General features: G+C 37.1%; 5 protein-coding genes and 1 long non-coding RNA gene across 14 annotated transcripts; 3 read left to right on the forward strand and 3 right to left on the reverse strand.

The window, feature by feature from the left end:
- Positions 1–9,221: 9,221 nt before the first annotated feature.
- Positions 9,222–11,910, forward strand: LOC107981717. The gene is made up of 2 exons (XR_001729522.3): positions 9,222–11,014; positions 11,084–11,910. It is a non-coding gene; the product is annotated as an uncharacterized LOC107981717 (long non-coding RNA).
- On the reverse strand, positions 11,447–19,245 carry LOC100678281 (T-complex protein 1 subunit delta). 8 transcript variants are annotated; one of them, XM_031921630.2, is made up of 6 exons: positions 16,645–17,034; positions 16,219–16,351; positions 16,076–16,136; positions 15,762–15,901; positions 15,497–15,689; positions 11,447–14,084 (listed from the first exon to the last, which is right to left on the reverse strand). In XM_031921630.2, exons 4-6 carry the CDS (start codon positions 15,865–15,867, stop codon positions 13,784–13,786), a joined length of 600 nt encoding a protein of 199 aa, XP_031777490.1. In that variant the 5' UTR covers positions 15,868–15,901; positions 16,076–16,136; positions 16,219–16,351; positions 16,645–17,034; the 3' UTR covers positions 11,447–13,783. The 8 variants fall into 8 exon arrangements, 7 of the variants coding, with proteins under 7 accessions (XP_031777490.1, XP_031777492.1, XP_031777494.1 ...); XM_031921632.2 differs by having other exon boundaries at positions 15,987–16,136; positions 16,645–17,025; XM_031921634.2 differs by lacking the exons at positions 16,219–16,351; positions 16,645–17,034 and adding an exon at positions 19,156–19,245.
- A 3,537-nt stretch (positions 19,246–22,782) lies between these two features.
- LOC107981718 lies at positions 22,783–31,786 on the forward strand. Its single transcript, XM_016988141.3, has 2 exons — positions 22,783–24,623; positions 29,654–31,786. The coding sequence occupies exons 1-2, from the start codon at positions 23,033–23,035 to the stop codon at positions 29,719–29,721; spliced, it is 1,659 nt and encodes a 552-aa protein (XP_016843630.1). The 5' UTR covers positions 22,783–23,032; the 3' UTR covers positions 29,722–31,786.
- On the reverse strand, positions 31,740–33,274 carry LOC100120609 (elongation factor 1-beta). The gene is given in 4 exon segments (XM_001599881.5): positions 31,740–31,988; positions 32,067–32,207; positions 32,210–32,487; positions 33,093–33,274. Coding segments are annotated over 4 exon segments (654 nt in total). The 5' UTR covers positions 33,173–33,274; the 3' UTR covers positions 31,740–31,833.
- An 8,757-nt stretch (positions 33,275–42,031) lies between these two features.
- On the forward strand, positions 42,032–43,769 carry LOC116738637. 2 transcript variants are annotated; one of them, XM_032601436.1, is made up of 2 exons: positions 42,032–43,418; positions 43,512–43,769. In XM_032601436.1, exons 1-2 carry the CDS (start codon positions 43,262–43,264, stop codon positions 43,619–43,621), a joined length of 267 nt encoding a protein of 88 aa, XP_032457327.1. In that variant the 5' UTR covers positions 42,032–43,261; the 3' UTR covers positions 43,622–43,769. Both variants share the same exon structure in this region; 1 of them encodes a protein (XP_032457327.1).
- Positions 43,770–53,411: 9,642 nt separating this feature from the next.
- Positions 53,412–57,125, reverse strand: LOC103317564. The gene has a single exon (XM_008215925.2). It carries the CDS (start codon positions 57,123–57,125, stop codon positions 53,412–53,414), a length of 3,714 nt encoding a protein of 1,237 aa, XP_008214147.2.
- Between the last annotated feature and the right edge of the window lie 14,964 nt (positions 57,126–72,089).

Here is a 72,089-nt window from a genome sequence, read left to right on the forward strand (position 1 = left end):
TCGGTACATCGGAGGAAGGCGAGCGGAGCGAGGAATAAATCAAAAACCAAAGCGAATAAACCCAGCTACCCTATGCTCCCCTAAGGTAATAATTCATTCAAACTACACCACGGCTCATCGGAAGAAGGCGAGCGGTGCGAGGATAAAGTCTGCGACCAAAGCGCTTAAACCCAGCTACGACATGCTCCCCGAAAGTAATTATTTATTTTAACAACACATCGACACATCGGAGGAAGGCGAGCGGTGCGAGGATAAAGTCTGCGACCAAAGCGCTTAAACCCAGCTACGACATGCTACCCTATGGTAATCATTTATTCAAACAACACCGCGACACATCCGAAGAAGACGAACGGTTCGAGGGTAAAACCTGAAACCAAAGCGCTTAACCCAGCTACGACATGCTCCCCGAGAGTAATTATTTATTTTAACAACACCTCAGCACATCGGAGGTAGGCGAGCGGAGCGAGGATAAAATCTTAAACTAAAGCGCTTAAACCCAGCTACGACATGCTACCCGAAGGTAATAATTTATTCAAACAACACCGCGACACATCGGAAGAAGGCGAACGATGTGGGGATAACCCCTGAAACCAAATCGCTTAACCCCACCTACGACATGCTACCCGAGGGTAATTATTTATTTTAACAACACCTCGACACATCGGAGGAAGGCGAGCGGTGCGAGGATAAAACCTAAAACCAAAGCGCTGAAACCCAGCTACGACATGCTCCCCTAAGATAATAATTTTTTCAAACAATACCTCGGTACAACGAATGAAGGCGGCCTGCGCGAGGAAAAAACATGAAACCAAAGCGCATAAACCCAGCTACGACATGCTCCCCGAGAGTAATTATTTATTTTAACAACACCTCGGCACATTGGGGGAAGGCGAGAGGAGCGAGTAATAAATCAAAAACATAAGCGCTTAACCCCAGCTACCCTATGCTCCCCTAAGGTAATAATTCATTCAAACTACACCACGGCTCATAGGAAGAAGGCGAGCGGTGCGAGGATAAAGTCTGGGACGAAAGCGCTTAAACCCAGCTACGACATGCTCCCCGAGAGTGATTATTTATTTTAACAACACATCGGCACATCGGAGGAAGGCGAGCGCTGCGAGGATAAAATCTGAAACTAAAGCGCTGAAACCCATCTACGACATGCTCCCCGAGGGTAATTATTTATTTTAACAACACCTCGACACATCGGAGGAAGGCGAGCGGTTCGAGGGTAAAACCTGAAAACAAAGCGCTTAAACCCAGCTACCCCATGCTCCCAAAGGTAATAAATTATTCAAACTACACCACGGCACATCGGAGGAAGGCGAGCGGAGCGAGGATAAAATCTGAAACTAAAGCGCTTAAACTCAGCTACGACATGCTCCCCGAGAGTAATTATTTATTTTAACAACACCTCAGCACATCGGAGGTAGGCGAGCGGAGCGAGGATAAAATCTCAAACTAAAGCGCTTAAACCCAGCTACGACATGCTACCCGAAGGTAATAATTTATTCAAACAACACCGCAACACATCGGAAGAAGGCGAACGATGTGGGGATAACCCCTGAAACCAAATCGCTTAACCCCACCTACGACATGCTCCCCGAAGGTAATAATTTATTCAAACAACACCTCGGTACATCGGAGGAAGGCGAGCGGAGCGAGGAATAAATCAAAAACCAAAGCGCATAAACCCAGCTACCCTATGCTCCCGTAAGGTAATAATTCATTCAAACCATACCACGGCTCATCGGAAGAAGGCGAGCGGTGCGAGGATAAAGTCTGCGACCAAAGCGCTTAAACCCAGCTACGACATGCTACCCTATGGTAATAATTTATTCAAATACACCGCGACACATCGGAAGAAGGCGAACGATGTGGGGATAACCCCTGAAACCAAACCGCTTAAACCCAGCTACGACATACTCCCCGAGAGTAATTATTTATTTTAACAACACATCGGCACATCGGAGGAAGGCGAGCGGTGCGAGGATAAAATCTGAAACTAAAGCGCTAAAACCCATCTACGACATGCTCCGCGAGAGTAATTATTTATTTTAACAACACATCGGCACATCGGAGGAAGGCGAGCGGAGCGAGGATAAAGTCTGCGACCAAAGCGCTTAAACCCAGCTACGACATGCTACCCTATGGTAATCATTTATTCAAACAACACCGCGACACATCGGAAGAAGACGAGCGGTTCGAGGGTAAAACCTGAAACCAAAGCGCTTAACCCAGCTACGACATGCTCCCCGAGAGTAATTATTTATTTTAACAACACCTCGGTACATCGGAGGTAGGCGAGCGGAGCGAGGATAAAATCTCAAACTAAAGCGCTTAAACCCAGCTACCCCATGCTCCCAAAGGTAATAAATTATTCAAACTACACCACGGCACATCGGAGGAAGGCGAGCGGAGCGAGGATAAAATCTGAAACTAAAGCGCTTAAACTCAGCTACGACATGCTCCCCGAGAGTAATTATTTATTTTAACAACACCTCAGCACATCGGAGGTAGGCGAGCGGAGCGAGGATAAAATCTCAAACTAAAGCGCTTAAACCCAGCTACGACATGCTACCCTATGGTAATCATTTATTCAAACAACACCGCGACACATCGGAAGAAGACGAGCGGTTCGAGGGTAAAACCTGAAACCAAAGCGCTTAACCCAGCTACGACATGCTCCCCGAGAGTAATTATTTATTTTAACAACACCTCGGTACATCGGAGGTAGGCGAGCGGAGCGAGGATAAAATCTCAAACTAAAGCGCTTAAACCCAGCTACGACATGCTCCCCGAGAGTAATTATTTATTTTAACAACACATCGGCACATCGGAGGAAGGCGAGCGGTGCGAGGATAAAATCTGAAACTAAAGCGCTAAAACCCATCTACGACATGCTCCGCGAGAGTAATTATTTATTTTAACAACACATCGGCACATCGGAGGAAGGCGAGCGGAGCGAGGATAAAGTCTGCGACCAAAGCGCTTAAACCCAGCTACGACATGCTACCCTATGGTAATCATTTATTCAAACAACACCGCGACACATCGGAAGAAGACGAGCGGTTCGAGGGTAAAACCTGAAACCAAAGCGCTTAACCCAGCTACGACATGCTCCCCGAGAGTAATTATTTATTCAAACAACACCACGACACATCGGAAGTAGGCGAGTGATGCGGGGATAAAACCTGAAACCAAAGCGCTTAAACCCAGCTACCCCATGCTCCCAAAGGTAATAAATTATTCAAACTACACCACGGCACATTGGTGGAAGGCGAGCAGTGCGAGGATAAAACCTGAAACCAAAGCGCTTCAAGCCAGCTACGACATGCTCCCCGAGAGTAATTATTTATTCAAACAATACCTCGGTACATCGAAGGAATACGAGCGGTGCGAGGATAAAGTCTGAAACTAAAGCGCTGAAACCCATCTACGACATGCTACCCTAAGTTAATAATTTATTCAAACAACACCTCGGTTCATCGGAGGAAGGCGAACGATGTGGGGATAACCCCTGAAACCAAATCGCTTAAACCCAGCTACGACATGCTCCCCGAGAGTAATTATTTATTTTAACAACACATCGGCACATCGGAGGAAGGCGAGCGGTGCGAGGATAAAATCTGAAACTAAAGCGCTTAAACCCAGCTACCCCATGCTCCCAAAGGTAATAAATTATTCAAACTACACCACGGCACATCGGAGGAAGGCGAGCGGAGCGAGGATAAAATCTGAAACTAAAGCGCTTAAACCCAGCTACGACATGCTACCCGAAGGTAATAATTTATTCAAACAACACCACGACACATCGGAAGTAGGCGAGTGATGCGGGGATAAAACCTGAAACCAAAGCGCATAAACCCAGCTACCCCATGCTCACCTAAGGTAATAATTCATTCAAACTACACCACGGCTCATCGGAAGAAGGCGAGCGGTGCGAGGATAAAGTCTGCGACCAAAGCGCTTAAACCCAGCTACGACATGCTCCCCGAGAGTAATTATTTATTTTAACAACACCTCAGCACATCGGAGGTAGGCGAGCGGAGCGAGGATAAAATCTCAAACTAAAGCGCTTAAACCCAGCTACGACATGCTACCCTATGGTAATCATTTATTCAAACAACACCGCGACACATCGGAAGAAGACGAGCGGTTCGAGGGTAAAACCTGAAACCAAAGCGCTTAACCCAGCTACGACATGCTCCCCGAGAGTAATTATTTATTTTAACAACACCTCGGTACATCGGAGGTAGGTGAGCGGAGCGAGGATAAAATCTCAAACTAAAGCGCTTAAACCCAGCTACCCCATGCTCCCAAAGGTAATAAATTATTCAAACTACACCACGGCACATCGGAGGAAGGCGAGCGGAGCGAGGATAAAATCTGAAACTAAAGCGCTTAAACTCAGCTACGACATGCTCCCCGAGAGTAATTATTTATTTTTACAACACCTCAGCACATCGGAGGTAGGCGAGCGGAGCGAGGATAAAATCTCAAACTAAAGCGCTTAAACCCAGCTACGACATGCTACCCGAAGGTAATAATTTATTCAAACAACACCACGACACATCGGAAGTAGGCGAGTGATGCGGGGATAAAACCTGAAACCAAAGCGCATAAACCCAGCTACCCCATGCTCACCTAAGGTAATAATTCATTCAAACTACACCACGGCTCATCGGAAGAAGGCGAGCGGTGCGAGGATAAAGTCTGCGACCAAAGCGCTTAAACCCAGCTACGACATGCTCCCCGAGGGTAATTATTTATTTTAACAACACCTCGACACATCGGAGGAAGGCGAGCGGTGCGAGGATAAAACCTAAAACCAAAGCGCTTAAACCCAGCCACGACATGCTACCCGAAGGTAATAATTTATTCAAACAACACCACGACACATCGGAAGTAGGCGAGTGATGCGGGGATAAAACCTGAAACCAAAGCGCATAAACCCAGCTACCCCATGCTCACCTAAGGTAATAATTCATTCAAACTACACCACGGCTCATCGGAAGAAGGCGAGCGGTGCGAGGATAAAGTCTGCGACCAAAGCGCTTAAACCCAGCTACGACATGCTCCCCGAGGGTAATTATTTATTTTAACAACACCTCGACACATCGGAGGAAGGCGAGCGGTGCGAGGATAAAACCTAAAACCAAAGCGCTTAAACCCAGCCACGACATGCTACCCGAAGGTAATAATTTATTCAAACAACACCACGACACATCGGAAGTAGGCGAGTGATGCGGGGATAAAACCTGAAACCAAAGCGCATAAACCCAGCTACCCCATGCTCACCTAAGGTAATAATTCATTCAAACTACACCACGGCTCATCGGAAGAAGGCGAGCGGTGCGAGGATAAAGTCTGCGACCAAAGCGCTTAAACCCAGCTACGACATGCTCCCCGAGGGTAATTATTTATTTTAACAACACCTCGACACATCGGAGGAAGGCGAGCGGTGCGAGGATAAAACCTAAAACCAAAGCGCTTAAACCCAGCTACGACATGCTCCCCTAAGGTAATAATTTTTTCAAACAATACCTCGGTACAACGAATGAAGGCGGCCTGTGCGAGGATAAAACTTAAAACCAAAGCGCTTAAACCCAGCTACGACATGCTCCCCTAAGATAATAATTTTTTCAAACAATACCTCGGTACATCGAAGGAATACGAGCGGTGCGAGGATAAAGTCTGAAACTAAAGCGCTGAAACCCATCTACGACATGCTACCCTAAGTTAATAATTTATTCAAACAACACCTCGGTACATCGGAGGAAGGCTAGCGGGGCGACGAACAAATCAAAAACCAAAGCGCTTAAACCCAGTTACCCCATGCTCCCCTAAGGTAATAATTTTTTCAAACAACGCCACAGGACATTGGTGGAAGGCGAGCAGTGCGAGGATAAAACCTGAAACCAAAGCGCTTCAAGCCAGCTACGACATGCTCCCCGAGAGTAATTATTTATTCAAACAATACCTCGGTACATCGAAGGAATACGAGCGGTGCGAGGATAAAGTCTGAAACTAAAGCGCTGAAACCCATCTACGACATGCTACCCTAAGTTAATAATTTATTCAAACAACACCTCGGTTCATCGGAGGAAGGCGAACGATGTGGGGATAACCCCTGAAACCAAATCGCTTAAACCCAGCTACGACATGCTCCCCGAGAGTAATTATTTATTTTAACAACACATCGGCACATCGGAGGAAGGCGAGCGGTGCGAGGATAAAATCTGAAACTAAAGCGCTGAAACGCATCTACGACATGCTTCCCGAGAGTAATTATTTATTTGAACAACACATCGGCACATCGGAGGAAGGCAAGCGGAGCGAGGATAAATTCTGCGACCAAAGCGCTTAAACCCAGCTACGACATGCTACCCTATGGTAATCATTTATTCAAACAACACCGCGACACATCGGAAGAAGACGAGCGGTTCGAGGGTAAAACCTGAAACCAAAGCGCTTAAACCCAGCTACCCCATGCTCCCAAAGGTAATAAATTATTCAAACTACACCACGGCACATCGGAGGAAGGCGAGCGGAGCGAGGATAAAATCTGAAACTAAAGCGCTTAAACCCAGCTACGACATGCTACCCGAGAGTAATTATTTATTTTAACAACACCTCAGCACATCGGAGGTAGGCGAGCGGAGCGAGGATATAATCTCAAACTAAAGCGCTTAAACCCAGCTACGACATGCTACCCGAAGGTAATAATTTATTCAAACAACACCGCAACACATCGGAAGAAGGCGAACGATGTGGGGATAACCCCTGAAACCAAATCGCTTAACCCCACCTACGACATGCTCCCCGAAGGTAATAATTTATTCAAACAACACTACGGCTCATCGGAAGAAGGCGAGCGGTGCGAGGATAAAGTCTGCGACCAAAGCGCTTAAACCCAGCTACGACATGCTACCCTATGGTAATCATTTATTCAAACAACACCGCGACACATCCGAAGAAGACGAACGGTTCGAGGGTAAAACCTGAAACCAAAGCGCTTAACCCAGCTACGACATGCTCCCCGAGAGTAATTATTTATTTTAACAACACCTCAGCACATCGGAGGTAGGCGAGCGGAGCGAGGATAAAATCTTAAACTAAAGCGCTTAAACCCAGCTACGACATGCTACCCGAAGGTAATAATTTATTCAAACAACACCGCGACACATCGGAAGAAGGCGAACGATGTGGGGATAACCCCTGAAACCAAATCGCTTAACCCCACCTACGACATGCTACCCGAGGGTAATTATTTATTTTAACAACACCTCGACACATCGGAGGAAGGCGAGCGGTGCGAGGATAAAACCTAAAACCAAAGCGCTGAAACCCAGCTACGACATGCTCCCCTAAGATAATAATTTTTTCATACAATACCTCGGTACAACGAATGAAGGCGGCCTGCGCGAGGATAAAACATGAAACCAAAGCGCATAAACCCAGCTACGACATGCTCCCCGAGAGTAATTATTTATTTTAACAACACCTCGGCACATTGGGGGAAGGCGAGAGGAGCGAGTAATAAATCAAAAACATAAGCGCTTAACCCCAGCTACCCTATGCTCCCCTAAGGTAATAATTCATTCAAACTACACCACGGCTCATAGGAAGAAGGCGAGCGGTGCGAGGATAAAGTCTGGGACGAAAGCGCTTAAACCCAGCTACGACATGCTCCCCGAGAGTGATTATTTATTTTAACAACACATCGGCACATCGGAGGAAGGCGAGCGCTGCGAGGATAAAATCTGAAACTAAAGCGCTGAAACCCATCTACGACATGCTCCCCGAGGGTAATTATTTATTTTAACAACACCTCGACACATCGGAGGAAGGCGAGCGGTTCGAGGGTAAAACCTGAAACCAAAGCGCTTAAACCCAGCTACCCCATGCTCGCAAAGGTAATAAATTATTCAAACTACACCACGGCACATCGGAGGAAGGCGAGCGGAGCGAGGATAAAATCTGAAACTAAAGCGCTTAAACTCAGCTACGACATGCTCCCCGAGAGTAATTATTTATTTTAACAACACCTCAGCACATCGGAGGTAGGCGAGCGGAGCGAGGATAAAATCTCAAACTAAAGCGCTTAAACCCAGCTACGACATGCTCCCCGAGAGTAATTATTTATTTTAACAACACCTCAGCACATCGGAGGTAGGCGAGCGGAGCGAGGATAAAATCTTAAACTAAAGCGCTTAAACCCAGCTACGACATGCTCCCCGAAGGTAATAATTTATTCAAACAACACCTCGGTACATCGGAGGAAGGCGAGCGGAGCGAGGAATAAATCAAAAACCAAAGCGCATAAACCCAGCTACCCTATGCTCCCGTAAGGTAATAATTCATTCAAACCATACCACGGCTCATCGGAAGAAGGCGAGCGGTGCGAGGATAAAGTCTGCGACCAAAGCGCTTAAACCCAGCTACGACATGCTACCCTATGGTAATAATTTATTCAAATACACCGCGACACATCGGAAGAAGGCGAACGATGTGGGGATAACCCCTGAAACCAAACCGCTTAAACCCAGCTACGACATACTCCCCGAGAGTAATTATTTATTTTAACAACACATCGGCACATCGGAGGAAGGCGAGCGGTGCGAGGATAAAATCTGAAACTAAAGCGCTAAAACCCATCTACGACATGCTCCGCGAGAGTAATTATTTATTTTAACAACACATCGGCACATCGGAGGAAGGCGAGCGGAGCGAGGATAAAGTCTGCGACCAAAGCGCTTAAACCCAGCTACGACATGCTACCCTATGGTAATCATTTATTCAAACAACACCGCGACACATCGGAAGAAGACGAGCGGTTCGAGGGTAAAACCTGAAACCAAAGCGCTTAACCCAGCTACGACATGCTCCCCGAGAGTAATTATTTATTTTAACAACACCTCGGTACATCGGAGGTAGGCGAGCGGAGCGAGGATAAAATCTCAAACTAAAGCGCTTAAACCCAGCTACCCCATGCTCCCAAAGGTAATAAATTATTCAAACTACACCACGGCACATCGGAGGAAGGCGAGCGGAGCGAGGATAAAATCTGAAACTAAAGCGCTTAAACTCAGCTACGACAAGCTCCCAACATAATTCTTGTATCCCTAGTGGAAATGAATTGTGTGCCAAAGTGTGCGAAAGTATGCCATAATGTGCCAAAGTGTGCCATAGTGTGCCATAATGCTCCAAAGTGTTCAAATTCGGAAATTTATTACACTTTGGCATACCTTGGTATACTTTGGCACACTCTGGCACACTTTGGCACATTTTGACACACATGGGTTTTTCGGAAATTGAGGACTTTTTGCACGAAATTTGGAAAACTTGTATTCCCGACGGATTCCTCTGTTGAGGCATGTTTTTCCAAAATTTGCGGCGGACAGCAGCTTTAAGGCAATTATGGGCAATTCTTAATTAATATTGTAAAAGTACTAAGTATTTAAAGCTGCTTGTAGTACATGAGTTTAAATTTTTGTATTAACTGTAACGAGTACTTGTGACTCAGTGGTAGACCTTCAGCTTACTAACCCAAAGGATCCGGGTTCAAGTCTTACCGACGCTAGAATTTTTTTTTTTTTAATAAATTATTTATTGTTACGTTCTATAACTGGGACTTCAAGCTCCACGCGTGCCGTCGATATGACGGCATCGTGCAGTGGCAATGTTTTGGCGCACGGGCGGCGGGATATATCTCACTTTACCGAAGTGTGCCAAAGTGTGCCAAAGTGTGCCAAAGTGTGCCAAAATGTGCCATAGTGTGCCATGCTGTGTCATACCGTGCCAAACTGTGCTATACTGTGCCATACTTTGTCAAAAAAGAAATGTTTGTATCCGAAAAACCCATTTGTGTCAAAGTGTGCCAAAGTGTGCCAAAGTGCAGCAAATTTCCGAATTTGAACACTTTGGCACAGTGTGGTACACTTTAGCACACTTTGGAACACTTTGGCACACTTTGACACACTTTAGCATACTTTGGAACACTTTGGCACACCCAATTATTTCCACTAGGGATCCCCGTTATTTTATGAAGTAAATCGGTGAGAATCCTTTTTTTATACGCATATGAAAGAAAACATCGATTTACTATGTATATGTTACAATACAAATAATACTAAAAATTAGAGCATATATGCCCCGATCAAATATCAGGAAACTAATAGCACATACTTATTTGGAACGGATTAATGTAATATTTATTCCCGTTATTTTATAAAGTAAATAGTTGGAAAACCTCTTTCGATAAACACAAAAACGAACTCATCGATTTACTTTGTACATTTACCTATACTGATATTACTAAACCGAGCGTGTCCCACTCGTATGTTATGTAACCCAACAACATACGGTTACTTTGAGCGATCAACATAATTCTTGTATCCCCGTTATTTTATGAAGTAAATCGGTGAGAATCCTTTTTTTATACGCATATGAAAGAACACATCGATTTACTATGTATATGTTACAATACAAATAATACTAAAAATTAGACCATATATATCCCGATCAAATATCAGGAAACTAATAGCACATACTTATTTGGAACGGATTAATGTAATTTTTATTCCCATTATTTTATAAAGTAAATCGTTGGAAAACCTCTTTCGATAAGCACAAAAACGAACTCATCGATTTACTTTGTACATTTACCTATATTGATGTTACTAAACCGAGCGTGTCCCACTTGTATCAATATAATTTAATGTCTATTAGTTCGTCAAGTTAATCGATGAAAAGCCTTCTTCAATAAGCGGACAAATGAACCCATAGATTCACAGATTCACTTTTCTATAGATCATAATATTAATTGCCGAGCACATATGTAGACCGTTACTCGGTATACGTTATTCTCGCGAAATACACGCTGGAAGCTACTTCCCTATGAAAAATAAAGTACTCTATGGAAAATAGTTTTGTTTCATGCTGCTATTGTAGAGCCATAGAATTTGAGAATTTCGTATTGGAAATTTTTGTATAATCTTTCAGGAGGAAGGTAAATACGGCAACTTCTTTTTATTTCTAATTATTACATACTAGGTATTAATTAGCTTTACTTTTTCAGAATTGCTGTCATGTCTCGCATACCAATAGACGAATTTGGTTTAGAGAGTAGCAAACATTTGCAAGAAATTCTTAAAATATCAAAAACACACGATAAACACGTTTATACTTTTTAAAGAGAGAATAGAAATCGTATTTTTCTATTACTTGATAAACACCAAAGACATTCCAGCAGTTAAAGAGAAATCGGAAACAAACTGTTAAACGTTTTTTGTAAAGTTATTACACGTTCTACTAAGTTGCCTCAATCAAATATGTTTAACAAAACATAATATCTAATTGTTAGATATGAAAAATATGACAAGAACACAGTATTTTCTTATTTTATTAAACTCTGTATAGTTTAACGAGAAAACTACTTATATTCATTTGGTAAAAAAAATAGGCAATTTAATTTATTTTATATTATAATATATATAATGAGCGATCAAACTATGTATAGTACTAGCTGTACTAAATGTTCTTGTTGAAATTCACGAATACTAATTTATCAAAACAATGGTGCCTATATTAAATTGTGATGGTTTAATGATTTTTTCATACTCTTTTACAATTAAAACTTGGTTGATCATTTATGCACTTATTGTGTCTATAGGTTTTTTAATTCTTAAAGGATGTGCATTTGACAAGGATTATTTTTTTACTACTTTTGTTTTATCTATGGTTAATACACTCGGTACAAAACTTATTTTTTCACTATTATATGGAATGATGGTTAATAATGTATGTACAAATATATTTGATTCTCAAGTTAATAGTTGTAAAAAAGGGATAGTTAGTTGAAGTATGGAGATCACAAACGAACAATAAAATTTATATAAAACTGAACTTTTTCTCTATTTATTAAGTAATTACAAACAAGCCACTGTACTTTTTAAAATTAATTAGACCTTATAGAAAAATACGCATCTCTGATATATTACAAAAACTTCATTAAAAAATATCTTAATCATATAGAGACTTTTTTTAGCAATTTTAAAGACTCAGACTGACTTGTGATTTTTGTCAACTGAGCTTGTACATTGGCAATTTTTACAGCGAGGTAAAGAGCGTCCTGAAAATGTTTCTGCGCGGTTTTCAAACTCTGTGGTACTAGAACACCAAACCATTTGATATGATCCTGTCGCGTCTCCTCCTCCTTGTTCGACTTCTTCAAACTTATATCAAAATTTGGAATGTCTTTGATTTTCTCTTGCTCGCCCTTACTATAGCTATTCGATTATGCTTCAGTGTCTCAGTGACGTGTTGAAATGTCGGAATTCTCTAATAATAATTGAATATTTTTGATATTTGGCTGCAGGGCAAATTGAAATAGCCCCTGAGCAATTTTTTGCCATATTTAAAATTCTGTTATTATACTCGTTTAGTGAGATACAAGTATTCCAAAGTTGTAAATATTTCAATTTTTTATTTTGATTTTTCCTATAAAGACCAATGCGGGGCAAATTAAAATAACAACGTGGGTGGACTGAGCAAATTCAGATCTATCCAATAGTATTTTTTTTATTTATGTATATACATATTTGGGGGCTGAACTGGGGGGGGTCCTTTCCATATCATTTACAAGTGGCCTGAACAAATAGATATTTGGAAAGACTTTGTACGCTACATTAATGGACCTGTGATATTTGTCACATCGGATCTCTTTATTGAAAAGGCTTTAATTTCTGATATTGACTATAGTGATAGTATTTTTTGTGCTTTGATTAGTGAAGTGAATCAAAAAAGTATTTGTTTTTGGCAAGGTGTAATGGTGAGGAAAGATGCGAATTTTATAAATTATTTTATTTGTGAATGGTTGAGAGAAAATGTACCCTCTCCTCGACAATTAATAATAGATCCTTGCAATGCATTGATAGATGGCGTTTTATCAGCATTAAATCATAGTAGATTAGATAGTTACAATAAAAATTGTTTTAAATTTCTGACAAATAAATGTCACAGTCTTCCTAAGTGCATAATTAAAGTAGATTTAATCTTTGTTATTAAGCATCTGCAACTGCTACTTGACGATTATTTTGATCAAGATTTTATTTACGTAGTCAAAAAATTTTATTTACGTAGTATATTGCTTATAAGTAGCTTAACAGACTTTGATATATTCATAAAAGAAGTGAAAAACCTTTTTATTTTATTACAAAATGAAAATACAAATCAAACCATTAAACAAATACGACTCAGTTTATTAGAAAAAATAAAAACTCAAGAAATTGAAGAATGTAAATGTAAGTGTAATTTTGATACAAAGCAATTCATGAATGAAGATTATTTTGGAAATGAAAGAGCTTTTCTTAATTTGAGTGGACATGATGAAAACAATATTATTTACTGTTATTTTAAAAAGATTCATGAAGAAACTTTAACTCAGTGTACAAAAGCACAAAATTTATTTGACAAACCAAATCCATATTGCAATGTCAAATTTCTAAAAATATTTATGGATTTCTTAACAAGTTTTCCTGTATGGACAAACATTATTTCTCCTCATGATTTAAGATTCAAGGCAACTGAATTAAAAAGAAAATATTTGTCTGATATGACAAATTTTTTTGAAATTAATGAAGCTATGTTACCTATAGAAGAATTCATAATAAAGCATTCTGAATTTTTAAAACATTAAATGAAAAATGGTCGTAATTTTATAGAAATGGAAAAGAAAATAAAAAAACCAGTACATACAAATTTTATACTTCATTCTTATTTAGATTTTAAGGAAGAATGGAAGGGTAGAGGTGAAAAAAATTGCGATGACAAGGATAAAATTGAAAATAAATCTACACATAATGTTAATGGACATGATAGAACGACTATAAATTGTGATGATAAGGCTAAGGTTGAAAATGAAACTACACGTAATATTAGTGTACATAATGGTTCGACTATAAATTCTGATGTCAATAAACAGTTCACTGAGAATGTTACAATAAATTGTGATAAAAACGTGTGTGATACAGTCTATGCTAAGAACAGAATATGGCATGATGAGGTAAACACCAGTGAACCTGAAAAAAATCATAATGAAAATGAGATTATGTCAAAGGAGTTATATTTTGATAATAAAAATAATTACAAACATTTGTTTGATGAAACAAATGATGAATGTATATATGGTATATCAAACGAGCAAATTGTCAATTCCACCGATATTTACCAATCGATTGATGTTGTTAAATAACTTAGTGAACACAGTTATTGTAAAAGACAAACTGATGAATTTTATGAATCACAAATATTAGCAAAAAATGCTAGCTCAAATGTTTCCTTAACGATGAATGAAGACATAGATGGCACTGACTCTATAATTCAATCTACTCCAGTTGTAGTTAAAAGTTTTGAGAAACCAGAAAATACTAACACTAGTTGCATAATAAATAAAAAAAAGCCAGGAAAATATACTGCTCCAAATCCAGCCATTAACTTATTCTATAATCGACCACAAAAGCATATGCCAAAGATAAAATTGATTAGAAATGGAAGTCTTCTGCAACCGAAAGTTTTGAAAAAAGTTAAATATGTATTCAATGGGACGAGCGCTTTTGATAGTATTTCAGAAATTTTTGTTCATGGAATTCGAAACTTTCAATCATTTTGTACAAATATTGAAGATTTTATTAAATCTTCAAGTCCAATTTCCTTTTTAAAGACAATATTTTATTATAATCAAACTGGAAATTTTTCAGCGCTGTATAAAAATAGATTACTTATTTTACTAGAGATTGCATCCGTTGAAGAAGGGCAAATTTTTTGTCGTCAGAAAATAGATGCATACTTTAATGACTTAATTAGTGATTTTTACAGCATAATTAAAACTGTACATTGCTATAATTGTTCTAAACAGATGATTAATCATAATCTAATTACTTCCAAATTATTAAAAATTTCGAAAATTCATCTGGAAAATAAAATGCCGTCACAGTTATTGTCTGACAAAATAAAAATCCAGACTTGTAACAAATGTTTAAACCCAGCACAAACATCGTACGAATTTAAAAGTTATTTAGCTATTTATACTGAAGAAGAAAATCTTAGTGTGAAATTAAATAAAATTCAAGACATCATCAATATTGAAGAAAAAAATTACTTTCTTGCTAGCGTGATAAGTCACATTCCACCTCAATCTAAGTATAGACAAATACACTACATTGCTTACAGTAGAACTAACTCTGGAAATTGGAAAATATATGATGATCTAAAAAAAAAGTGTCATCAACCAATGGTAATATTGAAGTGAAAATAGCGATACTATTGTATATTTATGACAAAAATTAAAATCATTAAAGCATCTATACAAATGAAAATTTGTTTCTATGAATAATTGGATTACGCAAATAAAAAGATTAAAAATAATACAATTTGTACATTTATTTGGATCTCTTTGTCTAATTCTTAATTACACACACAACTTTCTGATTACCTTGATGTCCTGTAATATTCAACAGTTTTTGCAGAGGCCTTCTGGAAAGCATCGCAGATAAAAGTAGGATCAATATCTGTCTGGAGCAGACGTTTCACAGCTTCCAAAAGTGTTCCAGCAATCACGATAACACTTGTGGTTCCATCGCTAGCTTTGATATCCTGTACTCTGGACAACTCTACCAACTGAAAGACTGAATTGAATTAGCTAAAGAAGCATATTGAGATTGAGAATATTTTTTTTTTATAATAGATCGAGTGATAACCATTTTTGCAGCTGGGTGGATACATAACATTCATCTCCTTCAGGATAGATGCTCCGTCATTTGTGATGGTGACCTCACTGTTATCAGCCTGGATCATTTTGTGCATTCCCCTGGGTCCCAAACTGGTTTTGATGGCATAGCTGACAGATAACAAATAAAAATAAAAAATCAATATAGCAGACCAAATCGACAAGGATGCAATGACTTCATCAAAGAGTTTCTGACTTTATTCATGGTGTGTGACTCTTTGTGCAAGTTACAAGCAATGTACGAAAAAAAAAACACAGAGATAAATTCCAGACAAAAATACAAACATTTAGTAGCATTAATGTTGCTGAAACAAGAGAGAAGTCCGGGAACTAGATTATTCTGTTCCTATAAAAGAGAATATGTACAAAAACTTTATACTACTTAGTACTGCTTAAAAAGTTGATTTCAATTCACAATATTTAATAACCTTTTTGCTTCTCATTTATCTTGAAAAATTTCATATAAATCTAAAATGATTAATCAATTAATATCAGGTGTGACTAGTATCAGCAGCAATTAGATCCAATATTTGAATTTGTTAAATACAGTTTCATAAAACACTGTAATGAAAAAAAAAATTAAATTCTTAACATTTATACAAACTACTGCCTGGTTAATTTTGAGCCTTGTTACACGTGAAGTATAATAATTTTGAACTTTTAAATAATTAATAAATGAGTATATAAATATATTGTCCAATTAGATTGTAATATACTTTTTGAGCCTTGACGTGTAGAACAGTAACTTAAAATTTGAAAGTAACAAAAAGAAGAGAGATGTAGCAGATTCTAATATTAATTTTTAAAGCTTTTTACTCGTTAATTATAAAACTGTAAACTGAAGTTTTTCTTACCTTGAAAGGTTGAATTTTTATCCATAGAGGATTATGAGCACTAGGTTATGTTTTTTAAGAGCATGAATACTTCAATATTAATTGAAACGTTTGAATATACGAGTGAATTTCCAACTTTTTTTATTTGTTTGTTTTTTTATAACCTACAAACGGTCGTCAAATGCAACAAGTGCATCTGGAACTAGTCATACATATCAAAATCTAGTGACATAATGCAGACGATGCATTGATTGTGGCATGCGCACGCCCTCTCGAGTTTTCTTCCCTTCCGACTGGAAGGCGTAAAATTAGTTTTTGATTGTTTTTATTGTTATTATTAATGTTTGGCTCATCGCAACGATTGCATATTATCGAGCAAATTACGCGGAATCGATTGGTATGGTGCAAAAGTGTAATCGAACATTATTATTTTATATAAGAGGTATTTAAAAAAACTATTAGCACCCGAATTTAATTTTGCAATATCTTTCGAAACACAAAGTCGCGCAATTTTATTTCTTTTACAATTACAACGCGGTAATTATGCGCAATAATTTCAAAAAATTTATTTTTTTATAAATAATATTCGGGTGCCCAGGTCACGGAGCTTGTATTTATTGTCATAGGCAAGCACACCTACGACTAAGGGTGTGTTCCAGAGGGAACGCCAGCAGCGGTACAGCAGTCCGGTCCGCGTTCGAAATTCCGGTGCTGTGCTGTTACTGTGAAATCGTTCCGCGTCAGCTGATTCTGTTTGTACTGTTTGCAGTTGTAACCTCTTGAACATTACAAAGTTCTTATTATAAGTTCAGTTATTATAGTATGTAATACATTGAAAGAGTTGTACAATTTTAATCACGAAATGGAAGATCTAATCTTGCTAGATAACTTTTTATCATCTTCTAGTAGTGAAAACAGTGATGATGAAAATGACGCAATCATGTTTTTCATTCCGCGTCGTGAATGTCGAAGAATTCCTCAAATCAATAATTAGATAGAAACTGTAATTGTAAGATACAATAATAATGATTTTAAAGAAAAAAAGATACCATGCAAACAGCTGACGCGGAACGATTTCACAGTAACAGTACAGCAGCGGAATTTCGATCGCGGACCGGACTGCTGTACCGCTGCTGGCGTTCCCTCTGGAACACACCCTAAAGCTCAACTCTAGCGTCGAATTGGAAATATCCCATGATTTGCGCCACGTGCGCCCCTGGTATTCTATCGTTGTCTGTGTTCGGCAAATTTCGAATGCTTGTATATCAGGGCTTGTATTATATTGAAAATTCACAGCTGCGACTCCAATCAGTATAAAATTCTGTTATTGTATTTACTCATCAAGTTTGTATAATGGCGAAAAGCTCTCACTTTATTGTTTACAGATAAAATGTCTCAGTTTTCAGTAAGTTACGGTGGTATCCAAATAAATGCTTTATTATTTTTTCCAACATTGTATATTGTTGACATTGTAAAAATAAAATAAATGAAAAATAAAAAATATTTCGTTATACTAGCATGTCGACAAAGAAATTATTTATTTCAATGTTATATGTTTCACTTGACTGAATAAAAGTTAAAATAATATATTTGTTGCTTATTTTACTTATTAATAATATTATATATGCACTAGGAATATGTAAATGAACTTACAGATGAATAGGTGTGAGATCCCTGTTAAAAATAAATACATATTTTTTGTATGTATCTTTAGTACGTACTAAAAACATGTAATTTGCCTGGTAAATACGTATTAAAAATATGTACTGATTTGGGACTGACTATTTTAAATATATTAAATATAAATATAAGTATTTGATGTGGCCATAAATGGAAGTACCATAAGGATAATATTACCATTTATGGCCACATCAAATACTTATATTTAATATATTTTAAATAGTCAGTCCTAAATCAGTACATATTTTTAATACGTATACCAGGCAAATTACATGTTTTTAGTACGTACTAAAGATACATACAAAAAATATCTATTTATTTTTAACAGGGATTATATTTGAAAATATGTCATTTTATTGGTTTGATTTTGTATTAATAACAAATTCAATAATTAATTTGTATACTTCGAAAAATATCAACAAATAAGTCTTCATAAAGTGCTTTTCGGTTATATCTATCATTTTTTTCCATCCCTGATGAGCTCTCTTGGTCGTAACATTTCAAATCTAATCCGAACCCATGTAACTGTATACTGCGTTTGTAAAAAATTTTTAATAATCTTTTTTAAGCAACTAAATGTAAAAACATCTGCCTAATTTATCAGCTTAAAATCCTTTGTATGAAAAATTTAAATACATGTATCATAATTTTTTGAGTGTGTCTCCGCGGCCGATATCGCGTACGCGAAAAAAAATGTAGCGTACGCGAGAAAATTTTAGCGTACGCGAAAACCACAGACAATTTTCCGGAAAGTTTTTCGCGTACGCTACTAATCAACCTTTCGCGTGCGCTAAATCTGTCGCGCACGCTAGAAAATCAACTTTTCGCGTACGCTAGAATAGTATACTATACCACGGGAGCCGAAAATTGCAATTAAAGTTTGCATTTTGAGGTTAGAGTGGTATAAATGAACTTTTTTTTTTTTAGCAATTCTTTCGCGTGCGCTAAAGTGCTCTAAATTTTCTTGTAAGAAGCAAACAGAGTACTTGTATGAGAGATGGAGCGAGAGATTTTCGCATACGCTAGAGTTTTTCTTGTTTAGGCAATTCTTTCGCGTACGCTAAAGTGCTCTACATTTCCTATATATAAAAGAAGCAACAAGAGTGACTTATGAAGGATGAATGAAACATCTCTATGTATAAGTACTCCGTTTGCTTCTTATAAGAAAATTTGGAGCACTTTAGCGTACGCGAAAGAATTGCTCTTAAAAATACTAACGTGCCTGAAAAGTTTATATCTAGCGCGCGCGAAAGATCTAGCGTACGCGAAAGGTTGATTTTTCTAGCGTGCGCGACAGATTTAGCGCACGCGAAATTTTCCCGGAAAATTTGTTAGTTGATTTCGCACACGCTACAAAGTTTTCGCGCACGCTAAATTACATTTTGCGTACGCGATATCGGCCGCGGAGACACACTCTAATTTTTTTACCATGCTGTGCGTTGAGTAAGCAATTCTTTATAATAATATTTCATTAACCTAAATGTATGAATCATGTAATTTGACGGTTGATACAAATTTCTCATCGATTTAGATTACATTTATAGCAAGAGTACAGTAATTTCTATATAGCTGTTAATTGACGGAAATGTGCCGATATTGAACGACTGTATGGACCCATCACAAGGTTAATTAGAATTATAGTATTAGGAATGCATACTACTTAATGTATGATTATTTTCCTTTGGTTATTTAATAACGAATCTCACAGATTTAGTTTGCACAATTTAAATATTTTCGTTTGAAAAAAATTCGTATGCTATAAAAGCATGATGCTGCACCTAACGTAGCATAACAAACGTTAAATTTTCCAAAAAAAAGAGGACAAACAAACAAACAGACAGACGATTACAATTACGATTGTGATCGACGCCCCGAGCAAATATTCGTAAGTATCTTTATAACAGGAATACACAAAATGGATACGTACGAGCGCACGTGCGCGGGGATGCGCCGCGCTAACAAGTATTTGGCGGTAACCGTGGGTGGTATACTAAATAGTTGATTTTACCAACTAAATAAGTATGTGCAATAAAAAGACGTTATTGTGCAATTATAATCGAGGTATGTGCAATTTATTGGTACTCTGTGCAATTCTAAAGAAGCTTTATTTACGGAGATATCGATATTGCAATACTAGTAAAAACCATAAGTTTTTTTTTTATTTTTTATAAAAAATTGGAGGGTGTACAATTATAAATACAGGTATAATCGTAATGTGCTATTAAAAATACGTCGACTAGTATTTTTTTAATACTAAAATTTTAATACTAAACCAAAAGATTACTTTTTCCGTTATCTTCCGTAAGACTCCATATATTCCGTTTCAGATAATCTTTCCGTAGATAGCCGTATCAACGAATATGGAATTGGTATGTAGGTAGAAGCGCTTTCACGCAGCCGCGCACGGGACTACATTTTTGGGACAATCGGACCAGTGCTGGGGTCACGATTATTCGGAAGGTCGCTCAAATGCCAACTTCAGGGGGCATCGCGGTAAGAGCAATCCGCTGCATCCCCTGAAGTCAGCCATCGGGCGACCCTGCATCAATTCGAAAATGTTCGAATTACCGGTAGCTGCACCGATAAATAAGAATATGTCAAACTAAAACTAAAAAATAAGAACCCTAAGCACCAAATCTAGTTACCCAAGATTTGAATATCATACGTAAATATTAATATATCTCATAAACTTAAATCTACCTACCCCATGCACAGCGAGATGCAAATGAAAAAATAATACTAAACTACAATCTTCTAAAACCATCCACACCAGGCACGGCAAGTTGCTAACATAAAACGAAAATATTAAATCCTAAGTACATAAGCCTACGCAAAAATCAAATTAAATTTTTAAACATGTCTGCACGTTGAAGAAAGGCGAGCGAGTGCAAGAGTGAGATTAAAAACTAAAATCCTTAAACCCACCTACCCCATTCAGTAAGAGTTTGAGTCGTAAAATATTATTTCAAATACGTCGGCATATTAAAGAGTCTAGCGAACGTGAAAGTAGCATCAAAAACAAAAATTCCTAAACCTACCAACCTCACACAGCTAGAGTTTTGGTTTTACTCAAAGGTAAGAGTTTGATTGAGCGACTCTTGCTAAATTATTCTCCATAGATGATTACAATCCTACAATACTCTAATTACAAATCTGATATCAGATTTACAAAATGATTTGTTTGTTGATGCGAATTACTGCATAACTCGAGTTTTATGAAAAAGCTATATACTACCAGGCGATTTTAGGGTCTCTGATTACAAATCTGTTATCAGTACCGTAAATTTCAATGCATCGAAACAACGAAGGAAGGTGAGGCAAGCAGAAGGAAGCAAAAAATAAATATAAAACCGAAATGAATAAACCCATTTAACCTACGCTCTCTGAACTCAATAAATTACTTAAACTATATCTCGGCTCATCGAAGAAAGGCGAGCGAAGCGAGTATAAATCAAAAACCAAAGTGCTTAAACCCAACTACACCACGCTCCCCGAGCTCAATAATTTATTTTATCAACACCTCGGCACATCGACGGAAGGCGACCGAAGCGAGTATAAATCAAAAACCAAGGTGCTTAAACCAAGGTGCTCAAACTTAATTTTAAAATTACAACATAAAATTTGATGTGGAATTTAATGCAATTATTTTTAACAAGGAAAAAGAGATTGACTAAGATAATATTTTTTTAAAAACGTCCGCATATCGAAGGGAGGCGAGCTAGAGAGAGAGGATAGTATTAACTAAGATGATAATATCATCTATGGAGAATAATTTAGCAAGAGTCCCTCAATCAAACTCTTACCTTTGGGTAAAACCAAAACTCTAGCTGTGTGAGGTTGGTAGGTTTAGGAATTTTGGTTTTTGATGCTACTTTCACGCTCGCTCGCCTCTTTTTAATATGCCGACGTATTTAGCCGAAATAATATTTTACGACTCAAACTCTTACTGAATGGGGTAGGTGGGTTTAAGGATTTTAGTTTTTAATCTCACTCTTGCGCTCGCTCGCCTTTCTTCAACGTGCAGACATGTTTAAAAATTTAATTTGATTTTTGCGTAGGCTTATGTACTTAGGATTTAATATTTTCGTTTTATGTTAGCAACTTGCCGTGCCTGGTGTGGATGGTTTTAGAAGATTGTAGTTTAGTATTATTTTTTCATTTGCATCTCGCTGTGCAGGTAGATTTAAGTTTATGGGATATATTAATATTTACGTATGATATTCAAATCTTGGGTAACAAGATTTGGTGCTTTGGGTTCTTATTTTTTAGTTTTAGTTTGACATATTCTTATTTATCGGTGCAGCTACCGGTAATTCGAACATTTTCGAATTGATGCAGGGTCGCCCGATGGCTGACTTCAGGGGATGCAGCGGATTGCTCTTACCGCGATGCCCCCTGAAGTTGGCATTTGAGCGACCTTCCGAATAATCGTGACCCCAGCACTGGTCCGATTGTCCCAAAAATGTAGTCCCGTGCGCGGCTGCGTGAGAGCGCTTCTACCTACATACCAATTCCATATTCGTTGATACGGCTATCTACGGAAAGATTATCTGAAACGGAATATATGGAGTCTTACGGAAGATAACGGAAAAAGTAATCTGTTGGAGGAATATTATTTAAGTCTTCAAGTATTTGACACGGGCTTTTTATGACACAAAAGGATAAAAAAATTTAGTCTTAAAAATTGTGAAGTTACAAGTCTAAAAAGCAGATTTTAGAAACGATCAACATGATTCCTAAACATTTCATTCATAAAAATAATTTATCTGAGCACCAGAAAACAGAAGAATCTCAATATTCCTGCCCAATATTTTGTCAACAATTAACTAATCAAATTCAAAATTTTAATTCCAATGACCTTACATATTTTTTAAACTCAACTAAATCTAAGAATATTTTGATAAAATATCCGTACGAAGTTTTAGTAACAATTGTATCGATATTAAATAGCACTACTGAAAGTAAAAAAACAACTTATCATTGTGCCAAAGCACTTCATTTGTTGGCAATTTGTTCAGATCCATCTGAATTAATATTATACTTGATTGAACAAATGGATTTGATACAGTCGCATCATAGTTTTCATCTTCTTTTAACTGCTTTAGAAATATCATTATTAAGAAGCAAGAAGATATTAAATGTCATAGATATGGTCACAGATATAATTAAAAAATATTTAATGCATTTGCCAGTATTAAATGATGAAACAGAAAGTGTAATATATGACAATACTGTTGAATGTGTCATTGTGTCATATATAAATATATCAAATTTTATTGATAGTTTAATGATGAATTTGATATTTCAAAGCAACAGTGTGGTTGTACAAAATAAAATAGAGCATTTGTTTTTGGATTGTTTAGTTTCTATGTTTGATAAACCCATTTGCTTTACAAATTCTAATCAAGATCATTATGAATTAATATTTTGTAAAATTTTTAAAAATATATTTCTTATAAAATTTGATATTATTAACTATTTTTCTTTTTTTAATTATAACACTTCATGTGTATACAATAAATTCCATTGGTTGAATAGTGGCACAACAAATTCATTCTTGAATATAAGTACTTTATCTATATGTAATTTTTTATGGATAGGTTTGTATACAAAAACCATAAATATCATCCAGGTATATAATCCTCATTATGTTGCATATATTTCTATATTTATATCAAATTATTTTATATCTTTAAAAAAATGTACAAATATTGTAATATTTAAATCATTGGACATTGTCGATTATGCCTTAAATATTCTAAAAAACTATTTAATTCCATTTGAGGCTCTTGATTTATCAATTCATAAAGAACTAATACAGAATCTAACAAAAATAATAATCCATAATAATTCAGTCAAAATTCAAAAAAATGCAATAAAATTATTGATTCGATACATTGATTTTTTTGATAATAAAGCTAAATTTATGATTATTAAAAACCTTATTAATTCAAAAGAGAATTCCAAAATTATCAGCATTGTAATTATAATTCTTAAAAATATTCTGGATAAAATACTAATAAAAAGTGAACAAAAAATTGATGGCAATCAATATTTTTTAAATGAAAATTTAGAAATATTAATTTATAAAATTTGTTTTCTAAGAAATAAAGCAGAAATTGATTTATTAGAAATGTCTGATGAATTAATAACAATACTTAATTTCATTATTTTCTTAATAATAAGATCTAGAAATTTCAGTGGAATGGAAAATTATTTAAAATATATTAAATACAACTTTTTACAAACCATAGAAGATATTCTACCATTAGAAAAGAATATATGGATTTCAAAGCTTGATAATTTGGAAAAAAGTAAAAATATCGAAAATTATAATAATGACAAGTTAGGCTCTGATACTGAGCTTCAATTTATACCTTTCGAACAAAAAGTACAATCGTGCAATGAAGCAATTAATAAATTATTATTAATTGAAAATATTTTATGTAGAATATATGAACTTATGGATGCTAATTTTCATATGTATTGAAAATGTAAAAATATCTTGTAATAAAAGGACTTCTAATTTGAGAATTTCATTGTTTATAACCTAATCAATTTAATATGTTAATCTTATATTCAAGTTTTTTGATACCCTTATTAAAAATGGTAATATTATTGAGATAGTTGGTAGATGCACAACTAAACAAAATTAGAGCTTTATAGACATTTTATTAATTGACAAAGTAGAGTTTGTTAAAAAAACTACATAAATATCGACTCTCCATTGAAGAAATGTACATCAAAGTAAAACAATTCTATTCATTCTAGTTGTTTATGAAAAGTTTAATGAGAAAGCTGATTTGACTCTTTTTCTAAGGTTAAATGTACAATTATTCACTCCCCAGTGGAGATGAAACATGACTAAAACTGTTTCAAAAGTGTGCCAAACTGAGCTAAACCATATACATTTTGGACATTTGTGACATAGTTTTGACACGGTTTTGGCACAGCTTGGCACAAACTAGCATTGAGAAATATATGCATAATAAATGATTGCCGTTTGGCATAAATTGCCACAGATTGATACAGTCACATTGTGTTATAATTGTGCCACATTGAGTGTGGTATGTATTATGTGTCATTCTGTACCAATATTGTGCCATTTTGTGATATTCTGTACCAATATCGTGTCATTCTGTGACAATATTGTGCCATTCTATGCCAATATTATGCCAAACTCAGGAAAAAACTGTGCTGTGATACATGAAAAATAAGCACGGAAGATTGATTTGCGATACTGTGCCAAGCTGTGCTTAACTATACCTAACTGTGCTAAAACCGTACCAAATGTCCGAAATTTATATGGTTTGGCAAAGTTTTGGCACAGTATAGCACGGTTTTGAAATCATTTGGCACAGTTATGCACAGTTTTAGCACAAATTGGCACAACATTTATTTCTACTGGGGCTATACTGCAGAATCTCACATGAGATCTTAGGTGAGTTACTCACATGAAATCTTGCACACTAAAATCTCATGTAAGTGTATTTGCAAGTTAAAATTATTTTTGGATCTAAAAACACAAGGAATTAGCTTCTAATGAAGATTAACATGCCACTACTATCTGAATAATACATAAGAAAATAGGTGTATACTTAATTCCTTGTATTGTTTGATATAAAAATAATTTTAAGGAAATGTCAAAGTCAATGTAACCAATTGTAAGTTCTACCTCGAGTCATAGTTCACATAATTTGCCTTCAGTATTCTTCAGACCATCAGTAATCAAATTCATAATTGTTTGTTATGATACAGCCCTACTGAAAAAAAGCAGATGACAATCAACTGATTGTTAGCTGATAATCGTGCCAAAACGTCAGCTGATTATCAGGTGATATCAACTTAATATTTTTTTTTAAGCTGATAGTTACAAATATGCATATATATGAGATAAAATCCTAATGATAATCACCTTAAGTATATTTTTTCGAAGTTGTTTTAAATTAATAAAATTTATAAAATTCATATAATGAGGACCGATACGGTTTTACCATCCAGATGATAACACCAAAACACTGGCTGTGAGCTGCAAAATTTTTATTTTTTAATAATTTCATTTAAACAAAAAATTTTTTAAATAATAATAAATAAAAATTTTGCAGCTCACAGCCAGTGTTTTGGTGTTATCATCTGGATGGTAAAACTGTATTATAAATTTTATTACTTTAAAACAACGTCGAAAAATAAATAATAAATAAAAAATAAATAAATATTTTTAATGATTATCACCTGATAATCAGTTGATTATAAGTGACATTTTATCGCATATAAACGCATATGTGTAACTATCAGCTTAAATAAAAATATTAAGCTGATATCACCTGATAATCAGCTGCTGTTTTGGCACGATTATCAGCAGATTATCATGTAATTATCAGCTAATAATCAGTTGATTGTCATCTGCTTTTTTAGTAGGGTAGTTATCATGGAACTCAGAGTTTTTGTGAACTTAATTAATACAAAATTTCATTATATTTAATAATGTTTCTAAAAGTAACGGTCATCTCACTGATATTGCTACTTTTTTATGCTAAAAATGCTAATAGAAGTTGATAGAAATCAATAACATATTTGATATCGTGTAGAAAAAGATGTTTGTGCAGGGTATTTATGTGTACAGTTTTTTTGATGTCATCGACTTTGAGCCTAACTTTTAATACTATTTTTTTGGGATTAGAACTTGGTAAAAATAGATAAAAGCGATATAAGTCAAAAAAATTCTATATAAAAATATTCAATAGAAATTGATGGAAGTTACAAAACAATTGCATTCGATACAGAGTTGATATTATTTGCACAATAACACACTATAACGATGCAATCCTGCAGAGGAAACCAATATTTCCTGTTAGCAGGTCTGGATTAACAATACTAAAAATACATGAGTACTGGTAAGTTATTGCTGTTTCTTCAGCAATAACATCCAGTCATACAACATACCATACAATCTCCATTCATGCTTAAGGATAACATGAAACCATGTCGGACTTCCAAACACGGACTTACATACCACCCTTCTCATTCATACAAACGGAGGTCGGGTTACAAGAATCCTTAGACTCTGTTCGTCCCAACTCTGATGACAATATATATTATTTTCTAATAAAAAAAATTTAATAGTGACATATAATACTTTTAATATTAATATATAAAAATTTTGTTAACATTTTCTTAATTATTAGTAAGTGATTCTATGATTTGGTCTTTTATACGAGTAATGCTACAACGACATTATAGATCTCATTAAATAAGATTATATTGCACAATTTTTTAGATTCTATGTTTTTGTATTGTAATTTGGTATTGTAAAGAAAAAACTTAACATTTAAAATATTATATTCTAACTTTGTATAATGGCACTTTTCATATTTCGCACTATTTCACCAGTTCCGCACTAACATTTGTCTCGCTATCATAAATCCATCCGTTGTTACATTTTTTTCTCTTATGAACGACATTTTCTCTGTTGAGTTGAGCCTAGCCGGGCACGTAAGTCCAACCGCACAGGTAACTATAGTGTGGGAACATTTCTTTGTGCTGATTAGATGAGTCATATTTACAGTCTGATGTGAAAATGATTTCATCTATTATTACTATGTCCTTATACGGTGACTGTAATTTGAGAGAAGACATTGAGTTTGTAAAATCCTATTTCCCTCTTATTCATCTGTCAAAGTAGAAAAAGGCTTTGTTTGATCCTAGATAGTTAATGTCCCCATAGGTCATTCTATGGCTGGCTGATTCCGTGATTTTCTGTCCAGATGTGGCAGTCGCTTCTCTATTTCTTGCTTTGTTGCTATTTTCTGCAGCCATTCCATCTATCATAGAGAAGAACGTTTCAATTGGTTTAAATTTTTCAATATGTCGAGGATTTTTGATGTTTTCCAAGTCATTACATGTTCCTTTAATAAATTTAATGAATTCGTATTAGTCTTATTGTTTTTCGTTTTGAGCACCCAGGTATTTATAGTATCGTTTGTTATATCGTCTAAACTATCAATAATATTTGGATATGTATTATTAATTTTGTTGTAATTGTAGGTGGAGATACAACGATGTTTGCGTATATTGTATGAATTACACTTGCCTTTTGCGCAAATGTAGGTTCTAATATCTAAATATACAGAGTTTTCTGCAGCTCCTTATCGATTATTATTCATTTCTTTTCTTTGCTGTATTAAATCCTGTATTTTTGAGGATATTACACATCTACGCTCACATTGATCTTGGTTGCCTATCCCAGAGAGCCATATTTTCAGTTGCTGACAATTTATTGTCGTGGTATTTGTTTTTTCACTCATTAATTCTTAACCAGTCTTGTATTTTTCTGATCTTATTGTATTTTATTAAGTTCTAATGCAAAAAATGGTATTAAAAGCTAGACACAAAGCCGTCAAAAAATCTTATTGATTTCTACCAACTTTTATTAACTTTCTTAGCAGGGTCAAGTTGTAGTTTTCCTTATTTTTAAAAATTATACATAGTTACAAAAAAATAATACTTAGCTAAAGAAATGATCATAAAAGCAATCGCCGCACACTGCATTTTAAAGCTATAAGCAAGTAGAATGATTTATTATTTATGTTTTAAAAAATTTTTGAGGCAGGTAACACGAACAAATTAGCATTAGTTCCAACTCCTACTTAACCTGCAAATATACATGAAATTTTGGTGCGAAATCTTAGAAGATATCCCACAGCAGTAGGGATCAGTTTCAACGAATTTCTTCTAATAGTAATAAAAAATACCCAATGGCACCTGTTAGGAGCGATAAATATCACTAGACTTTTTCTTGTTGTGCAAAATTTTTTTTATAAACTGCTTTTAAGGTTCTGCATAATCCATGAATTAGTGATTAGTGAAGACTATATCTAAAAGCAATCCAAACAAAATTAATATCTTGCTCCCTATATGGCAGTTTTTAACTATTGAAAAATTTATTAAGAGTACTACCCAAAAGTGATTGACCGTTCAGAATTTGATAAAATTTGGTATGCTGTTAGATATTGATAAGATAAACACTCAGTTAAAATTTGGTAAAGGTTTGGAACCTGTGACAAAAGTTAAAAACATTTCAATTTTCGAAAATTTGCACTTTTCGAGTAATTGCTTGATTGCAGTTGTTTAGAATTTTTCCAAACTTTGCAAATTAGTAGATAAACATGTAACGAATAAGTTAATACCTCAAAAATCTAAACTTGGAACTTGTGAGCGTAGTAATAAACAAATAAAGGTCTAAAAATGTACACTTAACCTCAAAAAATGAGTCCTGTCCGAAATTTTTTTTTGATATTTACGGTAAATAAAATTGTTTGATGAGAATGTTTAATCATTATTTAAAGTAAAAATATCGAAAATTATAATAATGACAAGTTAGGCTCTGATACTGAGCTTCCATTTATACCTTTCGAATAAAAAATACAATCGTGCAATGAAGCAATTAATAAATTATTATTAATTGAAATTTTTTTTTTATATTTACGGTAAATAAAATTGTTTGATGAGAATGTTTAATCATTATTTAATGTAACTTAATTTATGCAACTTCGATTACTATGTGTATCTCGCAAATAAACAAAATATAAAAAGTGGACTTGTTTTGACTACCACAGTATGGGTAGTAGTACTACCTTAAGAACTATATTCAGTAGTCCTAAAAATTTAGTAAAATGCTTGTTTTTAATCAGAACTAAAGAATTAATAATAACTTCCTATTAATAAACATTATTTGCTGATGCATGAACTGGAACAGAAAAAATTATTTTTTGATCATATAGATATTACATAATTTCTACAGTTCAAATTACTTATACTCTAAAATACTTTGAAATTGATAAAATCAGTGGCCACATAGATGCTACCATGGAAAATAGAGGCTTGTACTACAGCAATTATTTATTTTTAATAATTTATCAAAAAGAATTTCTTAGGTATTAGCCTCTTTTTTTCTATATTGCCATTTATTCTATAATGGGGTCACTGATTTTATGAATTTCAAAGTATTTAAAAGTCTAAGTCATTTTAACTATAAATATCATATAATTTTTTTGAATGGAAAATAACGTTATTATCTGTTCCAAATCATGATTATGAAATAACATCATTTGATATAATTTCATAATATTGTATTGCTAGATTTTATTTTTCATAGTTTAGAAGTATAGTATATTCAAATGTAGCAATTTTTTTTTAAAAATCATAAATATCTGTACTTTGCCCTGCTAAAAAAGTCAATATAGATCGATTAAATTATCAATAAATTCTATGCTAATTCTGTATCCCATTTTTTCTATAAGGACTCAATCAAAATTGATTAGAATCAGCAGGAGTCAATAAAGATTAACATGAAAAACAACAATTGAAATCAATGGTTAATACCAAATGTTAGTTTCTATTAACTTTTCTAATCCTTTTTTGTATAGAACTTTATTGATTCCTATCAATTCTATCGATTTTAATCAGTTTCTTATGCAAAAAATGGAATTCAGATACAGCTCAGAATTAAATTAATAATTTAATCAATCTCTATTGACTTTATTTTTAACTTAATTAAATTATTTTTAACAGGGTGCGTAAGTTTCAATTGCCTTAAGCTTTAAATGAAAGCAAATCAAGTACGTATATTTTGTGATAAGATATAAAATGACTTCCTTATAGCAAAATTTCATGTATATTTGCAAGTCAAAATTGATTGTAGATTCAATAACACAAGAGATCAGCTTTTAATGAAACGTGACATACTTCATTAATGCTACCATCCAAATGTCACATCAGAAAATAGGTGCACTAAAGTACTCTATACAGGTAATTTTTGATCCCCCTTTTTTTTTGCATTTTACGTATACATTTTTTTTATTCCCTATTGAAAAATTTCACGTCAGATCTCAGGTGAGATCTCACGCCAAAGTCTTATCTAATCATTTTTTTCCGTTCTTCACGCGTTTCAAACCATTCTTAATCAATTGATGGCTTTTTTGAAAAATTCGAACTTAGAAAATTTTAAAAAATTAGATTTAATTTTTTTAAGTCAAAATTTGTGATAAATTTTATAAGTTCGAATTTTTCAAAAAAGCCACTAATTGTCTAAAGATGGGTTGAAACGCGTAAAAAACAAAAAATTGGTTAGATGAGATTTGGGCATGAGATCTCACCTGAGATCTGACATGAGACTTTTCAACAGGGTTTCCATTGCAGAAGCAATACATTTCCTTAATGTGTGTTCAACTATGCCAATTTGTTACTTTTAAATAGCCCAGTTTAAATATTTTATTCATGCATGACTGATAGAGATTCGTATGAATGCATGGCAAAAAGCATAACCGAATTTTGGTGCAGCAAACTACTTTATTAAAGGAGTATTTATACTCTAAGTTGGTTTATAGAAATAATCCATCATAAATCTTTTGAAAATTGATACTAAAATATAGAATTTGTACTTTTTAAATGATTTCTGTACTTTGATTACAAAATAAAGAAATAATAATACATCCAGACAATCATTTATTTGTTTACAAAGTAAATAAATTTTTATATTTTGTTAAATGCTGCTATATCTACAGATTGTACTAATTCTTCAAACTCTTGAATTTGTTCAACTAATCCATCAACAGAGACTTTTTCATCTTCAACAACGCACATGATTTGTAATTTCTTAATTCCATAACCAACTGGGACAAGTTTAGCTGAAAAATAATAATTTATTAATAAAGATTTTGTAACATAAAATATTGCCTCTTGTAATAGAGTATACAAATACTCACATGCACCCCATACAAGACCATCCATTTCAATAGATCTAACAACTTTCTCCATGTCACTCATGTTTGTTTCATCATCCCATGGTTTAACATCAATAACAATACTAGATTTCGCAATTAAAGCAGGCTTCTTAGACTTTTTTCTGCATAAGCTTTTAATCTTTCTTCTCTTATTTTTGCTGCTTCTTCATCATCATCTTCATCAGAACCAAAGAGATCAACATCATCATCAGCAGCAGTATCTTTAATTTCCTTTACTCTCGATTCATCTTTGTTTAATGGAGATATTGATTTTTTACCAGGTAAGGTACTGTGTTCATACGATTTTATATGATTATACCATCTCAATAAATGTGATGTCGCTGCTGTTGGAACTTTATTAAGTGCTTCAAATACTGCTACATCAGCCTGTGATGGTTGCCAACTGTAACAAATAAATGTATGAAAAAAAAAATTGTGAAATGCAATATTACTGTTAATTTAAAAAAGTGTGTCTCTGCAGCCAATATAGCATGTACAAAATAAAATCAGCATACACAAACATCACTGATAATTTTACAAAAAAATTTCACAGAAAACTACAAATCACTAAATTATTCTGTATGCCACAAAGTAGAATTTAGGTTTATACCCAGGATTCGCATACTCTAGGATATAATAACATTTTTATAGTAGGAAATAAGATTTTTCTAAAATAATGTAAATTAAAATATGGTGTGGACATTTTTTTGTAAATTCTGAAATCAAAATGGTTAAAATTCAAAATAACATACTCGAAAGTTTCGTAACATACCCGATAAGTTGTGTACGCATTAAATTCCGACGCATACGCAAAATATTTGTTATATGAGAACCTTATACGAAGTCATCTAAGGTATCGTGCACGATAAAATTTTCTTCCGTACGCTAGATTTTATTTTGCGGACGCTATACAGACCGCGAAAGCACACTTTAAAAAGAGTTATGAACACGTGGTGAAAGCTCATTAAAAGTTAGCAACAAATAGTACAAGTCGTGCAATAAACTTGCCCTTCAATATAACTGCGATCTGAAAGATAAAAGTCCAAAGCTGCAACACCCTTTTCAGTTTTTAAGTCACCGATAGTCATGTTTAAAATTATTAGTTTAAATATGATCGTTATTAGTACTACTAGCTCGGCAGATGTTTCCCACAGAATGTGCTCAGGCAAATTTTTACAGAATGTAATTTTAAGCATAGAGCAGAAAGTTAATTAGAAGAAGAGTCAACGAAGGACAATGAAGGTAGACCTTTCAATAGAAGCGCAATCCCCATCATTCAGAGGGACGCTCGAACACCAACTTCAGACGGCATCGCAGTAAAAACAATCCACTGTGTCCTCTGAAGTTAGTGTCATGTCAGCCTATAATACGTATACGTACTATACTACGATAACAGAGGCTGTTACCCACAGCTGCCGGTCAAAGCGCACACCAACAAACCCTACTGAAAAAAATCGCGCGATTAGTCGTGCGATTATTCGCGTGATTAATCGCGGGAATAATCATGCGATTAATCGCGTTAATTTATCAAACTTTTTTCAACGCGATTAGTCACTGAATTAATCGCGTGACAAATCCCGTAATTCATCTAAAATACATTTTTTAATAAAATATAAAATTGTTTAAAATGCAAAATTATTAAGCGGGTGGCCAATCTAGGTGTGTATATATATATATATACATATATTTAAATATTATAGTAAACATATATCTACTTCTACTATATATTATTATATTAAAGTGCTTAATGTACCTGTGTGCCGTGAAGCCATTCACATCTTTTCTCAATAACTTAACATCTAGGAGTTACTTTGACACCTGGACATCATCTATGAGGCGGATATAATTTTGTGCCTTGAAATTGTTGGGCCGTATAATTTTTGTGCCTTCAAAATTATGGGTCTTACCATTTTTGGGTCTTAAAATTTTTAACCTCAATATTTTTTGGCTTTAAAATTTTTGGGCCTTAGCAATTTTGGGTTATTTAAATTTTCCTGTGTGCCGTACAGCCATTTACATCTTTTCTCAACAAATGACATATTTTATTTTTTTATTATTATTTATAATTCATAGCGCACTATCTACTTCTACTATTATATTAAAGTATACTTAAGGTATCTGTGTGCCGTGAATCCATTGACGTCTTTTCTCAATAAGTGACATATTTTATTAGTTTATTATTAATTTAATATTTCATGATATACGATATTTTTCGTATATAACTTATTTGAATCGTCATTATTTTTACCTTTATCCTCAAACTTGAATTTTTTGAAAGTAAAATTGTTAAAATTTTTTTTAACGTTATCCTGGATAATGCTACATACATATAATTGACCATGACTGAAAACTGGATTTGGTAAATAGATACCAACTTTGTTAAATGTTTGGCCTTGTGATTTGTTGATTGTCATGACATATCCTAATCGTACTGGAGACTGTCGTTTTGTCATGTCAAAAGGAATTTCTTTTTTTGAAGAAGTCAAATCAATCCGCGGTATTAAAATAACTTTACCAAATTATTTACCGCTAATTATTTCTGCCTGTATACAGAATTGCATCATTTTCCTTACTATTAATCGAGTACCATTACAAAGCCCATCATTTAAATTAAATTTTCTCCGTAAAATAATTACAGCACCTACTTTTAAACGTAACTTATGAGGCGGTAGGCTATTTAGCGTAAGTGAATTTAAAAATTCTATTGGTAACATCTCTTTATTATCATCTTCGCATGAATCTACACTTAGGTACTCTCTTACATCGCCTTGCAATCTATTTAAAATGTTATTAATTTTTAGTACATCATTGTTTTTCGGCGCTAAAATTACTCTTTCGCAAAGTTTATTGGCATTATTATTATGAAAGCAATCTCCATAAATTTTCATAATTATATCACTGGTTGATAATAATTCTGTTGGAAGTAAAGTTATATCATTGTCTATTTCAAACTTGTTAGAATATTTTCCATCTCTAATTTTTAATAGCCATTGTTTAAACTCTTTGTCAAAATCACTAACTCTCATTTTATCTTTTAAAGTCATTATTTGGAATTTACTCCATAAATGACTATTTACACACAATTTTCAATAATGTTTGTTCGATTCCCATGTTTGACAACAAGTAGTGTTTGTCAGAAGTCACCTGATACAATCATTACTTTGCCACCAAATTCAATGCCATTATTACAGAAGTCTTTAAATAATTTATCCACTGCCTGAAAAGCATGTTTTGATGTCATTGTTATTTCATCCCAAATTATGACTTCTACATTTTTCAGATTTTTTCTATATAATGAATTGGGAGTAATGTTGCACGTTGAATCTTCATTTATATTAAGTGGTAATTACAATTTTTTTTTTTTTTGAGAGGAGTTTGTGATTCTTTGTAACGGACAACTGGTACTTCCTTACGGAAGCGCCAAGTGTGGGACTCGGCTGCGGCGGCGGCCCCTACCCATTAAACACACGTCTCCCTGTATGCCCGACACCAGCCCGGCACTGTTTATCACGTTACTTCAGGCTCGGCCGCTGTCTTTGTGTGTTCTTTATCACGCACTCATTCTTCGATATTCCAATCATTCAATGTCCAGCAGAAATACTTTTTCTCTCATTCACTTAGTTCTCCAAACATCAATCCGCTTTCTTACCTCGCAAGATACCACCAACGTATGATGCAATGTTTGTCCAAGCGTCTCTGGTCGTTAACACAAGTGTCGTCACGTTGTCTGGTGTAATTGTCGTCCCCAGTAGTGTCTCTAGTCTCTGTCGTTGCTCGATCCAACGGTCGCACACGCAAACGTGTGCTCTGCGTCATCCCAAGGTTGTCCATAGTACGTACAGTCAGGTGAAGTCACTCTGTTCATTCTGCGAAGATACCTTCGGAAGTACCCGTGTCCAGACCTAAATTGGGTAAGGTTGAAGTCCACCTCGCTGTGCTTCCTGTCTTTCCACGGTTCCACCTCAGGTACCAGCCTGTGTAGCAATCGTCCTTGTGTATTCGTGGTCCATCTTGTCTGCCATTTTTCCAGTGTCTTTGTTTGTTCTTCCGTCGCAGCGTCTGCCCTCCGGACGTTCGTGTTTCTTGCGTATAGACGTTTCCGCTCGTACGCGAGAAGGTCGATCGGTATAACGCCCGCTATTACGAAGATTGCATTCTCTGATACAGTCCGGTACGCGCACGCAATTCTCAGCGCCCCTATTCGTTGCACGCTCGTCATAGCTTTCGCCCGTTTCTTTACCATCAACGCGTCTGACCATACCTCGGCTCCGTATAGCATGATCGAGTGAGTAACGCTCATAAGTAGTCGGTGTAGACTTGGTCTCGGTCCTCGTGTGTTGGCCATAAGTATGCTTAAAGCTTTCGTTGTCTCTGCTGCTTTGGTCGCTGCGTTTCATATGTAAGCCCAGAAAGTCAGTTTTGTATCTAGAGTCACCCCCAGGTACTTAACTTCGCTTTTGGTCGTCACCTGTTCCGTCCCAACTGTCATCGGTATAATCGTGTTAATTCGTTTTCTTGTGAGCAGCGGTAACTCAGTCTTCTATAGAGCCAATTGCAGTCCATGTTCTGTCATCCATGTGCTTACGCGTCTCATCACTTGGTTCAGTTTTATCTGTGTCAATTGAGAGTTTCGTGCTGTTATTACAGCCGCCACGTATTTCACGTATGCGATGAGGCACGTATCAGTAGGCATGTCCAGTCTTAATAAGCCGTCGTACAGTACGTTCCAGAAGTCAGGACCCAGAATTGAGCCCTGTGCGACTCCTGCTGTCAGTCGTTTTCGTCGCGTTCCATCAGTCGTCTCATATGTTAGATAATGGTCTCGTAAGGAGTCTTTAACAACTCGCATGAGGTACGCAGGCACCCGGAAGGTTGTTTCCAGCGCCTCCAGAATATCCGCCCACCTTGCAGAGTTGAAAGCGTTCCGTACGTCTAGTGTTGCCCATATGTCATTTGTTTTGTCTACAATCTATAGTATGTCTGTTATTGCTTCAATAGTGGAGTGTCCTCGTCGAAATCCGTGCTGTCGGTCTGAGAGGTCGCCAGCAGCTTCCACCGCTTGCATCAGTCCCGGTTGCAGCAACAGTTCGTACAGTTTTCCTGGTGTATTAAGAAGGCTTCGAGGCCTATAAGAGGACGAGTCAGGTGGGCCCCTCTTACCTGTGCTAATGAGGACCAACCGTGCGTCCTTCCAAGGACTACCAAACACCCCCGCCATCAGGCAGCCATTATAGAGCTGCAGCAGCGTATCGGGTCGTTCAACTACAATGATCCGCAGCAGCTCACCAGGCACGCCATCAAGTCCTGGAGCTTTCCGAGGCTTTAGATTAGCCGCAGCACTCTCAAGCTCCACCACCGTAAACAGTGGACATTCCGTTACGCTGTCCTCGTTCTTGTCGTCAGTTCTGTCTGGGTGAGTAGGAAAGAGACCGTCAACGATCCTATCCATTGTATCAGCGTCCTTTGTCTCTGGGGGATTCCAGGCTCCAATTTTGTGGGTCACAATCTTGTAGTCGTCCCCCCATGGACTTAATTCTACATCGTATTCCAGTCGTCTCTAACACTGTCTTTTACTGTCGTTTATTGCCTGTCGCAGTCGCCTTCTAGCAATTTTATATTCTTGCGAGAGGTGTGTCACATCATGACTGTTCCTCCGTCTCTGTGCTTGTCTACGTAGTCGATGGTATTCTCTTCTGATGTCAGCAATCTCTTGCGTCCACCAGTAGGTTTGCCGTTTTTTGTGTCTGTATCGTTTCTGTAGCATTGTAGCCTCGCAGATGCACTGCAGATATCTCTCCATATCCTTAGTTCTCTGTTCAGCCGCTTCTCGGTCCGTCTGCTCTTGAGACAAGTCTGAAGGTGTTATTACTACATCCTGCAGCTGTCTCGGAAGCTCGTCTCTGTTTATGTTTTCTACGTCCCATCGTGGTGTACGTAAGTTTTGTCTCTGCCTCACCGCGTTTTGGTCAGTCAGGTTAAAGATTATGTACTGGTGATCGCTGTCCGTATATTCCTCAATCACTTTCCATCCCCTTAACCTTGTCAGTAGCCTGTCCGTAGCCAGTCTAGGATGGAATTACCAAAGCCAGGTCATCTGTAAGTTGTCACGTTTCCTTCGTTAATAACCTCCATTCCTAGTCGGGCGGTCATCTGTAGAATTAGTCGTCCTCGTCTGTTCGTTGCTGGCATCCCCAACTCGACCACTCGCGCGTTGAAATCGCCTGCCACGATCACGTCGCCAGAGAGATCTCTGACAACGTCTTCCAGGACTTCCAGCTTTTCTGCGTACTCGTGCGCACTGCGCACTATTGTTCGGGGAAAGGTAGACACTGTCGATGAAGATGGTGCCAAGCCTCACCCAAACATAGCCTTGCCCAAACCAGCTATCGGTTATCCGCGTCGCGTTTGACACTCCTACCCACACTGCCGCCGTGTATGGGCCGTCGGTTCAAGAAGGTTTCTGTACTGCTCGCTTATCACAAGCACGTCCGCGTCCGTTTCCGCTGTGATCTGAGGAAGTAACGCGTGTGCTACGCTACTCCTGTTTAGGTTGCATTGGAGTATTGTCAAGTTCATTTTGTCTGTCTAGTCTTAAGTTCTGTCAGTGCTGCCTTAAATACAGCGCACGTGAAGCAGATCTTCATTGGTACCCGTGCAAAGAAAACAGGAAGGCCTGCTCTTGCACGCCTTACCTAGATGCCCCTTTTGGCCTCATTTCCAGCAGCAGTCACATCTGTCTGGTCCTTTACAGTCCTTTTTAAAGTGACCGAAGCTAAGGCCCTTATAGCACCTTGGCACGCGAAGCCTGCGTCGAATTCGGCAGTAAATCCATTCGATTTTTATTTGGCCTTTTTTGAGCAAGTCCGTTGCCTCTTTTGCATCAAACTCGCAGACAGCTGAAGCTTTTCCACGGTTATTAGCTCCGAAGACGTGAATCTTCCTCTCGGCCTCGTTTTCGGTTTTGCGGTTGATCGCGTGCGCGACGTCTTGTGCCGTTCTCACACAGTCCAAGTCCATAAATTCCAACGTCACCTTGGAAGTCACGTCTTTTACTGTGACGGTCTGTCCCAGTGCGTTTTGTAACGTCTGCTGAAAAACCTGTCGCTCCTGTTCTTTGTCAAGCTGTAGAAGTACAGAACCGTCTTTGGTCTTACAAATAGCTCGTACGTCCACTTTACTGTCAGTCAAATTCACTTTCTGTCGCATAGAAAGTAAAACGTCCACGTACGTCTTGCCCTCCGCTGGCTTAATCTAAATTGCGCTTTGCCTGGGTTTCAAGTTTGAGCGATCCGTCTTGCGCGCTTTGGGCTCTTTTGTCCTCGTCTTATTTGATCAGCATTCGTCTTCGTTTCCGTGGTCGCTTCCCGTTTCTTCCGATTCGTGACGGTTGCCCACGTATCCTTTGCCAGCAACTCCTGCTTGTCTGAAGTTCCCGGTTCCGGAGTCGGGGTTTGTCTGTTCCGTTTACGTTTGTCTCGTGGCGTTTCTTCTGTATTCGTCCTTTGTACTTCTGTAAGAATCTGTCGCAGTTGCTTCATACGTTGGAGTTCATGCTCTCAACCTCAACAGCTTTTGGATGTTTGTCTTCGCCTTCATCTTCACCAGGTTGCTGCGTATTATGAGTAGTTGGTCTTCCAATTTCCTCTCTGCAGCCTTCCAATTTTGTGGCGCCCCTCCGATTATGACGCCCGTCCCTTCATGATTTTGTGCCGCGATGTCGTTTATAGTAGCCAGACTACCTACCGGATTTTTACCTCTACCTCCGCTGGCCATATCTCCATCTGCAGGCACGTCGCACCCCTCCATCCTCAAATTGTTCCGTTCGGTTGCCTCATCCATGCTGAAATCAAACTTCGTCTCAGTATGTGTCCGACCCCCTGGATCTCCCCGTCTATGGAGGCAGCTGACATGGCCCTAACACATGCCTGCAGGCGATGCCAGATTGGGTACATCATACCAGGATGTTGAACCCACTGCCGCACTAGCCCACATCCGCTCTCTTGAGCGTCCCACCCCCGAACAAAAATGTTCAGCTCTCTGGAAAGTTTACAGTAGGCGTCACACGACATTAGGTATTCGCCAAGCCGATTGATCGGTGCTGGCTAGGCAACCGACCTTCCGCCTTGTCGCCAGCGGGAGCCAAAGATGGCTCGGATCACTTCGGCACGCAGCCTAAGATCGTCTTCCCACCCAGGATCTACTTTTGGCAGCTCACATTTCGCACCGCACAGCCAATATGGCGGTTTGCTTGATTAGTTTAAGAGCAGTCTTCCCCTGACTTAGACGACAACAAGTCACTTCCATCTATCACTCTGATACGTCCGGGAGATGTCTGTTTATAGAACCCCCTCAATCATGCATCAATAATTCTCTCCACCAAGACGCTACCATTGCTGTGGGGTCGCCGCAGAAAGGGCATAATCCTGGCTTGTGCTCCGCGTGTGATTTCGCTTCTCAAAGAACACCCGTTTATAGAGGTTTTCGATAGTGCGTACCTTCCTGCGTCTTTGTGTGACCGGTCAAGATCTATTTAAAGGACCTACGGCTCCGACTGTGGTTGGCATGCAGCTTGCGTACTCGGTTTCCCTTTCTGCTACTGCAGCTCATCTCCGCTCTATGCACTGATTCATCAAGATACTCTTTTTAAAGAGTTTCGTTCAATCGTTCCTCATTCACACTCACTCAGGGGACTGCTGCTCTCGTAAGCCCATCACCCAGCAGGTTGCGAAGATGTTAAAGCAACTGCCTACGACAAGGAGCGGCCATATCGATGGGGGTAATTTGAAAATTAAATGTAAAGTTCTTTAATTTATTAATAAATTTGCTGCTATACTAGTCCATGCTACAGGTAAAACACTTATTGCTTCCTCCTAGAGGAAGCTTTGTAGTAGTAAAATTTTGAGTTCCGTCAAAACTTCTAGAAAATACTTTTTGGTGTGTTAGAACTTCAAATTAAGCGTTTTTGCAAAATGTCCGTATTTTTTCTCTCTCGGAGAAGAGGTGTTAGGGAAAATCTTAGAAAGACCATAGCGTGACTTTGTTTATGGGGTCATCGAAACAGCCCATCCGCAATGTCAGCCGTGTGTCGGATTTACACCGACTAAATCCATCCTTTTTACGGCCAGATGAAAAACACCCAACCGTATCAAGGAACGCCCTCTTTGCCTTTATCGACCCTCAGTAAAGGCGCACCTAGCTCCATCTTCTGTGCCCTTGTTTCCCGCGGTACGACCGTGGAGTAGTGCTTCGCGGGGGGCGAAAGGCTTTTACGCCCTCTTTTAATTGATGTAAGTAACCAAAAAATTGCACCTATATTACCGACATGGGATGAAGCAAGTGCACTAAAACAAACACAGTCAACAAACTAACAAACTACTTTACCAAAAGGAAGCCAGAGAAGAATATAGGAAATAAAACAAGTGCAACACAACAGCAACGCAGCAGTCACCAGACACCTTCAGCAAGCTCAGCAGGAACGTTCGTATAATGGAAGCACAAATAAATCTAATTGAAGAAATACAAAATAGTATTCATGAACAGGAGAGGCTATACAGAGGTCTTGAGATTTTTAATAAGGAAAGAAATAGTAATAACAGTTTAATATTATACTTAAATATTAGAAGTCTAAATGCCAATTTTGATAAACTACAAATCCTTATTAAAAGCCTCAAAATAAAACCTTACGTAATTGTATGTACCGAGGTATGGAAATTAACGCATTACCAGTATTATAGACTCAAAGATTATAAGTTATATTAGAATCATGGAGATATTAATAAAAATGATGGTGTTGTGATCTATGTAAAAGAGAATGTAAAGCACACTAACTAGACGATAGAAATAAGTAAACTTAAAATATTAAATACTATTATTACCTTAAATAACAATAAACAACTAGAAATCTCTTCTCTATATAGATCGCATGGACTGAGTTGCACAGAATTTAATCAGAATTTCAAAACTTACTTAGAACAAAAAAGAAAGGTTAAAAACCACATTATAATAGGTGATTTTAATATAAACATACAGGATCATAATCTTATAAGCATGGATTTCCTAAATAACCTACTAGAAAACAGCTTCCTTCCAGGATTTACAAATACTACCAGACCATCAAATATAACTTCGAATGAAGGAACGTGTATTGACAATATCCTCATCAAAACGGAATTCCTAAATACAAAAGCACTAACACTAAAGGTGCATATAACAGATCGTTACCTATTATTTCTAGAAATAAAAAATGGTACACTTAATCCAAACAACAAAGAGACAAAGACTGACATGGTTTATTACAACTACAAAAAATTATTCAATACTGCTAGACAAATAGACTGGACAAAATTCAAAAATAAAAAAGATCCAAATGAAAATGTAAATGAAATAATAAATGAAATTCGATTATGCATTGAAAAATCAATATATAAAAAACAAAAAATAAATAAATCAAAGAAAACACCCAGGAAAGACTGGATAACAAGTGCAATTTTTAACTCGTGCAATACTAAAGAAATTTTATACAATAGATTAAAACAAAATCCAGACAACGTTGAACTCAAGGCAGAATACAAAAAATTTGTTAAAACTCTAGATAAAGTAATTAAGGCAGCTAAAATCGAATATGATAGGAAAAAAATTGAGAGCAACAGTAATGATCCCAGAAATTCTGGGCCTGCATAAATCACAAAATAGGCAAAAGTAAGAATAAATCTGACACTAATATTAATCAGTTAAAATTGAAGATAACACAATAATCAAAAATAGTAGTGAAATTGCTAATAAAATGAATGAGTTTTACTGCAAACTTGGAGAAACATTGAGTAACAAAATAACTATACCAAAGGATAGACAGTTAGAACTACCTAAAAACAATCCAAAAACAATTTGCATTAAACCTACGCGAAGGGCAAATGTAAATTATACAATAATCGCAAACATCAACGGATTTACAACTACAATTACAACAAAATGATAAATGCATACTCAAATATAACGACCGTCTAGACAATCTAACAAACGAAATAATAAATGAATGGACCTATAAAACTAAAGATGAAAAAACAAGTATCAAATTCATAAAATTCGACAAAGCAACAACCAATGAATTGGAAGTCAAAAAAGACTCAAGCATTGAAAAATATAAACCAATAGAAACAGCCTTCACCAGGATCGATGAAATGGCCGAAGAAAACAGCAATAAAGCTAGGAAAAAGGAAGCGACATCTGCACCAGGACAGAAGATCACAGAATCAGCTAAACACAGAATGACTTATGGCGATATCAACTATCTAGGATCTAACAAGGCATTTTTCTACTTTGATAGAGGTATAAGAGGTAAACAGGTTTTCATAAATTCAGTCTCCTCACTCAAGCACCAATCGCCTTATAAAGATATAGTAATAATAGATGATATAGTTTTTACGTCAGACTGTAAATGTGATTCATCAAATCAGCATAATGAGATGTTTTCACACTACCGAGAAACCTGTGCCGTTGGGCTTACGTGCCCAGCAAGGCTCAGCACAACATGTTGGTAAGGAGATGGTGAAAATAAAGTGCAACTTTAAATTATTAAGTTATAGATATAAAAAAAAATTAAGTGACAATACAAAATATAGAATCTCAAATCGTGCAATATAATCTATCGAAAAAAGAAGTATAAGTAACATTAAGTTAAGAGTACAACATATAGAATCAATAACGTAAAATTAGTAAATTTTACTAAATTTAAATAATAAATAATATAAATTATTTTTCTTAAGTAAAATAGATAGATTATATAAAATTTGTATGTTTCTTTTCAAATGATTATATTCTTGTTAAAAAATTGGGCATAGGAGACAAATAGACCCTTATACCCAATTTGAGTGTGAATGAGTAAGTATGATGGTATACCCATTGTCTGGAAGTCCGACATGGAAAGTACTGTCATACAGAGTGAATGTTTTGAAGTAGAGTATGGTAGATAGTATGGCTGGAGGTTTTTGGCTGTAGTGTATACAGCTAAGCTAACCAGCATTTTTGTTACTATCTTGTTATTTTTGTTAATCCGGACCTGCGAACAGGGAACATTGTTTTCCTCTGCAGGATCGCTGCGTTATGATGGGTTATTGTATTAATAATTGCTGCATTATGACAGCCTGCGAATTTTATATGTAATTTATGTAACACTATGTAAATTATGTATTTTCTGGAATTCTAAATAAATAAATAAATAAATAAATGTGGTCGTCATCACGTCTTCTTCTTTTTGCGTCGTCCGGTCGTCTGCTTCGTGCGGCATCGTCCGGCCATCCTTTGGACAGTCTCAACCCCGACACGGCTCAGTGACCTTCGTCTAGCTACATTTTTATTCCGCTGTTTCGCGTTGTCTTTGCCTTCTTTTCTCTTCGTCATTTCTAACCTTCTTGAGGATGGTCCTTACGTAGTTGTTTACTGCGTTCCAACCATTCTCCGACGTCAACATAGTTGTCATCTTTGACTCAGGTGTCACTCTGGTCTGAAGATAACACTCGAGTTCTTCTCTCTCCATTTGGTATCACGAACAGTCACAGAGAACATGCTCCGCATCTTCGTCAGCGTCCCAACAAGCTGGGCAGTTCGGACTGTCGTCTAATTTAAATCGGTGCAGATAAGCCCAGAAGCATCCGTGCCCGGTTAAAAACTGTGTGAGATAGTAGTTGACCTCCCCATGTTCTCCATCTTCCAGTCCAATCTTCTATTTTTGGTATAAGGCGGTGTGTACATCGCCCTTTGTCACTAACATCCCATCTTGTTTGCCATTCGGCCATTGTCTTCTTTCTTGCTGCATCCCAGATTTCCTTCTAAGTTTTGTCACTTGTTCTTCTTTTAGTTTGAAATACTTCCTTACTTTCCATCGCCAATAGGTCAATCGGCGGCATACCAGCAATAATGCGCACCGCATCATCGGATACTGTACGGTAAGCGGACGCCACTCTTACAAGGAAAGGTACCCAACCCGAACTCACCGATTTTGATGATTTTCATATATGTTGTAGAACATAAAAAAATAAGAGACACGTATTTTTTTTTATCGGCTAATTTTCACTTTTAAGGGGTAAAAACCTCCCCTAAAGTTAACCCCCAAAAAGCGTTTTTTTTAAATATCTCGGCTTAAAATTAATATTTTTCAATGAAACAAATTGGAGGTTATTTCTTACAAAAAGAGCAAGTATTTCATGGTGATTTGAAGAGTAAGCGTAGCATCCCCTATTTTTTAGGGGTTGAAAACATATATTTTTTGGCATAATTTTATAATAAAAATGTTTAAACCGACTAAAAAAAATTGGAAAAAATGTTTAAACATCCTTAATAACAAAATTTAGTTGACGTCTTTCGGTGTTTTCATAAATATTACCCCTAAGGGGGTAAACCACCCCTAACACAAAATAACTATAAGTATACTTCAATCCATAATATTTTGTAGAAGGTTTGTATATAGGGGTTTTCGAGATCGCTCTTTACAAATCTGATATCAGATTTTAAAAATACAAAATGGCGAAACCAATGTGGTGGACGAAAATGTCGAAAAAAAATTTTAACTTTCATAAAAACTTGTTATAAATGTGTGATCTTTGTAGCCTGTACATGTGAACTAAAGAGCCTTAAACCCTAAACCCCTAAAGAACAAATAGGCTAAATGGTTGTGCTTTTTAACCAAACCACCTCAAATTCCTAAATTTGTAAACAAGAAAATTCTGTGTGTGAAGCAGTTTTATAATTTCCGTAGAAATTGTTATCAGAATGTTATTGAAATTCCTTTATTGTAAATTCAACTTATAATGTATTTTTGTTTATAATATTAGAGTATAATAATAATCTACAATCTTTTATCTTTTGCCATAGTGCATTTTTTGTATTGAGCATAAAATATATTATTTTACGATGTTTTTACAATAATGGTAGTCCTCATAAAAGTGTTTAAAGCACAATGCTTTTTTGCACCAACCACATCGTACAATTGCAATGTTTGTGCACCCTTCGATTTCACAATGTGTTGCACAAGACTTTCCAAAACTGAAATCTATAGGATTATCAAATTTATCTGGTTTTTCATTGACGTAACCGCTTTTATACCAGGAATATTTAAACAAATCTATATATCTCGGTGAAGACAGTTGGTTGTGAACCAAGGATTGAAGTTTAATTATATTATTTCTCACATGTAAATTCATATCATGATCCATTACATTATCAGAAAATGTTCGGACAAAGTTTTTCCAAATACGGAATCCATAGACATCAAGTGGTTGTATTTTTCCTGTGGTTCCAGTTGGAATTTTTTTTATGTTAATAATTTTATTTTGTGGCATTGTTTCTTCTATAACTTTGTCACAATGACCACTCCAAGAATCAAGTAATAGTATTGAGTGATGGCCTACATAGGGATAAAATATTTTTTCCAACCAGATTTTGAAGTGATCTGCAATTAAACGACTTACTAATTAACTGATCAACGATATTACAATGTAAAAATTGTTATTAGTTCCCTTACTTGTTGTTAATTTTCCAGATTTGGATGCTTCCACGTACACGTTTTCTGGTCTAAATATGTTTTGTTCTACAATAGGGCCAAACTTGCCACTTGGTTCCTTTAAAACAAGAAATAGCGGTGACAACAGTTGTCCAGTAGCTGATATTAGTGGCTGTATAGTATAACTATGCGTTGTTGCTGAAATTGACTGTACCAGACATTGCACTTGCTTTTCTCCTTCTACTGCTAATGTTCTTCCAGAATGCATTTCTAGCTGAAATCCGCTCTGATCTGTATTATACAAATTTTCGAGTCCAATCCTTGGTATACACGATTTAACGTCATCGATAAATGCTTCAGCTTTAGCCGTAAGTTCTGCACTACTTTCTAGTGTTTTTCTTGTTATGAACTTATTTATTTTCCTAGAAACTATTCGGTGTGCTTGCTTAAATTTGCGTAACCAATGTTTAGAAGCTTTGAATCTAATATCATCAAAACCAATTTCTTTTTTAGCTAGTAAGGCCCATCGAATTATATCTTCATCATGGATAATTGAACCACTGTCGAGAGCTGCTTGAAAATTATCCAGGGTATACTGACAAATTTGTGCTACTTTTTCTCTATACGTGCCACCTTTATTAATTGAATGAGCCCAACGACGTAGCTGACTAATAGATGATACTTTTTTGAATCTGTTTTGCACTGTTTTGAGACTTAAATTTTGCTTCGTTTTGCTACTTCTCCAAAATTCTACAGCTCTTTTTTTGTATTCAAAATCTAGTTCTTCATTATCTGCTGTACATTGATTTGTTGGTGCTATATCCGGATCAGGAAAATGATGTTGCACTTCATCTTCAATTATTTCCGCATTATGGTCTTTATACTCTTCTTGAAAATCCAAAGAGTCATCAGTAATCATTTCTACATCGTTGAAATCATGTGTTGCATCTATTAAAATTTCTTTTATTTTTTCGGCCAACTCTGTTTCGTGATAATTCGTGACACTATCTGGTATGTTTAACGCTTGAAAGTATGCTAATAATAAGTTTAGAACGTTTAACGGATTAATTTTCATTTTTCAATCTAAAATGAAAACAAGCGGTAAAATTTATACAAGCTGTGTTTTTGCATGTAAGGCACGACTGCTACATTTCTACCAGAATAAAACGAGTGAATGTAAATTGAATCAAATCATTAATTTATGCATTGGAGAAGAATTCTCGTTTCACTTTGTGATGTTCGGAAAACTCTATTTTTGGTTTTATTCAACTTTTATTCACTTTGAAATTGAATAATGTAAATCTATATAAAATCACTAAAGAAAATTTTCTACAACTGTATGATACCACTGACAAATAAAAATTCGTGCTTTCCGGCATCGAACTAGAATTCCCACAAAACTCACTCACTGCCTAAAAAATAACACAGGCAGCTGAGGTAAACACTCGATGAAAACAATCTAAAAAAAGAACATACTGATTCGCACATATTGTCAACAACTTTTATGAGTGAAAGACATTTATCTGTGGAATTATCATTGAATGTACGATAACATTCATTAAACTAATGAATGCATATAAAATTCCCTTTCAATAACAACGTGTTCTTTAATTGCAAATGAAGTTCGAGTATTAATATTCTTTTATGTATTTTTACCAATAACAAAAATTATCATAGTAATATAATAATAATAATAATAAGAAGAAGAATAAGCATAATTGCAATAGCAATAATAACAGTAATACTGATAATAGCAATGATAATGAAAAATAATAATAATAATTAGAATAATATTTATTATTAAATTTAGATTTTTTGATAAAGTCATTAAATCGTATCAAATAGTATTATTATGGAATTCCAGACTGTAAATATTTTACTATAGATACAATAATCATTACTTCGAGAATTCATCTAAAAAACGTTTGGCTTACGAAATAATTGTAACAATGAAAAACTCCCAAGTTTGACAACATTAAATTTTATTACAAAACGCAAAAGAGTTTGATAAACTAATTTTATTAACCTATGTTTTTTCATTTGCAAAAAAGTGTGGACTTTTTGAATTTATAAAATTATATAATTATGCAATTTATGAAATACTTTATAATTTATGAAATTACTTTTGAAATTATGCTAATTTATAAAAGCAGAAAAATAAATAATCTTTGATTGAAACATAAAACGAGACGTTATTTGTTACATACAAAATGATAGAATAAAATATCGGTAATATATCTATACTCGTGTCTACGGTAAAGCATAGGCCTTCGGCTTGTCTGGAGGTTAGGGGTTTGGAGTCGTTTGGTTAAAATGCACAACCATTTAGCCTATTTGTTCTTTAGGGGTTTAGGGTTTAAGGCTCTTTAGTTCACATGTACAGGCTACAAAGATCACACATTTGTAAACAAGTTTTTTTGAAAGTTAAAATTTTTTTTCGATATTTCCGTCCACCATATTGGATCCGCCATTTTGAATTTTCAAAATCTGATAACAGATTTGTAATCAGCGACCTCGAAAACCTCTATATACAAACCTTCTACAAAATATTATGGATTGAAGTATACTTATAGTTATTTTGTGTTAGGGGTGATTTACCCCCCTAAGGGGAAGTATCTATGAAAAAACCGAAAAACTTAATTTGTTTATTATAGATGTTTACAAATTTTTTCCAAATTTTTTAGTCGTTTAAAACTTTTTTATTATATAAAATTTTTTTTCGATATTTCCGTCCGCCATATTGGATCCGCCATTTTGAATTTTCAAAATCTGATTTGTAATCAGCGACCTCGAAAACCTCTATATACAAACTTTCTACGAAATATTATGTATTGAATTACATATTTACAGTTATTTTGTGTTAGGGGTGGTTTACCCCCTTAGGGGTAATATTTATGAAAACACCGAAAGACGTCAACTAAATTTTGTTATTAAGGATGTTTAAACATTTTTTCCAATTTTTTTTAGTCGGTTTAAACATTTTTATTATAAAATTATGCCAAAAAATATATGTTTTCAACCCCTAAAAAATAGGGGATGCTACCCTTACTCTTCAAATCACCATGAAATACTTGCTCTTTTTGTAAGAAATAACCTCCAATTTGTTTCATTGAAAAATATTAATTTTAAGCCGAGATATTTAAAAAAAACGCTTTTTGGGGGTTAACTTTAGGGGTGGTTTTTACCCCTTAAAAGTGAAAATTAGCCGATAAAAAAAATACGTGTCTCTTATTTTTTTATGTTCTACAACATATATGAAAATCATCAAAATCGGTGAGATCGGGTTGGGTACCTTTCCTTGTAAGATCAATCGAAGTCAAGTTTATTATATTTAATCATAATAAAGCAAAATTAAGTTATATGATGATCCATTAGGAACAACTCTCAAAATACTTACTACGTAACTTGCCATGCCTGTTTCATTTTCTTTACTGTTGAACTAACAAAATATTCTTTCTATGTATTAGAACGTGATACAAACATCATAAGTACAATTAAAAGGGTATGGCAAGTTACGTAGTAAGTATCTTGAGAGTTGTTCCTAATGGATCATCATATAACTTAACTTTCAGTTAAGTAAGCCCTTGATTTAACAAAACAATTTTTTTGCTTTATTATGATTAAATATAATAAATTTGACTTTGTTTGATTGATCTCAGTTCTTTTTTATCTGTAATTTCGTTGCGGAATATATCAAACTCGCCTAACCCTTTACTTTTTCAAAAGTTTTTTTTTCAAGATTTCAGTCTTTTTTGTAAACGGTTTTGAGTATTTCATATTTGTCCTGAAAATAAAATATAGGCATCATTAGCACCTTTCGATCATGGCTTTTTTGTAACATTTCTATCACTAACATGAAAACACTCATTGTTCTGTCGCAAAATATTAGTATGGTGGCTATGATTGATAATGTATGTTAGAAAAATCTAAGTAGGTGTACATTTTCGCTGTCCATGAATATTATTATTACACTTAGACACTAATATCTACGAAGCGCACCATCTAGACTTCGTCATCGGCCACCCTATACACCTAGACGCTGTCCTTGTACAATTTATGTTCCTATACACCAAAAACTACGCAACGCACTACCTAGACCCTTTCATAGGCCATCCTATACACCTAGACACCGTCCTCATATGATTTATTACCTAGATAACGAAAACTACGGAGCGAACTACCTAAACATCGTCATCGGATACCCTTGCTACCGCTACCGCGCCACTTGATATTAAATAAAAAAAAAAAAAAATTACACCTGGGTCGTAGTCCCGCTGGTCTGTATAAGTATGAGGGAAAGCAATATGTGCAGCTAAATTCACAGTCTTAACACTAGCCGTGTGCGGCTAACTTCATGGTCTGAACATGTTGGGCTTAAGGATCCCAAGCCGATTTGAGCATTTTTGTTAAAATATACTCGTTTGTTGTAAAAAAAGGTGCTTTCTTGCCAATATATCGATTATAAATCATAGTTAAGCATACAAATGTGATTATACGCCAAAAAATTCAGATACAATAATGTAAATTTTGTACTTATTGAATTGAAAATTCGAAAAGTCAATATAGAAAAAAATAATGTCGCGGTCGCCGCCGGCTTCTAAAATTCGCCTTCGTGGCGCTAGTACACCACTTAATAGATTTAAGTGCATTAAACTGTGAAACGACACTTACAGCGTGGTTTAAACTAAATAAAACAGATGATTATGTCAGAAAACTTTTATACGCTGATATACCACAACACTATATTTTTTCTAAAAAGAAATGGATTAGACATAAAAATCATAGCAATACTTTAGGTAGATTAATTTCCCATCCCAAAGAACAGGAATTATTTCATATGAAATTAATTTTACACCGAATAAAGGGAACTACTTCTTTTGATGATTTAAAAACTTCTGATCCAACTTTTATCAAATTAAAAAAATGGACTTACATTAAAACCATTAGAGTATCAATTTAACCCAAGCATACAGCAATAAATCTGGCCAAATGCACTGGAACAAGCGTATATTGTACCTATATATAAGTCGGGAGACAATAGTTGTATTAGTAATTATAGACGAATATCGCTAACTTCTAACATTGCCAGAATATTTGAAAAAATCATATACAGGGTGACCCAATTTAAACGGGCACCGCTCATAACTCGTCAGGGACAGCCACAATCGAAAAAATGGTAGAGACCAAAGTTGTAGGATATCGAAGGGGCAACCCGATGGTGACCTTGGATTTGACTTTGAACGCGTTTTTCAAGGTCATTTGAAGGTCAACTTTGGATTTTTAAATAGGAACCCCATTCTTTTATTGCGGGAATGGAAAGAGCGGTAAATTTTACGTTCAGAATGGTATGTTCGGTTGCGGCACTGAAGGTCATCTCAATGTCCTGCAGCCAGAATGAAACCCCGCCTACGTAATTCCTCTAGCAACGCCAAATTAAAAAAAAGTGGTAGAGACCAAAGTTGTTGTATAGGGGGGGGGGGGGGGGGGGGGGGAGAATTGTGACCTCGAATTTGAGCCAGTCCTACAAGGTCATTTCAAGGTCAAATTATTTTTTTTTCAAACTTTACTTTTACTTTGTATCCGAGATGAAATCCCTTCTTAGATGTTCTCTGTCCAGCGGCCAAGACGCAAATGAGCCCTCGCTAGCGTCCAAACATAAGTCTCGCTATTCCCCGAATGATCCCTTCCGACGGTTAACTTGCGAATGACTCCTCTAGGTGGTCGCCACCTACCTACCCGAACTCCTGATGTGCGAAAAATAAAAATGGCTCCCGAAATAAGCCTTTTAAAATAAGTCCCGCGCTCAGTCTTGCCACCGCGACTCCGTCGAACCTTCCCCTACGACGCTTAACTCACGAATGATTTTCAAGCAGGCGCCCCGGCCCCGCGCCGTACCTGCCGCCCGAACTTTCGATTTGCAAAAATAAAAATAGCCTCCGAAAATTGTCGAAAGAGTCTCACACTCGGCCTTCCGCCAAAAATATTAACGAAAATTTTTATTAAAAAGCCAATCATCGATACAGAAAAAGATTAAGTAAAACATCGAAGTATTGTAGAAAAACGTCAAAGTTTGATAAAAACGTAAAATAATATTAAATGTTTTATTTTTAAAAAATCATAAATTGATAAACCGTAATGCCAAAATATGAATAGAATTTTACAATAAAAAGCCATCGATACAGAAAAAGAAAAAGTAAAACATCGAAGTATAAAGTAAAAAAGTTTTTATATTTATTTTACACACATTTATTATTTGAATCAGAAATAAATTGCATTATGTTTTTTTAAATAACGTTGTTGTTTTTCCATTTAATTTATTCATAAATTATTATTGTTTTAAGTATACATAGATATACATACATACGTATGTTTGTATACATATGCTATACACACATACATGTAAACACGCATGTTGAAAATACATATGTATAAGCAGAATTATAAAGTTTGTAATACATACCATGTCGTCACACAGATTATACATACAATTACTGGCAACAGTTAATATAATTATTTAGTGATAATTCCACTGTATAAATATTTTAATTCTATTAGAAATATTTTTGCAGCAGAAATTGGTAGGTACTTAAATTTTTTGCACTTTTCTATTAGATAAGTAATAATAAACAACCAACAACACTAAAAAATGTATGTTCATTATTTAAACTTGTACAATATGTAAGCTGTAAAATATTGTATTTAACACGATAATAATTAATTAATAACATACATATTAATATAAAATATTGCATCTAAAGTTATGTTAATGTAAAAAAATTTTTATCTAACGTAACAGAATATTTATTATTGTTAACAAATGAAGATTGTACTTTTTACATCATTTTGAGTTTACTTATTGTTTCTTGTTTTTCTAAGTTATCGTCTATGGGAAGAACGGCAATCTTGGAGGTTGGTCTTTTTTTAAGTCCGTGTTTCGTTCTGACTGTTACCACGCGGATAATTTTGTCGGCTCCTGGATGTACATCCGTAATAATACCCATATTCCATTGCATCGGTGGTGTGTTGTCCTCTTTGATCAATACGACTAGGTCTTTAGTCAATTTTGGTTCTGCCGCCGATTTGTTGTGACGTATATTCAATTCGTTTAAGTATTCTTTATTCCATCTCTCCCAAAATTGTTGTTTGAGTTTTGACATAATTTCCCATGCGCTTAAGCGATTGTCTGGTATTTTCGTATAATTTTGTTCTGGTAGACCTTTGAGTGAATCGCCAATTAAGAAGTGACCAGGTGTAATTGCTGATAAATCGTTAATATCGGATGATATGCGAGTTATTGGTCGAGAGTTTAATATTGCTTCTATTTCAATGGAAAACGTGTTAAATTCAGCTAAGGTAAATCTTTTGTCGGCCGCTACTCTTTTAAAATGATGTTTGAATTGTTTGACTGAAATTTCCCATAAGCCACCAAAGTTTGGCGAATGAGGCGGAATGAAATGCCACTCTATTTTGTTACTATTGGTAAATTTTTCTAAATTTATTTTTAATTGTTGTGAGTTTAGTAATTCGTATAGTTCATTCAGTTTGTTATGTGCACCTCGGAAGTTAGTACCGTTGTCCGAGTAGATAGTTCCCGGTAAACCGCGTCTCGATATAAATCGTCGTAAAGCTGCTATAAAACCTTCCGTAGATAGATCTTCGACTACTTCTATGTGGATTGCTTTGACTGTCATGCATACAAATATTGCGACGTAAATTTTTATGAATTTTTGATTTCGATATCGCTTTTCCTTTATAAAGAACGGACCGCAGTAATCTACACCTACATTATAAAATGGTCTAGATTGTGTTACTCTCACTTGCGGAAGGTCACCCATTTTATACTGGCATAATTGCGGATTTGCACGAAAACATATTGTGCATTTTCGGATATTTTTTCTAATTTGGTTGCGTCCGTCGATTGGCCAATAGTTCTCTCGGATTGCGTAAAGAGTATTTTGAATTCCCGTGTGAAAGTGCGCAGTGTGATAATGTTGAATAATTAAGTCCGTGAAAAAGTTATTTTTTGATAGGAGTATGGGATGACGTTTTGAAAAGGGTGCAATTGCCTTTCTGATTCTACCGCCTACTCTAAGAATGTTTTCTTCATCGATGAATGGATCTAGTGATGCTAAGGAACTTTTCTCATTCAATGGTTTATTTGCCTTTAGTGGCGCAATGTCATTTGCAAACACGGATCCCTGAACTAACCGAATAACGGCATTTTCTGCTTTTTGTAAGTCTTTGATGCGCATGTCCCGGATTTTGGTATTTGTACGATATTTTTTCGGCAGTCGGAGGCATAATGCGAATATACGTTTTAATTTCATCAAGGATGTCTGATTTTCTATTATTTTTAAAAGATGTGCGCAATATGAATCGGATTTAGTTACGAAGCAATGTGCTTTTTTGATTTCTGGAATTTCGGTTAATCCGATAATATGCGATTCTGGCCACTCAGTTTCGTTTTGTTGTAGCCATGGAGGGCCGTGTAGCCATATCTCGTTGTTGAGAAAATCGTTTGGAAGTTGACCTTTTGATAGAGCGTCGGCAGGATTGTCTTCTGATCTGATGTGTCTCCATGCATGAATCTCGGTTTTTAATTGAATGTCGACCACTCGATTTGCCACAAACGTTTTTAACGTCGGAGGTGCTGTGTTGATCCAATGTAGTGTTATGCTCGAATCACACCAAAAATATGTTCGATCGACTTGAATGCGAATTGATCGAATAGTGTGCACATATAAATTGGCTAATAACTGTGCGCCGCATAACTCTAACCGAGGTAATGACCGTGTTTTTACTGGCGCGACGCGTGATTTTGAACAGATTAGGGTGATTTTATAATTGCCAAATGTGTCCTTTGATCTCATATAGATGCATGCACCGTATCCAGTTTCGCTCGCGTCACTAAAGCCGTGAATTTGTATTTCATTGGCGTCGTTTGTCAAAATGTGTCGATTGAATGACATGTCTGGTAGGCAGCTTAATTGTAGACAAAACTCATTCCATTGATAGTATATGTCATTCGGTACTGTTTCATCCCAGTCGATTTTGGCTTTCCAGATGTCTTGCATGATTTTTTTTGCAAAGAGGATAATTGGTCCTAGTAGTCCAAGGGGATCGAAGATTTTTGCTATTTCGGACAATATTTTTCTTTTGGTGAATCTCTCAGTGACCGATATGGGTTTAATTTTGTATACGTAAGAGTCCGTTTTGGCGCGCCAGCGAATGCCTAGTGTTTTAAGGGTGTTGTCGTTGCTCAAGTCGAAATTAGCGTCCAAATTTTTTGACTCGATGTCGCTTAATATATTTGGATCATTTGCTGCCCACTGTCGCATGTTCATACCGGCGGTCCTTAGGACTTGCGTCATTTGCGTGCAAATTGATCGGGCTTCTTCGACGGAATTCGTTCCCGTTAACATGTTATCGACGTACATGTCTCTCTTTAATATTTTTGCGGCGAGTGGAAATCGTTCTTGTTCATCGTCCGCGAGTTGATGTAGGCATCGAATAGCCAAAAAGGGTGCGGCTGCTACTCCGAATGTTACTGTGTTGAGCACAAATTCTCTAATCTCGTCGTTTACAAACCACAAGATTTTCTGATATTTCCTATCGCTATCTCGAACGAGAAATTGTCGATACATTTTTTCGATGTCAGCTAAGATTACATACGTGTGCGTTCGAAATCGTAGTAGGAGAGTGATTAAATCGTCTTGAATAGTAGGGCCAACGAGTAGGCAGTCGTTAAGTGAGCATCCGCCATCTGAGGGTGTCACCGACGCGTTGAAAACTACTCGCAGCATCGTTGTCAGACTATCGAGTTTAGGAACTCCGTGGTGTGGCAAATAAAATCCGTCGCCTCCGATGGTCTCTACGAGGGTCATGTGGCCTAATTTTAGATATTCTTCGATGACCTTTGTATATTCGCGTTTGTACTCGTGATCTCGTTGAAATCTTTTTCTCAAATATAATAGTTGTTTCAACGCCGTTTGCTTGGAATTGCCTAATTTACCCTTCGTCTTATCGAACGGCAATGCGACGATGTATCTGCCATCTTTACTGCGTTTTACGTGAGTTATGAAGTGTTCTTCACAATATAACTCGTCCTTTGACAATGTGCGTTCCTCGTCGAGCTTCTCCTCTAATCTCCAAAATCGCTCTAAGTCGAAAGGTAAACTAGTGACAAGGCAACGAGACGATTTCGATAAGTTAGTTGATTCTAGATTTCCGCCCAGGATCCAGCCGAGTTTGGTTTTTTGTAAAATTAGATTATCGTTGTTGAGTATCTTTAGTTGTCCGGGGCAGAGTATTGATAAAGTGGGACCGGATCCGATTAGCATGTCTACGGATGCTGGTTTTTCAAAATGTGGATCTGCTAATTTGAGTTGCTTCGGAATATTTAGTCGGTTCCTTGGGACCGGTTCGTTGGGTACGAGATCGGTTATTTCTTTGACAACAAAGCAAGTCAGTGATTTTTTAAATTCTGAATGAATTGACCGGAACGTGATATCGGTGAGGTAGCTGGCAGTGGTATTTAAATTGTTCATAGCGGTTATGGTCAATGAGCATGGCGATTTAGTTAATTTTAATTTGTTGCACAGGTTTTCGGTTATGAAATTCGCGGTAGAGCAGGTGTCTAATAATACTCGACACGTTATATCCGATCCTGATTTGCCGAGGATTTTCACTGTTGCGCTGGGCATGAGATCGTAAGTCGGCGAAAGATTTGTTGCATAGCAATGTTTTAATTGGTTATAATTAGATAGTCATGCTTTGGCTTGATCAATCTCTGGATCGCTTGTCGAAGGCAGGTCTTGCAACGATGGGAATGTCAGCGTGCCTGCGTTTGAGTTAGTCGATTTTGGTACGTGCAACAATGAGTTGTGTTTTAAGTTGCATATTCTACAATTGCCGCGACGGCATTCGTCTCGATGGTATTTTAAGCAATTTTTACATAAATTTGCGTCCTGTACTAGTTGGATTCTTTGAAAAACGTTTAAACTTCGGAATTTGTCGCATCGGAAAAGATCGTGGTCTTCGTGTGCACACGCTGGGCACTTTTTTCTCGCGGTTACGAAGGTTTTTGCCGAAGATCCAAACTCGAATTTGCGGACCTTTACCGACGGACGCTGATGAGTATAAGTTTTGTAACTTGTCGTTTTCCCGTCGTCCTTGGACAACGTTGCTGCCGTTTTGTATAAAAACTCGATCATTTCCTCTAGAGTCGGAATTTTGTCGCGGTCCAGTGTCTCTGTCCATTTTGCGCGGATATTTTTACTTAGTCTTTCTTCGAGGAGTTGAACTACGATTTGCGGTGTCACGGCAATTTCTAAACTCGCCAGTGATTCTATGTGCTGTTGTGCCTTGTCCGCTAGAGTCTCAACTTCTTTGGAATTATCTCTTTCCATTTTAGGTAAATTAAGTAGCAGAGAAATGTGTCGCATTACTATTGTGCCTTTATTTTCATATGCCTTTTCTAATAAACTCCATGCTCGAGGATAGTTTTCCGCGGTCGTAGCGAAGATTTCGATCTTGTTTAAAGCCTCGTTGGTGACTGCCGATTTTAAATAATGTAACTTCTCGACGTCTGAGAAGTCGTCATTGTCGTGTATAAGTGATATGAATGACTGTTTGAATGAAAGCCACCCTTCAGACCGACCATCGAATTGCGGGAGTGGCGCTTGTTGTACTTTAATTTTGCGTTTTCTACTTCGCGAACTTGCGTCGCCGGTCGTCGATGCGGAGCCTGCTTGGCTATTGCTTACCCCGGCATGGATTTGATCTATCTCAGCAAGATGCGTGTGAGCCTTGCCAACGGTTTGATGGTACGTGTTTAAAATAGTTAGTTTCTCTATAGTGTTGTCTTCCGATGGTTCTAAGATATCAATTTCGTCGCAAACTTGATCAAACTGCTCGAATAACGCATGTACGCGATCCGTGCGCGACCGTAACTCGCCATGTTGCGTTTCTTTGTCGAAAGAGTCCAAGAAAGATTTTAACGATTCGATTTCGAATTTAATCGTATTGCGGCGTGTTTTAACAAACTGAATGTGCTGTACGTTTTCCATTGTGTTATATATTTTTTTTTTCGCGTTCTGGTCTACTTCGATATTTATCAAATTGCGTTTCACTCAAATGTCTTACCTTGATAGTATTGGAGTCGGGCGACTGCTCGATGACGTCTTAGTGTTGACGTTGGATAGATGTTGAATCGATTGAAGATCAGATCGTTCTGAAGGGTCAGCCAAGCGAGGACTGCGTATGTGGTTTGCTGAGTCGTTGACGAGTCAGCGAAGTTGAAATGCGTTTGAGCTTGTTGTATCTCGAATTGGACAGCCAAGTGAGGACTGCCTCCTGAAGTTTCGTGTGATTTTAATTGCACAGTCAAGCGAGTACTGGCTTGAATTTGTTTTCGTTTGTCTGAAACTTGTGGGTTGATCTTAGTTTGGTTGTTGATGGATTAGCTTGCGTGTCTTTCGAATTGTGACAAAGTTATTTACCTGACTCTTGCCGAGGTTTGGCGATATAGTGTAGACTGACTGCGCAGTCGGTAGCCTGATGTGAAAGTTGTCGATGTATGCGATGTTGATTTGTGATCTCGTTAGCTTGCTCTCCTTTCTTACGAGCGTAATCGTCGTAGATGTTCACAGAGCGTAGCTTCCTTGTTGATCACTGACACTTTTCACTTCAGCTAAAATCCGGCTCGAAGGACCATGAAGAAATGTGCCTTGAAATGGCACGGTCTACCGAAACTTAATTCGACAGGCCAGTAAGGCGAAATAATAACACTTGATGTGGAGTAAAGTATTTATATTTTCTCTGGTATATAAGGTAATCTGTAGCTGTCGAGCGTTCGAGAGAGACTGATGCTTCGAGATTTTGCTGTCCTCGGTCTGCTGGGGGTAGTTTTGGAGAGGGAAAGTTTTGCTTGCTAGAATATCGGAGGGAAATGCATTTTAATTGGCGGAACGGTTTAGGAGGAGGAGTTTTGGGCCTGAAGGAGTGTGCGTGCGGGTTTTTCCGAAGTCTTCCAAAAAAGTGTCCAGATGTGGGCTTGAGTCGCGCGCGGGGCGCGCGTAGTTGGTCAAAAAAAGGGTCTGGTCATAAACTGGTTAAGATCCGAGCCGTCCGGAGTCCAGAAGTTGTGCAGATGTGCTTCTACGCTGTGCTCTTCGTCGCGCTGGCGATGGGTCGTCCTAAGCCGCGCTCGTCGTCGCGTCGGTTATGGGCCGTCATAAAGAGGGTCTCTGGTTGGGCTCGGCTCTTTGGAAGGAATGTGCGGGATTTATGAATGTGGATTTGAGGAGAGTCGTAGATATTTGTGTGAGGTAGGATTTCAGTCTTCTCGATCGTCTCGATTTACATATTGCTTATTTTGACTTAATTTACTATTGATACGTATATGATGATGATTTACAAATTTATAACACACGACAGTTCCTTAATAAACAAATTTAAAATACGCTTTCTAGTATTTCTATACTGGGTGTGTTCGATTTTATAACGTATGCATCGGTCGTACTCGGATCGTTCGGTCTGCAAACAGGTTTCGTGTCTTAAGTTCATGCTTTTCCAAAAACGGAAAATAGCCATTTTTTGTCCCTAATACATGCATAAAAAAGCGTACTTTCAGTGTGGATATAGTACAAACGATTCGGGTATGACCGAACGATAAATCGAACGTAACCCTACTATTCCTTTCGTTTTTCGTGAAAAGTTATAGTCTTCGCGGCAAAGACGTGAAACGGCCCGTAAAGAAAATGTTAGAATTTTAAAGAAACGTTTTAAAAATTGTTAAAAAGTGAATTCAAAGCATATAAGTTTAAAAAAAAGCATAAAAAATGTTAATAGTTAGTAAACGAAGCATGCAGCACTATTACTATGTATATTCCAATTTGTCGTCGTTTCGTATGTGCGCAGAACGATTCAAAAATATGTCCGCGTTCGGAACACACCTTGTATTCTTTACATTATGGACCCTACTAGTCTACCGACTACCGCGTGTCGATCCAGACCAGAGCGCCTTTCCGGCCTAGTCAGAATCGTCATGACCTGCATCCAGTGTACATGTGCCTTCCACAGGGCAAAGCTCTGGCCACGAAGCGTACGGAATTGTGTTTTCGCATAAGAATAAAGAGTTAAAGTTTAAGCTACGTGAGTGTATTCATTTCACATTCACACACTCGCCCTTTATTAATTACGTGCTCTGGAGCCTCATAGCATCTCCGCGAATAGTGAACGTAGACTTAATACCCGCGTGAAAATATTATATGAGATCTCATGTGACTGAAATTCGTACTGAGATCCATATGAGATTTATATGAGATGTATATGAGATCTACGTGAGATCTCATATAAGATCTCATATGCGATCTCATATGAGATCTCATATGCGATCTCATATAAATCTCATGTAGATCTCAGTACGAATTTCAGTCAGATATGAGATCTCATATGAGATCTCAGATAATATTTTTACGCGGGTAGCACCACGTCACAAACCTTAAAATTGACTAGCGACGTTGCCATATTCAGTCGGCACAGCACTGAGCACGGCGCTCGCTTTCAGCGTGAGCCGCTATCTCTCTACTCCTAGGTGGACATGCTACCATCTGTCGGTGGGGTACCTACAGTACAACCCCCGAAAGAAAAAAATAAGTAGCATTTTTTGTTGATTACTATACGCTGAAAAGAGGAAGAGTAGTAATTTTCATTTTTCGCCGCGAAGACTAGCACTTTTCACGAAAACACTTGCGGTTTCGGGGCTTTATGCTTAAACAATTGATGATATTTATGAACGCCAAAGTGATACATAGTAACATTTACATGCAAAGAGACGACTAGTACCAAAATTATTAAACTATTATACGTTTTTCTCATACTACGAAGAGCATTAGTTTGAGCCATGAAACGTGCTACTCTTCGCGGCCAAAAAGTGAAAAGTGCTAGTCTTTGCGGCAAACAACGAAACATATCAGTCTTTGACGCGAGTTCTGAAATCTACTACTCTTCGTAGGGACCGACGATTTGTTGTCGGTGGTTCGGATTTTCGCAACGGATACTTCTAAAGATACGCGTGTTCGCATGGATGCATGGACGAGAACTTTACAACTGACTATTTCTAACTTGATTCTATCTCAGTTTAGTATTGGACAGCTAGGTTAGCGAGATCTATTACCTGTGTTCTTCTTTTATCCCAGAGATTTATGACTAGCACTTCTAGCGACTGCCTAGGAGTCAGCGAAATTAGGGATTTGACGTGTGGTGATTGTAGTTGATTTTTAGAGTACGAATATGTTTCGAGTTTACCATGTTCAAAGGGTAATTGAAATCAAATCCCAATAGATTCAATTCTACCAAGTTCGGAGCGTGCTCAACGATGCTTGGGATGAACCCTCGGAAGAAGTCGTTGTTTTGGAAATTGAGTGCTTTTAATGCACTTGTGTAATACAAGGTTGTGTTAAGCACTTGATTTGTTTCAAAAACCCTAAGTGTTGAGTAGTTGAAGAAAAACTCTTCAACTGTGGGCATGAAAATTGCTAAAATCAATTCAGTCGTGTGCTGGTCTTTGCTCGGTGAATTCAGGAAGGATAGATTTAGAGATTAATTTGATCTTAGAAAGGTAGTTAAACGTCTTAACGGTACTTCATTGCAGTCCTCGAAGGAAAGAGTTAGCAGCGAAGTGCACCACTCTTTACTGAGGAATTTGAGGGAGGCGAGTGTTGCTGAGGTCGAGAAGTTCGTCGCAGCGTCCTGGCATGCTTTCGAGTATGAGTGTTGGCAATCCAAAGCACTCTGAGATTAATTGTATCGTTTGCCTGGATGAGACGACAGCTGATAAGTCCAGCACAGTCAGAGATAAGAGTCTGAGTGGGATAGGTCGGTGCGAGACCCACGATCAAAGGACCTTATTTACGAAGGAGTTCTCGATTGGAATCCTGTTTGAGTGGAAGAAGATGTGTTGATGTGTGAAGTTGGTCGCGTCCTCGAGAAGTCTGCCTAGACCTACTGAATCCCTGTATCGGTCAAGGAAGGAATTCAAGGGGAGGCACAAATCCTAAAGTTGAGGGCTGTCGCGACAGGCTGTGTAGAAATTGCGGAAATCGTTGACCCTTAGCAACCGAGAGAGTAGTCTGACTACATCCCTGCACTGCAAGGTCGCTGCTAGCAGTGGTGGTAGCAGAGCTAACTTGACAGTTGCTGTTTGAGACTTTACCTCGCTGGGAGATTTACGTGGGTTGCTTCTTGCACGATTTAATTTGTGACGCACAAGAGGATGCTAACGAGTAACAAATTACTAACACTACGGAACCGAATTTCAGGCTTTTAACAGTATTTACAGTGACATTGGAAAAACCGTGTGTCACTAAACACTCATAGAGATTTTTTCATCAATTCTATACAAGATGTCGTGCAAAAAGTATTGCAACACGGGCTTCTCGTCCACAAAGAGCTGCGACACTCGAGGATCCTGCAACACCGGCTTTCCTGGATTTGTGTTGTAACGAGCTGAGCGCATGCGCATCTCTCTGAGCTCAGTGGTATGACGCATGTATTGCTCGAATTCGTCGAGCGCCAACTTGGTCTGGAAACAGTCTGCCCTTATGTGCTCCTCCTGAGCAGCATTCCTGTATGCTCCGAGTTGCGCATGCATTTCCAACAACTTGTCGATAGCTATGTGAATAACATGAAATAAAATAATGATTAAAGCTATAGAATGAACGATAATAAAAGCTGAAAAGATAGCACGTTAGTTAAGCCCTGCATCCCGACGACATGAGGTGCGTCTTTTGGACTTGTTTTTTAAACGATTAAATTGAGACGTTTTTCCTGTTCTGTTTTAGAATTTTCAAAACAAAGGGAGGTTGCGGAATTGGCATAGGTTGATCTGGTGGATCAATGGTAGGAGGTGAAGGTGGTAAAACGTCTCCTGAGAGTTGCGCTGGCTTCGTAGTCTATGCTACTGGGCCAGAGTGCTTCCCGTTAGACGGAGTCAGAGTGGGAATCGGCAAAAGAATGGGATTTTCCTCAATGCCGTCAGTTTCTTCTTGTAGGAAGAACGCGGGTTTCTTCTGATGCTCTTTTTCTGTCGAGAAAGCGATGAGACCAAATGCAATGAGCTTGCCCAAGAACTGTCTTAAGGGCGACATATGCCCAATTTGCACCACTTGCGAAACTCACGCTTTGCGGCCTTAAGTTTTTCTGGCGAAAGAGGACGAGCTCGCTGCGAAACTGAAGGTCCTTTTGTTAAGGTCAGCGATGGTGACGTTCCAGGCGAGTTTGTAGGGTCGACCGACATCTAACTCGTGGCGTATGACACCGTATACGTCTATAGTTGAACTGTTAACGACGTAAAATTTGACGTTAGCGAAAGTACCTTGCCAATTAGCTGGTTTCGGGACGAACGAGATATCTGCACCTGTATTTATTAAAAATACTTCATTGGTGAGAGTATCTTTCACGTGGAGACGTGTAGCTAACTGTGACCGACTTCAGTCTCCGTAACAGCGGGCTCAATTAGTTTTCCGACTCGTCGGATTGGTTAGAGTCCTTGACCTTGTAGTTTTGACCAGGACCACGTTTCCAGTTACATGGAAGAGTACAGTTTTGCGCATCTTTATCATACTTCCAGTGATACCAACAGCACGAATTGTTTTTGCTGTAACATGACCTGGACTTTGATCTCGCTGGAGTTTCGCGTGTTAGCACGAAACATGATCTGCTAGTTGTTGGATCTTGAACGGTTGTTGTTGTTGGCTGAGTCGGTTCTTAATTTGCGTACTTCTGTCGTAATATGTGACAGTGTGTTGTCGTTTGTCGAGTCTGGTTAAACGTCGGATTTAAAGGCGTTCAAACTGTTTGATTGATGCAGCAGGTCATAAGCCATGTCTGCACTTCCAATGGCTTGGTCCTTAGATTTGCACTGGTCAATCATCAGTTACATGTTGTGAGGAAGACAAGATCTGCAGACTGACACAATGGTTTCTCTCGGAACCAGGTTTTGGGCTAGGCTTACCATCTCTGTGAAGAGATCTGACGGTTTCCTGATACCTAATTCTAGGCCCTTGAAAAGCCTGGCCAGTTGCTGTTGAGATGTCTTAGCATATTTTATATTTTCTCCCTTCATATTTTCTCCCTTTAACGAGAGTGCTGAATTAATATTCCAAGTCTTCATGAATGTCTGGTGTTAGAAGTGTGCCTACGAAGTTGAATTTGGCATTTTTGTTTTAGCAAGAATGATTGCTCTCGCTCGCCTTCCTTCAACTTGCCGAGGTATTGTTTAAAAAAAGCTTCTTTTATAAAACCTTGCTGCGGGTTAGCTAGGAGGGTTAAAGCATTTTAGTTTTAGCAAGAATGCGCGCCTACGCTCGCCTCACTTCGATGTGCCATCGTACTATATGTATAAATGAATCGTTTTTTTTAAAACCTCTTGCACGAAGGGTAGGTACGTTAAAGCGTTTTTGTGTTTGCATTAATAATCGCCTACGCTCGTCTCCTTGCAATGTACCGTCGTAACATTTAAATGAATCTTTTTTTTTGAAAATTTTTGGCATGTCGGGTAGGTAGGGTAAGGCGTTTTTGTTTTTGCCGTTAAGTCGGCTACGCTTGTTTTAGCAAGAATGTTCGCTCTCGCTCGCCTCCCTTAGATGTAAGGTCGTACTATTTAATGAAACATTTTATTGAAAACCTCTTGCACGTGGGGTAGGTAGGTTGAAGCATTTTTGTTTTTGCTTGAATACTCGACTACGCTCGCTACCTTTCGATGTGACGTCGTTCTATCTAAATGAATATTTTTATTTAAAAACTTTTGGTACGAAGGTTAGGTGGGTTAATGCATTTTTTTAGCAAGAATGTTCGCTCTCGCTCGCCTCCCTTAGATGTAAGGTCGTACTATTTAATGAAACATTTTATTGAAAACCTCTTGCACGTGGGGTAGGTAGGTTAAAGCGTTTTTGTTTTTGCTGTAATACTCGCCTACGCTCGCCTCCGTTCGATGTGCCGTCGTACTATTTAAATGAATCTTTTTATTTTAAAACTTCTGGCACGAAGGTTAGGTGGATTAGAGCGTTTTTGTTTTTGCTGTAATACTCGCCTACGCTCGCCTCCCTCCAATGTACCGTCGTACCATTTAAATGAATCATTTTTTTGAAAATCTCTGGCACGTGGGGTAGGAGGGTGCAGCATTTTTGTTTATTCTTCAATACTCGCCTACGCTCGCCACCCTCCAATGTACCGTTGAACTATTTAAATGCATCTATTTATTTTAAAACTTCTGGCACGAAGGGCTGGTAGGGTAGGTTATAGCGTTCTTGTTTTTGCTTTAATACTCGCCTATGCTTGTTTTGGCAAGAATGTTCGCTCTCGCTCGCCTCCATTCGATGTGCCATCATACTATTTAAATGAATCTTTTCATTTAAAAACTTCTGGCACGTGGGGTAGGTAGGTTATAGCGTTTTTTTTTTTGCTGTAATACTCGCCTACGCTCGATGTGCCATCGTACTATATAAATGAATCTTTTTGTTTAAAAACTTCTTGCACGAAGGGCTGGTAGGGTAGGTTATAGCGTTCTTGTTTTTGCTTTAATACTCGCCTATGCTTGTTTTGGCAAGAATGTTCGCCTACGCTCGGCACCGTCCAATGTACCGTCGAACTATTTAAATGAATCTTTTTATTTTAAAACTTCTGGCACGAAGGTTAGGTGGATTAGAGCGTTTTTGTTTTTGCTGTAATACTCGCCTACGCTCGCCTCCCTTCAATGTACCGTCGTACCATTTAAATGAATCTTTATTTTGACAACTTCTGGCACGAAGGGCTGGTGGGGTAGCTTATAGCGTTCTTTTTTTTGCTGTAATACTCGCCTACGCTCGCCTCCCATCGATGTGCCATCGTACTATATAAATGAATCTTTTTGTTTAAAAACTTCTGGCACGAAGGGCTGGTAGGGTAGGTTATAGCGTTCATTTTTTTGAAAATCTCTGGCACGTGGGGTAGGAGGGTTGAAGAATTTTTGTTTATTCTTCAATACTCGCCTACGCTCGCCATCCTCCAATGTACCGTTGAACTATTTAAATGCATCTATTTATTTTAAAACTTCTGGCACGAAGGTTAGGTGGATTAGAGCGTTTTTGTTTTTGCTGTAATACTCGCCTACGCTCGCCTCCCTTCGATGTGCCATCGTACTATATAAATGAATCTTTTTGTTTAAAAACTTCTGGCACGAAGGGCTGGTAGGGTAGGTTATAGCGTTCTTGTTTTTGCTTTAATACTCGCCTATGCTTGTTTTGGCAAGAATGTTCGCTCTCGCTCGCCTCCATTCGATGTGCCATCATACTATTTAAATGAATCTTTTCATTTAAAAACTTCTGGCACGTGGGGTAGGTAGGTTATAGCGTTTTTGTTTTTGCTGTAATACTCGCCTACGCTCGCCTCCCATCGATGTGCCATCGTACTATATAAATGAATCTTTTTGTTTAAAAACTTCTGGCACGAAGGGCTGGTAGGGTAGGTTATAGCGTTCTTGTTTTTGCTTTAATACTCGCCTATGCTTGTTTTGGCAAGAATGTTCGCTCTCGCTCGCCTCCATTCGATGTGCCATCATACTATTTAAATGAATCTTTTAATTTAAAAACTTCTGGCACGAAGGTTAGGTGGATTAGAGCGTTTTTGTTTTTGCTGTAATACTCGCCTACGCTTGCCTCCCATCGATGTGCCATCGTACTATATAAATGAATCTTTTTGTTTAAAAACTTCTGGCACGAAGGGCTGGTAGGGTAGGTTATAGCGTTCTTGTTTTTGCTGTAATACTCGCCTACACTCGCCTCCCATCGATGTGCCATCGTACTATATAAATGAATCTTTTTGTTTAAAAACTTCTGGCACGAAGGGCTGGTAGGGTAGGTTATAGCGTTCTTGTTTTTGGTGTAATACTCGCCTACGCTTGTTTCAGCAAGAATGTTCACACTCGCTCGCCTCCCTACGATGTGCCGTCGTACTATATAAATGAATCTTTTTATTTATAAACTTCTGGTACGAAGGGTAGATAGGTTAAAGCGTTTTTGTTTTTGCTGTAATACTCTCCTACGCTCGCTTCCGTTCGATGTGCCGTCGTACTATTTAAATGAATCTTTTTATTTTTTAATATTTTTGGACGTGGGGTAGGTAGGTTGAAGAATTTTTGTTTTTGCTTTAATACTCGCCTACGCTCACTTCCTCTCGATGTGCCGTCGTTCTATCTAAATGAATATTTTTATTTAAAAACTTTTGGTACGAAGGTTAGGTGGGTTAATGCATTTTTTTAGCAAGAATGCGCGCCTCGCTTCGATGTGCCATCATACTATATAAATGAATCTTTTTATTTAAAAACTTCTGGCACGAAGCGCTGGTGGGGTAGGTTATAGCGTTCTTGTTTTTGCTTTAATACTCGACTACGCTCGCCTCCCATCGATGTGCCATCGTACTATATAAATGAATCTTTTTGTTTAAAAACTTCTGGCACGAAGGGCTGGTAGGGTAGGTTATAGCGTTCTTGTTTTTGCTTTAATACTCGCCTATGCTTGTTTTGGCAAGAATGTTCGCTCTCGCTCGCCTCCATTCGATGTGCCATCATACTATTTAAATGAATCTTTTCATTTAAAAACTTCTGGCACGAAGGTTAGGTGGATTAGAGCGTTTTTGTTTTTGCTGTAATACTCGCCTACGCTTGCCTCCCATCGATGTGCCATCGTACTATATAAATGAATCTTTTTGTTTAAAAACTTCTGGCACGAAGGGCTGGTAGGGTAGGTTATAGCGTTCTTGTTTTTGCTGTAATACTCGCCTACACTCGCCTCCCATCGATGTGCCATCGTACTATATAAATGAATCTTTTTGTTTAAAAACTTCTGGCACGAAGGGCTGGTAGGGTAGGTTATAGCGTTCTTGTTTTTGGTGTAATACTCGCCTACGCTTGTTTCGGCAAGAATGTTCACACTCGCTCGCCTCCCTTCGATGTGCCGTCGTACTATATAAATGAATCTTTTTATTTATAAACTTCTGGTACGAAGGGTAGATAGGTTAAAGCGTTTTTGTTTTTGCTGTAATACTCTCCTACGCTCGCTTCCGTTCGATGTGCCGTCGTACTATTTAAATGAATCTTTTTATTTTTTAATATTTTTGGACGTGGGGTAGGTAGGTTGAAGAATTTTTGTTTTTGCTTTAATACTCGCCTACGCTCACTTCCTCTCGATGTGCCGTCGTTCTATCTAAATGAATATTTTTATTTAAAAACTTTTGGTACGAAGGTTAGGTGGGTTAATGCATTTTTTTAGCAAGAATGCGCGCCTCGCTTCGATGTGCCATCATACTATATAAATGAATCTTTTTATTTAAAAACTTCTGGCACGAAGCGCTGGTGGGGTAGGTTATAGCGTTCTTGTTTTTGCTTTAATACTCGACTACGCTCGCCTCCCATCGATGTGCCATCGTACTATATAAATGAATCTTTTTGTTTAAAAACTTCTGGCACGAAGGGCTGGTAGGGTAGGTTATAGCGTTCTTGTTTTTGCTTTAATACTCGCCTATGCTTGTTTTGGCAAGAATGTTCGCTCTCGCTCGCCTCCATTCGATGTGCCATCATACTATTTAAATGAATCTTTTCATTTAAAAACTTCTGGCACGAAGGTTAGGTGGATTAGAGCGTTTTTGTTTTTGCTGTAATACTCGCCTACGCTTGCCTCCCATCGATGTGCCATCGTACTATATAAATGAATCTTTTTGTTTAAAAACTTCTGGCACGAAGGGCTGGTAGGGTAGGTTATAGCGTTCTTGTTTTTGCTGTAATACTCGCCTACACTCGCCTCCCATCGATGTGCCATCGTACTATATAAATGAATCTTTTTGTTTAAAAACTTCTGGCACGAAGGGCTGGTAGGGTAGGTTATAGCGTTCTTGTTTTTGGTGTAATACTCGCCTACGCTTGTTTCGGCAAGAATGTTCACACTCGCTCGCCTCCCTTCGATGTGCCGTCGTACTATATAAATGAATCTTTTTATTTATAAACTTCTGGTACGAAGGGTAGATAGGTTAAAGCGTTTTTGTTTTTGCTGTAATACTCTCCTACGCTCGCTTCCGTTCGATGTGCCGTCGTACTATTTAAATGAATCTTTTTATTTTTTAATATTTTTGGACGTGGGGTAGGTAGGTTGAAGAATTTTTGTTTTTGCTTTAATACTCGCCTACGCTCACTTCCTCTCGATGTGCCGTCGTTCTATCTAAATGAATATTTTTATTTAAAAACTTTTGGTACGAAGGTTAGGTGGGTTAATGCATTTTTTTAGCAAGAATGCGCGCCTCGCTTCGATGTGCCATCATACTATATAAATGAATCTTTTTATTTAAAAACTTCTGGCACGAAGCGCTGGTGGGGTAGGTTATAGCGTTCTTGTTTTTGCTTTAATACTCGACTACGCTTGTTTTGGCAAGAATGTTCGCTCTCGCTTGCCTCCCTTCGATGTGCCGTCGTACTATATAAATGAATCTTTTTGTTTAAAAACTTCTGGCACGAAGGGCTGGTAGGGTAGGTTATAGCGTTCTTGTTTTTGCTTTAATACTCGCCTATGCTTGTTTTGGCAAGAATGTTCGCTCTCGCTCGCCTCCATTCGATGTGCCATCATACTATTTAAATGAATCTTTTCATTTAAAAACTTCTGGCACGAAGGTTAGGTGGATTAGAGCGTTTTTGTTTTTGCTGTAATACTCGCCTACGCTTGCCTCCCATCGATGTGCCATCGTACTATATAAATGAATCTTTTTGTTTAAAAACTTCTGGCACGAAGGGCTGGTAGGGTAGGTTATAGCGTTCTTGTTTTTGGTGTAATACTCGCCTACGCTTGTTTCGGCAAGAATGTTCACACTCGCTCGCCTCCCTTCGATGTGCCGTCGTACTATATAAATGAATCTTTTTATTTATAAACTTCTGGTACGAAGGGTAGATAGGTTAAAGCGTTTTTGTTTTTGCTGTAATACTCTCCTATGCTCGCTTCCGTTCGATGTGCCGTCGTACTATTTAAATGAATCATTTATTTTTTAATATTTTTGGACGTGGGGTAGGTAGGTTGAAGAATTTTTGTTTTTGCTTTAATACTCGCCTACGCTCACTTCCTCTCGATGTGCCGTCGTTCTATCTAAACGAATATTTTTATTTAAAAACTTTTGGTACGAAGGTTAGGTGGGTTAATGCATTTTTTTAGCAAGAATGCGCGCCTCGCTTCGATGTGCCATCATACTATATAAATGAATCTTTTTATTTAAAAACTTCTGGCACGAAGCGCTGGTGGGGTAGGTTATAGCGTTCTTGTTTTTGCTTTAATACTCGACTACGCTTGTTTTGGCAAGAATGTTCGCTCTCGCTTGCCTCCCTTCGATGTGCCGTCGTACTATATAAATGAATCTTTTTATTTATAAACTTCTGGTACGAAGGGTAGTTATGTTAAAGCGTTTTTGTGTTTGCTGTAATACTCTCCTACGCTCGCCTCCGTTCGATGTGCCATCGTACTATTTAAATGAATCTTTTTATTTTTTAATATTTTTGGACGTGGGGTAGGTAGGTTGAAGAATTTTTGTTTTTGCTTTAATACTCGCTTACGCTCACTTCCTCTCGATGTGCCGTCGTTCTATCTAAATGAATATTTTTATTTAAAAACTTTAGGTACGAAGGTTAGGTGGGTTAATGCATTTTTTTAGCAAGAATGCGCGCCTCGCTTCGATCTGCCATCATACTATATAAATGAATCTTTTTATTTAAAAACTTCTGGCACGAAGCGCTGGTGGGGTAGGTTATAGCGTTCTTGTTTTTGGTTTAATACTCGCCTACACTCGCCTCCCATCGATGTGCCATCGTACTATATAAATGAATCTTTTTGTTTAAAAACTTCTGGCACGAAGGGCTGGTAGGGTAGGTTATAGCGTTCTTGTTTTTGGTGTAATACTCGCCTACGCTTGTTTCGGCAAGAATGTTCACACTCGCTCGCCTCCCTTCGATGTGCCGTCGTACTATATAAATGAATCTTTTTATTTATAAACTTCTGGTACGAAGGGTAGATAGGTTAAAGCGTTTTTGTTTTTGCTGTAATACTCTCCTACGCTCGCTTCCGTTCGATGTGCCGTCGTACTATTTAAATGAATCTTTTTATTTTTTAATATTTTTGGACGTGGGGTAGGTAGGTTGAAGAATTTTTGTTTTTGCTTTAATACTCGCCTACGCTCACTTCCTCTCGATGTGCCGTCGTTCTATCTAAATGAATATTTTTATTTAAAAACTTTTGGTACGAAGGTTAGGTGGGTTAATGCATTTTTTTAGCAAGAATGCGCGCCTCGCTTCGATGTGCCATCATACTATATAAATGAATCTTTTTATTTAAAAACTTCTGGCACGAAGCGCTGGTGGGGTAGGTTATAGCGTTCTTGTTTTTGCTTTAATACTCGACTACGCTTGTTTTGGCAAGAATGTTCGCTCTCGCTTGCCTCCCTTCGAT

Source organism: Nasonia vitripennis, assembly GCF_009193385.2.
Source record: "Nasonia vitripennis strain AsymCx chromosome 1 unlocalized genomic scaffold, Nvit_psr_1.1 chr1_random0014, whole genome shotgun sequence".
NCBI classification, from domain to species: Eukaryota; Metazoa; Arthropoda; class Insecta; order Hymenoptera; family Pteromalidae; genus Nasonia; species Nasonia vitripennis.

Bases quoted from the DNA above. Each gene is read 5' to 3' on its own strand.
- LOC116738637 (XM_032601436.1), top strand. From the start codon at position 43,262: ATGGCCGAAGAAAACAGCAATAAAGCTAGGAAAAAGGAAGCGACATCT. The intron at 43,419-43,511 runs GTAAACAGGTTT...TTTTTACGTCAG, and splicing joins CTTTGATAGAGGTATAAGAG to ACTGTAAATGTGATTCATCA.
- LOC107981718 (XM_016988141.3), top strand. From the start codon at position 23,033: ATGATTCCTAAACATTTCATTCATAAAAATAATTTATCTGAGCACCAG. The intron at 24,624-29,653 runs ATATCGAAAATT...TTTAAAGTAAAA, and splicing joins TAATTTGGAAAAAAGTAAAA to ATATCGAAAATTATAATAAT.
- LOC100678281 (XM_031921634.2), bottom strand. From the start codon at position 15,867: ATGCACAAAATGATCCAGGCTGATAACAGTGAGGTCACCATCACAAAT. The intron at 15,690-15,761 runs GTTATCACTCGA...AATTCAATTCAG, and splicing joins TCCACCCAGCTGCAAAAATG to TCTTTCAGTTGGTAGAGTTG. The intron at 14,085-15,496 runs GTAATCAGAAAG...GATTTTTTTCAG, and splicing joins GAATATTACAGGACATCAAG to GTTCACTGGTGTTTACCTCA.
- LOC103317564 (XM_008215925.2), bottom strand. From the start codon at position 57,125: ATGAACAATTTAAATACCACTGCCAGCTACCTCACCGATATCACGTTC.